The 60,948-nt window shown below is 42.5% G+C and overlaps 2 protein-coding genes across 9 annotated transcripts; one reads left to right on the top strand and one right to left on the bottom strand.

Annotated features, from left to right (window-relative positions):
* Positions 1 to 990: 990 nt before the first annotated feature.
* LOC144593137 (uncharacterized) lies at positions 991 to 15,341 on the bottom strand. 6 transcript variants are annotated; one of them, XR_013547203.1, is made up of 4 exons: positions 14,964 to 15,341; positions 10,722 to 10,982; positions 6,974 to 7,100; positions 992 to 3,990 (listed from the first exon to the last, which is right to left on the bottom strand). XR_013547203.1 is itself a non-coding variant. In XM_078398610.1 (4 exons), exons 2-4 carry the CDS (start codon positions 10,806 to 10,808, stop codon positions 3,284 to 3,286), a joined length of 351 nt encoding a protein of 116 aa, XP_078254736.1. In that variant the 5' UTR covers positions 10,809 to 10,982; positions 14,964 to 15,341; the 3' UTR covers positions 994 to 3,283. The 6 variants fall into 6 exon arrangements, 1 of the variants encoding a protein (XP_078254736.1); XR_013547205.1 differs by having other exon boundaries at positions 992 to 3,953; XR_013547204.1 differs by having other exon boundaries at positions 10,722 to 10,976.
* A 98-nt stretch (positions 15,342 to 15,439) lies between these two features.
* herpud2 (HERPUD family member 2) lies at positions 15,440 to 50,358 on the top strand. Of its 3 annotated transcripts, none has more exons than XM_078397612.1 (8): positions 15,441 to 15,899; positions 35,712 to 35,789; positions 38,241 to 38,351; positions 39,960 to 40,120; positions 41,179 to 41,304; positions 44,482 to 44,805; positions 48,091 to 48,208; positions 49,465 to 50,358. In XM_078397612.1, exons 1-8 carry the CDS (start codon positions 15,753 to 15,755, stop codon positions 49,651 to 49,653), a joined length of 1,254 nt encoding a protein of 417 aa, XP_078253738.1. In that variant the 5' UTR covers positions 15,441 to 15,752; the 3' UTR covers positions 49,654 to 50,358. The 3 variants fall into 3 exon arrangements, with proteins under 3 accessions (XP_078253739.1, XP_078253738.1, XP_078253740.1); XM_078397614.1 differs by lacking the exon at positions 15,441 to 15,899 and adding an exon at positions 27,771 to 28,610; XM_078397613.1 differs by lacking the exon at positions 35,712 to 35,789 and having other exon boundaries at positions 15,440 to 15,899.
* The last annotated feature ends 10,590 nt before the right edge of the window (positions 50,359 to 60,948 follow it).

The following is a 60,948-nucleotide window of genomic DNA, read 5'->3' as shown; positions in this document are numbered from 1 at the left end:
GCCTCCACTGATCAGCGCTAATTGGGGATGGACAATAAATACTGACATTTCCTATGATATAAATGTCTGTTCAATACGTAAATGAGTTATAACGGAGCTGCTCTGAAATGTTTAAAAAGCTGGGATACCGCATGTGCATGCCAGAAATCCGTAATTGAAACAAAATTCTGGTCAGCAGGTCAGGCAGTATCTGTGGAGGTAGATGCTCTGAAAGCTTGTTTTACAGAGTGACTTGACAGATAGACACACTTCATAATTGTTTTGTATTTTAAACCAACTTTAGAAATGTGAGCATTCAGAAAAAACTTTTTGCTTTATTACAAAATGCTCTCAGAATTAGTGTGATAGGGAAAACCATTCTCAAATTTGTGCCAAGTTCTGAACTAGTTTAGCTTGTAGCTTTAGTTATCCTTATTTTTATCGCAGGAGACCTGGTTTAATATAAGAGGCTTTTGGGCAGACCTTTGCTGTGATATACCTGTGTGAGCATCAGCAGGTGTAGATGGTATGATCAAATGGTTGTCGTTTATCCCCCCCCTTGTGGTCATGGGTGATACTGAACCCGGAAGGATTCAGTACAAAACTAAAAGTACTGGAGGAACTCAGCGAGTCAATTATGGAGGAAAATGAACAGATAACATATTTGGTCTGGACCAGGAAACGTAAATTTTCAATTTTCCTTCACAATGCAGCCTGGCCCACTGAGTTGCTCAAGCACTTTGTTTTTTTGCTGAAGATTCCAGCATCTAGTGTCCTGTGTCTTCAGGAATCAGTGTTTTTTTGTTGATATCTAAATCTATCAAGATTTTTACAATTTAGTTAATTTTTAATTGTATCACTTTGGAGAACTTTACAAATGTTTCAAAGGCCCATGGTGCTAAATATAGATATATGACTTATTTCCACAGCAGCCAAGTAAATTACCTCCACTTTCCAGTTACTTCTCACTTTAAATCTCCACTCCCACTCTGACCTCAACATTCCACATAATTCCACCAACATTCAATGAAAATTTTAGGAATAGCATGCCATCTCGTTTGGCCTTCCAGCCTCAAGTTGAAGTCCCCAGTTTCAGATCAAAACCATCATTTTCTTGGACATCAGATACTGGTAATCATTCGGCTGCTGTAACTATTTACACATCTATTGGGCTCAAGAGAACAATACAATACAATACAATATCCTTTATTGTCATTGTACAAGTACAACGAGATTTTGATTGTCGCTTCCATATCGATGCTATCAAGTCAAATATTTAAAGAAATCACGGCAAACATGTAAACAACAAGAAGGGGGGAAGGAAAAGGAGGGAACAAGGTAAAGTGCAAAAAAAGGTTCATACAGGGATCAGTTGTGCCAGATGACCCTGAGGGCAGAGACAGATCATGGCGGGCTCTCAGCAGGTCCGATTCAGAGCAGTTAAAAGCTCTAGGGATGAAGCTGTTCCTTAGTCTGGAGGTGCGGGTGTATAAGGCTTTGAAAACGTCTGCCAGATGGGAGTAGTTGAAACAGACGGTGGCATGGGTGTGTGGAGTCCTTGTAGATGCTGGTGGCTTTCTTGAGGCAACGTGCATTGTAGATGTCCTCCAGGGCTGGCAGCTGTGTCCCAATTATCCTCTGTGCTCTGCCGACGATCCTCTGAAGAGCTTTCCTATCCGTTGTCGTACAGCTGAGATACCACACATAGATGCCATATGTCAGAATGCTCTCTGTGGTGCAGCGGTAGAAGGTCATCAGAAGCTGTTGTGGCAGACCGACCTTTTTTAGTGTTCTCAGGAAGAACAGCCGTTACTGTGCCTTTTTGACAAGTGCAGCTGTGTTGGTGGACCATGTGAGATCCAGTGAAATGTGTGTGCCCAGAAACCTGAAGCTGGACACTCTCACCACTTTGTCCACATTGAGGACTGGAGCGTATTCCTCATTCTGTGACTTCCTGAAGCTGATAATTAGCTCTTTGGTCTTAGTAGTGTTTAGGGACAGGTTGTTCTCTGAGCACCAGCTTGCCAGGTTCTGCACCTCCGCTCTGTAGGCTGATTCATCGCCATTGGAGATCAGCCCGATCACTGTTGTGTCATCCGCAAATTTGACGATGGAGTTGGTGGCGAATGCAGGGACACAGTCATGTGTGAAGAGGGAGTAGAGGATGTGGCTCAGTACACAACCCTGCGGTGTGTCGGTTCTCAGGGTGATGGTGGAGGACAGGTGGAGGCCCATTTTCATTGCCTGAGGGCGCTCGGACAGGAAATTCAGGATCCAGTTGCATATATGCGAACTGAGGCCTAGCTGGTCAAATTTGGAGGTGAGCTTGGTGGGGATGACTGTGTTGAAGGCAGCGCTATAGTCTATGAATAGCATCCTCACATATGGGCCCTGTCTCTCCAGGTGAGTCAGGACGGTATGAAGAGCCAGAGAGATGGCGTCCTCTGTACATCTATTCGCTCTGTATGCAAACTGGTGTGGGTCTAGTGAGGCAGGGATGGTGGCTTTGATGTGGGAGAGGACAAACTTTTCAAAGCATTTCTTAACTATCGGTGAGGGCAACCGGACGGTAATCGTTCAGGTTGCTGATGCTTGCTTTTTCGGCACCAGCAGCTATGGTGGCCGACTTCAGGCACTTCGAGACCGTTGCCAGAGATAAAGACAGAACATTAATATCCTTGGTTTATCAGATCAGTACTTATCCTATTATCACTCACTTTTGTATCAACATCCTTTTTCGGTGTTTAACTTTTTCTATCCCTCTCTGTAATAAACCTTTCTTCTGTTCTTTTCCGTCCAGCTGATCTTTCCATGTCGATATACTTTGTAAAAAAATCTCATTTATCTGTTACATTCTCCACTTCTGAAGAAAGATATTGCTCTGAAACTTTATTCTGTTTCTTTGTCCGCAAAGCTGCTGCCCTGCTGAGCATTTGCAGCATTTTCTGCTTCTATCTGTCTTGCTATAAATAAACATACATTTTGTCCTTCATGACCACTCCTATGGATGTATCTCGCCTCATTCCTTTTATGAAACACTTATAGTCAGCAGAGCATGGACATTTTCTGATCTCATCGTCATTCTCTGTAATTTCGTAATGTTGATTTTGTAATGAATTCTAAGGTGCATCTATAGAGATGTGCCAACTTTTCTTCATATTCTGGCGATGTGGAGGCAATGGTATGCTTTCATGGCTGTAGTGCATTTGGTTGGTCCAGGTCAAATTTACACTTGAGCACGTGAAGTTCTCGAACATCTCCACTTTAGCACCATTGAAGCGTGTAGTATCCTTGTTTCCTGAAGTTAATGACCAGCTCCATTGTTTGGCTGATATTGGAGGTGGGGGTTGTTGTCCTGACACCATACTTCAAAGCTTTCTATCACCTTCCTGTACTCCGTCTTATCATTGTTCGAGATCCGGCCCACCAAGGTGGTGTCAACTGAAATATAAATAGAGTAAGGGCAGAATTTGTAGAAAGGAGTTGAGGATGCAGTCTTGTTCAGAAATATCATGGAGGATGTTTTGTCATCTATGCTTATTGATTGTGGACAATAATTAAGAAATCTAGTATCCTCTTGCAGAGGGGGTCACTGAACTCTCGGACCAGGTTTGGAGACGACGTTAGTTGGAATTATGATGTCGAAGGCAGAGATATGTTCAATAAATGGGAGTCTGATGGGTCCTTGTTATACATATGTTCCAAGCACTTCATGATAGTGGATGACAGAGCCACCGGATGTAACCATTAATGTACATAATCTTTTTCTTTGGCGCTGGGAAGATAGTGGTCTTAATGCAGGTGACAGAATTGGCGTAGAGAGATTAAAGACACATGCAATTACTCCTGTTAGCTGGTCCGCACAGGTTCTAATGGCACGGCCGGGGACTCCATCTGGGCCAATCACTTTCCATGGGTTCACTCTCAGGAAGGCTCATCTGACATCTGCGACAGTGATCGTGGTATAGGTGTACCTGAAGTTGTCAGGGCACAGAACATGATTCTACTGACCTGTTCAAAACAAGCACAAAATGCATCAAGCTTGTTGGGGAGTGATCTGTTGTTGCCAGTGATACAGCCCAACTTTGCTTTGTAGCTCATTCTAGTATCATCTTGCCACAATCGGCAGGTTTTTGAGTAGTTAATCTGGGACTCTAGCTTGGTCCGGAATTGTTTCTTGGCATATCTGCTGGCTATGTGAATTTTCTATGGGTGACATTTCAGGTTGAGACCCTTCTTCAGACTCATCTGTTTCCTTAGACCAGCACTCTGTACAGTTTTCTGTGCTGGACCATTCTGCTCGGTTTCTGCATGTAAGTAGGGAGCACAGCCAAGTGGTCAGATTTGCCAAAATGCAAACAGAAGATGGAAAGGTGGATATCGTTGATGGTTGTTGAGTGGTGCTCAAGGGTGTATGGGCCCATAGTGAAAAAGGGGATGTGTTGATAATATTTTGGTCACAGATCTTTGAGGTTGACCTTATTGAAGTCCCCAGAAATTATGAATGTGGCCTTATAGTACTTTGTTTCAAGGCTATAAGTAGAGGGATATAATCTGGTATGATATTCATCTGGTGCAAACCACATCTGCATGGGTTCAGATGTAAACTGCATCCAGTGTAGTACAGAGATACGGATGCCTTTTGATTTTAAGGTCAGTCAAATGGTGTTTGATCTATAGCCTCTAGCTGTAGAGACAAGCCGCAGCTCCCTCAAGTATAAGAAATAGGAATGATTAGGATCTATTGCCAGCAAACCCCATTGTTATTTTGATCGAGAAAAGCTTTCCAGCTTTAGTGCTTGCATATTATTTACCTTTTATTACTTGAGAGTCCCTGCTTTTGAACTTCAAATCTTTTTTGAGTACCATTATAATAGTACAATTTTCCACTCAATTTACTTTTCTCTGTTTAGTGCTAAGTTATCAATCATTTAAGCCAACAGCAATACACCCAATCACTTGGCTTCTCTCAAGTACAAGGAGCTTAATATCCCAACATTGATTGATTGCAGTTGGTTAGGCCAGCAACTTTAATGTATACCTGAAGCTTTGTTCTGTCATTGTAAGTGCTATTAATCTGTTGGTGCCCAGCCAGAACACATAAACTTCCATTGTAGCATGATGAGTAGATTGTAATATTGGATAGTTTCCTGGAAGTTTATTTGCTGAATAATGAATTTGATTTTGGTGTGTAATTCAGATAAGTGTAAGTTGTTGCATTTTGGTAAGACAAAGTAGGAAGGTACTTGCATAGTTAATGGTAGGACCCTGGGGCGTATTGTAGAACAGAATAGACACTAAAAGCTGGAGTGACAGTGGGACAGGCAGCATCTCTGGAGAGAAGGAATGGGTGACGTTTCGGGTCGAGACCTTTCTTCAGACCAAGGTTTAAACCAGCATCTGCAATTCCTCCTTACACAGAGTGGCCGAGAATGCAGATACATAGTTCCACAAATGTTGCGACATAGGTAGATAGGTGGTGAAGAAGGTACTTAATATGCTTCCCTTCATTGGTTGGGTACTGAGTACAGAAATATCAAGCTGTTCAGGCCATATGTGCAATTCTGGTGGCCCTGCTAAAGAAAGGATGTCATTAAACTAGAAAATACACCAAAAAGATTTTTAAGTGAATTTTACCAGGTCTGGAGAGTTTGAGCTATTAAGGAAATGCTGGGTCTTTTCTTCCCTGGAGTGCAGGAAACTGAAGGGTGATCTTATAGTGGTATTTAAAATTATGAGGGGCATAGATAACCTACAGTCTTTTTCGCAGGATAGGGGAATCCAAAACAAAACTAAGAGAATTAAGGTAAGAAAGGAAAGATTTATTATGGGATCTGAGGAGCAATTGTTTCACAGGTTATGTGGAAGTAGGAAGTGGGAGGGGTGGAGACATTTATAACATTTAAAAAACAGTTGGACATGTACATGGACAGGAAAGATTTAGAGAAATATGGCCAGGTACAGGAAAACAAGATTAGTTCGATCGGGTAACTTGGTCGGCAAAAGTGAGTTGGCCGAAAGGCCTGTTTCGGTGTTGCATAGCTTTATGACTATGATAATTTCACAGGTTGGAAATTAGGTCTTTGACTGATGGCTTAATTGGACATTAGGGAGAGAAAATTTGAACAGAAGAACATAAAAGATATGAGATAAGGGCATTAAAACATAAAACCTGTTCTGCAGCCATGGCCTTGATCCAATGCCCAATAGTTTGGACAGCAACACTGCGCCTTCGTGACATTGGCTGCTTTTCATATTGTGGACACAAACCTGCAGCACTGCCAAGGTCCCTCATTTTTCCATGTATCATCATTAGTAAAAAAAAGACACAAAGTGCTGGAGTGACTCAGCAGGTCTGAAGAGGGGACCTGACCCAAAACGTTACCTATTCATGTTCTCCAGGGATGCTGCCTGACCCGCTGAGTTACTCCAGCATTTTGTGACTTTTTTTATTTGTAAATCAACTTCTGTAGTTCCTTGTTTCTACCATCACTGGTACTTTGTCATGAGGGCTGGGATTTCATTTACTTTGGTACAGTTGGTTTCAAGACAACAATCTAAAATCACTATTGAGTTTACTTCTTGAGGAATATTAGACGGTACATACAGCACTGTGACTCCAGGTGGTATCATCATGAAACAGTTTAGTTTTACAGGTCTATTCAGCAAAGATAATAGTCAATTGGGGTTCTGTGTGATGCTACACATGATTTGCTCCTGACTAACTACCATCTGAACTAGCGCGCTCGCCCAAAAGATTGTTGGGAAGATTCCAATGTCCTGACTTCAACTGCAGTAAATGACAAATGGGTATCCAACTGTGGGTTCTTACTGTGCCCTTTGCTTTGCTATTCCGAAAACACTGAAAATGCAGTGCTCAGGCAAGAAGATTCAGTTCCCCAGAGTTTAGAGAAACAACACTGAGAGGATTCTGGTTTGGTCATCCTGGTTGCAGGAAGAATACATTGGTTGATTCTTAGAGTATCGCACTCACCTATATTTGGTGCAGAATGACTGTGCTCACCATGGATAAGAGCTGCAGTGGAATGCCTTGTCAGCAGCTGATGGCAGAAGAGTGTCTCACTTGTGGTCTGCTTCCCCATGGTGTGTGGTGCATTCTCCTGGGATAAGATTAACAGTGGTAGATAAGTTTTTGAAGAATATGTCTCTGGCATGAACAGAGAGAGTGAGAGTGAGCCTTTAGCCATTAAGATGAGCAGTTAGAAATCCAAGGAGATGTTCCCATGAAAAGCTTCTGAGCCAGTTCTCAGTAGTATATTGAACTGAACCATGCTATACATATCAGTTCCTGGTTCATTGTCAGTATGAAAAAGGAAGATGGTTTAGTTTAGTTTAGAGATACATCACTGAAAGAGACCCTTTGGCCCACCAGCGGTCCCCATACACGAGCACTGTCTTACACACTAGGGATAATTTACAATCTTTCCCGAAGCCATTTAATGTATGTCTGTACGATTTCTAAGTGGTTCTTCACTGAGAGTGCTCACTTTATTAAATCTTTTATGCTTCCATCTCCTTCACAAAATCCACAAACAGAACTACCCTGGCAGACCCATTGTTTCCACCTGCTCCTAACCCACTGAACTCATCTCCAAATACTTTGATTCCACCTTATCCCCCCCCTGTCCAGTCCCCTTTGACCAACATCCAAGAGAGCTCATACGCCTTTAAATTGTTCAATAACTTTCAATTTCCAGGCCCTTATTGCCTCACCTTTACCATCGACGCCCAGTCCCTTTAAACTTCCATCCCCACCATGAAGGTCTCAAGGCCCTCTGATTCTTCCTGGAAAAGGGACAATTATGTTCCCTTCCCACCCAAACCATGCCCCTCCCCAGGTACTTTCCCCTGCAACCGCAAGAGATGTAACACCTGTCCCTGCTCCCAATCAATTTCCCACTACTTACACTCTCCTCCACTTGGTGCAACTTGTCTTCACCCTCAACAACTTCTTCTTTAACTCCTTTTACATTCTCCAAGTTCTTCTTCTTATCATGTCCACACATGTTTGTTATTGTGTTTCAGCCAAAACTGAACAAAACAGCAATATCATCGTTCTCTGCAAGGTCAACGTTAATTCTCCAAGTTAAAGGTGTAGCGATGGGCACATGCATGGCCCCCAGCTATACCTATCTTTTTGTTGGTTATATCAAACAGTCCTTGTTCCAAATGTACACTGTCACCATCGCCCAACTCTATCTCCGCTACATCGACTGCATCAGGATTGCATCCTACACTGACGTCTACTACAAACCTGCCGACTCCCAGTTATCTGGATTGCACTTTTTCCCAACCTGTATCTTGCAGAGAGGCTATCTCTACTCTTAATTTCAATGTCTACTGCAACTGCTCCCGAGAGGCTTTCCATTGTAGGAGATTCGAGATGCTTTCGACCTTCAGTAAATATGGTTTCTCCCTGCTGTCATAGAAGGATCCCTCACCTGCATCTCCTCTGTGTCCCATAGTTTAGCTCTTGCTACCCCACCCCCTCCCCCGATGGAACAATAGAGTTCCCACATCACCTATCTATATTTTCTCCAGAGATGCTGTCTGGCCCACAGAGTTACTCCATCACATTGCGTCTTTTTATCAACCAGCATCGGTAGTTCCTTGTGTTGCTCTCCTTATACCCTACAACCCAGGTAGCATGTTGCTCTTTTTATACCCTATAATCCAGGTAGCAATCTGTTAATCTTCTTTTGCACCCTCTCCAAAGCCTTGATATCCTTCCTGTAATGGGACGACCTGAACTGAACACAATACTCCAAATGCAACCTAAGAAAAGTCCTATAAAACTGCAACATGATATCCTGGTTCTTATGCCAGGCATGAGAATTTTCCGCGTTTCTGCGGATTTCCGCATTTTTTAAATCCAAGATAAACCAGCAAAGCTCTGGAACCAAGAGTGCCAGAAAATCAGTGGTGGAACTGTAATGAGTAAATATTAAATTTAAGTGCAAGATTATATAACTAAATTAATTAAGACAGGGTTAAGATATAAAACACAGCAGAAAAGCCAATTGCCACCTTTTTGGGCTGATTATCAATTAATGTGTAAATTTACTTCAAAATGTTATTAGTGTAGTGACATATTCACATTATTTTGTAATGTCTGTTTTTACTTTGAAATGCACTAAAAGAGGCTTGAAATTTTGTGTGTACATTTTTGACCCCCATTGGACAAGCGCTCGGATATTTCCACTTTTTTTACCTCACTCACATGCCTGTTATGCTCACTGCCCTGACTGATGAAGGTGAACATCTTATATTTTCTAGAAAACAGCTTCTTTGCCATTCTATCTACCTATATTGCAACTTTTGGGAGCTATAGACCTGGACCCCAAGATCCCACTGTACGTCAGTGCTGTTAGGAATCTTGCCATTAACTGTATACTTTCCAACACTTTCTACTTTGCTCCAGATTCTAGCATCTGTGCCTCCTCTTTGTGTGACCTGCTTTGGTATCTGGCTGTAGTAAAGAATCATTGAGCAGAGTGGGGTGGCTTGACAGAGGACTGATACATCAATGTGCTCGGATATCTGGTGCTTCAGATTTCAATATGAGGTGTGGCCTTCATGCCATGCCCACTGTAGATTGGGGCAGGTCTAATGGGCGAGATGAAAATGTTAAATGAAGTGTGTTGCTGGAAATCTGGAATGAAATGGTGAAACACTCAGCAGGTCACGCCGCATCTGTGGAGAGCAAAACAGTTAACCTTTCTGGTCTGAGACCCTTTATCTGATCAGATAGATGCTCTTATTTTGCCCATCAATTTTGTGCGTTGTTCAGGCCACCTGTGTATAACTGAGTACTTGATATGCTTATGGGGGTGTAATTAGCTCAGGCTGCAAACTGAATCTCTGGCCCATGTTGAATTGCATAGTTGAACGTTAAAGCATAAATATAATCAAGGGTTCCTCTACGTGATTGCTCCACAGCCATTTCCTCTGGGGGTGCCAGGTCAAGATTGGGCAGGAGGATGAGATTTGTTCTAGGTATAGTGAGAGTACTTTCAATATCTACTCTTGATACTCATTCAGTGGAAGGTACCCAGTGTCTCCTGAACTGTACTTTGGTTGAGCTAAAATCCTCAGAGATAAGATTATTCTCAGGGAAACCAGAATTTGATTTTGTGAGCCCAATGAACTTCACAAGAGCTATTTCGAAAATCTACAAGAATGCAGTATTAGGCAGATCATTTAGAACCTCATGGCTGTTTTGTCATTTACTGAGATCAAAGTTGATCTTATGCATCCTTCTTCGCCTACCTTGGATCCACCCCTCTGCATAATTGACCAGAAAAACAACCAATTGATCAAGCCTCAGCAGCCCCTGATTCACTCTCCCACCACCACTGTTTGAAGAAGAATTTCTAAGCTTCTCTCCTGAATGGCCCAGCTCTGAATTTAAAAGTCTTTCCCAGGAACACAACTGTTTCTAGCTACATAACCAATTTATTTCTAAATGTAAAAAAAACATTTAAGATCTCCTCTCCCAACTTCTTAACACTTTGTACTCCAGGGAATGTAAAATTAGTTTATGTAATTTCTGTAAATTATGTAATTTAATCTTGTTGCCCTGGTAACAATCTGGATGTCAGTTTGCAAAAATACAAACATTCTTCACAACAGTTTCTGATATTGGTCCTCTGTGATGGATGGGTCACAGGGACGACACATAACACCTCTGAAAAACAATTAGAATGATCAAATACACAAACCTTAAACCTATCGAAAGTAAATCCTGGATCCGTGTCTGTCTGCTTTGTGTTTCCAAAACTCGCACGCTGAAGGGATGTGGCAATCATCACTGACAAACAGTGAGAAGATTCATGGCAGCTGAATCCCCAGAAATCATTTGTTCGCAATCCTACTCTAGGAAGCCATGCATTAATACGAGAATGGTTTGAACCTCATTTTCAAGCCATTGGATGATATTGATGGGGCTCCACTCCAGTAAATCCTTCTGAAACAGTCTGTTGCTAGGCAGCATAAAAAAATACATGACATCATAATAGGGAACATCTTCAATGCCTTAGTCACGGATGTGACATCTGAATGTGTAACATCACTGCAGAGTTTTATCCTCTCCATCAACAAGTTAAATTGTCTTCTCCACGTTTTATGTGTGGAGATTATTAAGATGTTTATGTTGAAAAACAATCAACAGTAAAAATATTAAAGCAGGGATCTTTTCAGGCAACTCCATAAATAGTAAAAGGAAAGCCCCAATGATGGTCTGTTAGATCTGGATTACTGAATGATTTTTTCAGAACTTTTTTTTCTTCTAATTTTTCTTTCCATTCCAGAATTGAATGGTTTGCAGCTGCTTTTTGCCTTAACGCCTTTCAGCTGCAAGCCCAGTGAGAGACTGGAAAAGATGCAGACACAAGAGACAGCAGATGCTGAAATCTTGAGCAAAGAACAAAGTGCTGTCGGAATCAGTGGCTCATGCATCAATGTACTAAATTGAGTTTTGTACAAACTTGATTTGAGTTGTGTGAGCAGGTGACAGCAAGATATAGATCTGCTGCAGAAAAAGGTGGAGATACGGCAGATGGAGTTTTAATCTGAATAAGTGTGGCGTGTTGCACTTTGAGAGATTGAATGTAAGGGGAAAGTATATAGTTAATGTCAAGACTCTTAACAGCATTGATGTACAGAGGGATCTTGGGTCCAAGTTCACACCTCCCTGAAAGTAACGAGTAGATAGAATGGGAAAGATGTCTGAAATATCTAATTTGGATTTGGGAGAGGATTTTTAACAAAATTAGGATAGAGGAAACGTTTTGAGGGATATGGGCCAAACAGGGGGAAATTAGCTGAACATAGATTGACATCTTGGTTTACATTGACTAGTTGGGCCAAAGTGTTTGTTTCTGTGCTGAATAATTACATGAATCTATAATTTGCTAAAGGATTGGTAGGGAGATTTAAAAAAATTAAGTTAGCTGGCCTCATAACAACTTCAGAAACGAGAGTAGGAGTTGGCCATTCAGTAAAACTCTCGCTGATCCAATCATGGTCTCAACATCACTTTCACACTCTCTCCATGCCCTGTGACTTACTTGTAGGCCAAATGTCTGTCAATCCTTGCCTTGAATATATTCAACAACTCATAGGTTAGTACAGGTGCTAGAGGTTATGGGAAGAAGGCAGGAGAATGGGGTTAGGAGGGAGAAACTGGTGGAGGAGACTTGATGGGCCGAATGGTCTAATTCTGCTACTATCACTTATAATCTAATGATGGTTGAGAATTCCAAACTTTCATGACTCATGAAAGAAGATCTACCTGAAAGGAGTGACCCATATTCTAAAATATCCTTAGTTCTAAACACCACCACTGGATTGTGCATCTTCTTAGCATCAATTGTGTCAATCGCCCTCAGGATCTTTCACGTTCCAATAAAATCACCTCTCATTCTTCTCAACTCCAATGAATATCTGCTCGTTGCTCAACCAGGTGTGCCCCTTCATCCCAGGAATCAACCCAGGTTCTCTGCACTGCCAATGCAAACATACCATTCCAAATCAGTGCGGTACTCCAGCAGTGGTCTCACTGTTTCTGCAATAAAAACACTACTTTATATTGAATACCTCTTGCAATAATGGCTGCAATACCAATGGCCTTCCTAGTTACATGCTTTACCTGTATGTTCACCTTTTGTGCTTTATGTATCAGGACTTTAGTGCCATAATATTAAATCTAAAATGACACTCAGATATTATGTATAAGATAGCACTAATCAATTATCTCATGGGAAATAATTCCAGAAGAAAGAGTAAGCACAACATGGTAGAATTTCAATTTCAATAGACTGAGAAAATCTGATGGGGAGCTATTGGTCAAGATTTTAATAAAGGCAGTTCCGGTGGTATGAAGACAGAAGTGGCTGAAGCATTTTGTGAAAATAGATTAATGGGTAATTTGGCAAAAAGTGAAGTTGATAGTTCATAAATTATGGTGAAAAAAGCCCTACACAAAAGGTGACCCATTGGCGGTGAACTAAGGAAATTAAGGATAGTAAATAAAAAAGGTGTACAACATGATGAAGACTGGAGGTAGATTAGAGGTTGAGAGGAGTTTATAAACTACCAAAGGAAGACAATACAAATAATGTGGAAGAAGATAAAGTAGGACAAGAAACAAGCAAATGTTGTAATTTGCAGATAATATGCACTTCTACAAGTACATAGAAAGTTATAGCGTAATTAAAGTAAACTCATGAATAAGATTGAGAATTATTCATGCACCATTAAAATTTAGATTCTAAATTATCATTTGGATTGGTCGAAAAGTAGAAAACAGTGAAAACTTAAGATGAAAGCTAAAGGGAGGGTGGAACTAAAAACACTTTATTTTTCTTGAAATGAAGTGCCAGATGAACTAATGGAGCCAAAGGCTGACATGAGCCCTAGGCTAAAAGCCAATGTTTCAGTGTCTTAAAGGAAGTGCTTGAAGATCTCAGAGGACTGGAAAGCTGAAAATTGCCACTATCCAAAGAAGCAGGAACGAGGAAATGTAGATCAGTTAACCTAACATCTGTGATTGGGAAATCCTGGAATCCATTGTCAAGGACCCAGGTCAGATATCATCTCTGGAGAATATGGACAGGTGACTTTTCGGGTCAGGACCCCTCTTCAGAGACAAGTTACTCCAGCACTTTGTGAGTTTGTTGTAAACCAGTATCTGCAGTTCCTTGTTTCTAGATTTGGTATTGATATTGATCTGTTATTGTGCCGAGCTGCAGTGAAATATCTTTTTAGCATGTTATCCATTCAAATCATACAATACATGCGTACAATCAAGCCATTACACAAGTACAACAGGTAGTGAGAAGAATACCAGCGGCAGAATGTAGCATTAGTCATTACATTTACAGAGCAAATGTGCTTTAAAAAAGTGCAAGAGCCACAATGAGTTGGGTTGGGAGTTCGGTCTATACCCTGAGGTTATGAGAGGACCATTCAGTAGTCTAATAGCAGCGGGGAAGAAGCTGTCACTGAATGTTTTGGTTGGTTTTCAAGCTTTTATACGTTTTGCCTGACAGGAAAGGGAAGAAGAGGAATAACCAGGATGTAAAAGGTCCTTGTTTACGTTGGCTGCTTTCCTGAGGCAGAGTGAAGTGTAGATGGAGACCCTTCTTCAGACTGAAAGTCACGGGAAAGGGAAAGGGAAAGGGAAACGAGAGATATAGACAATGATGTAGAGAGAGATAGAACAATAAATGAAAGATATGCAAAAAAGTAACGATGATAAAGGAAACAGGCCATTGTTAGCTCTTTGTTGGGTGAAACCGAGAAGCTGGTGCTACTTTGGTGGGGGATGGATGGAGAGAGGGAATGCCGGGATTACTTGAAATTAGAGAAATCAATATTCATACCACAGGGCTGTAAACTGGCCAAGCGAAATATGAGATGCTGTTCCTCCAATTTACGTTTAGCCCCACTCTGACAATGGAGGAGACCTAGGACAGAAAGGTCTGTGTGGGAATGGGAAGGAGAACTAAAGTGTTTAGCAACTGGGAGATCAGGTAAGTCTAGGAGGACTGAGCGAAGGTGTTAAGCAAAACGATCGCCCAGTCTACGTTTGGTCTCGCCGACGTTTCAGAGTCCACATCTTGAACAACAGATACAGTAGATGTTGGAGGAGGTGCAAGTGAACCACTGCCTAACCTGAAAGAACTGTCGGGGTCCCTGGACAGAGTTGAGGGAGGATGTATAGGGACAGGTTTCGCATCTCCTGCATGGAAAGGTACCCGGCGAAGAGGTGGTTTGGTTGGGAAGGGAATTGCTAACCAGGGAGTTACGGAGGGAAGGGCCGACCACCTCGTCCTATTCCATGCTGTTTCTCCAGAACACCGTTCCGCATCCCATTAGAAAATATATATATTGTAACATTAAAACATTGGCAGGAGTAGCTCATCGTGTCTGCTCGACCATTCAATAATATGATCTCTCACCTCAGCGGCCCTTTCCTGCACGAACCCAGATTATCTAAAAATCTCTGGCTTGATTATGCGCAGTGACCGCGACACCACAACCCTCTTGGGAAGAAAATTCCGAAGACTGAGCACGCTTTGAGTGTTCTCCATCGTCCTTCCCATCTGGAGCGTGAATGGCCGAGCGCAGTGTCCTGAGGCAGTGATCCAGGTCTTAGCTAGAATAAGCCATTCCTCCCTCCCTCCCCGTGCGCCCGCCGCATCTATTCTATCCTGTGACCCGCGGGTCCTAGACGGGAATCACGGGTCATCGTATGGTATAGATGCGGCTTTCCTTGCACAGCGAGGATGTTTGATACACTCCGGGATCGGAATCCCGGGACTTCTTGCCTGCCTTGCGGGTGAGCCCGCCTCGCGATCAGCTGACGCGTACCGTGGCGTCACGCCCGCTTTGCGGGTCATCTGACTGCGGATTGTGCCGTCACGGCAGGGAAAGCCACAGTGGCGGCGGCGCGCGCGCGCGCGATTGCGCGTGGCAGAGATAGGGGAGGGAGCGGGCGCGCGCGCGCGTGAGTGAATGCTCGTCACCGTGGAGACTGGAGCGGCGCAGAGGCAGAGCCGGAGCCGGGCGGATGTGGGCCTGACAGCCGACAGACAGTGGACAAGAAGCCGCGGCGTCGGGCCCGCCGCCATGTAAGAGGGCTACGGGGAGATGAGCCGAGCCATGGGGAGGACGGCCGACGACCGGGCTCTGTGAGGCCTCGGCGGGGCCCAGGCCGCCACCAGCGTTCCGCACGGGGAGTATGCGCCATGGAGCCGAGTGCGGCCGACAACCCGGTGACTCTAGTGATCAGAGCACCGAACCAGAAGCACGATGACCAGACGGTGCGCTGCTTCCTCGACTGGACCGTGGGACGCCTCAAGAGCCACCTGGCGCGGGTGTACCCGAGTCGCCCGGTGAGTGGGCCGAGGGCCCGCCCCTGCGCCGGGATCGTCAACATTCCCCCTGCCAAGACTGATTTTGGACGCCCCCGCATACTCTAGTGCCTGCTTACTACCCACTTGGCCAATCACCTCCCCCATCCCCCTCGGGCAGTTCCCTTCCCCCCGCAGTCACCACCCCTCCCCCTTCCCTGTGGGCGATTGCAGCCACTCCCTCACCCCTTTGAGTGATCCTCACTGTCCCCACTATCCTTTGCACGGTTGCATCCTAGACGCTCCTCTTTGGGTGGTCCCATGTCCCTTTAGGTGGGTAGCCTCTGCTGAGGCACCGCTGATGCATTGCCAACTGTCAAACTCCTGATCAGGAATGTGTAGGAAGGAACTGCAGATAGACACAAATTGCTGGAGTAACTCAGAGGGACAGGCACCATCTCTGGAGAGAAGGAATGGGTGACGTTGCGGGTCGAGACCCTTCTTCAGACGGTAGATGCTGGTTTACAGCGAATATAGGCACAAAATGCTGGAGTAACTCAACGGGACAAGCAGTATCTCTGGAGAGAATGAATGGATGATGTTACGGGTCGACTGGAGAAGGGTCTCGATCCAAAACGTCACCCATTCCTTATCTCCAGAGATGCTACCTGTCTCCAACATTTTGTGTCTATCATAATCAGGAATGTCATGTTTCTTCTCTGGAGTAGGCAGGACTGGTTTTTGCAGTGATTGTGTTGGTACTTACTCCTCAATGAGGTCTTGTGGTTGTACCCAGGTGGCAAATGAGTGGATCAGAGATGACATCAGGGATCTGCTTATGTTCTCCCATGGTTTGGTCCTCTCCCAAACAAGGCTTGCTGTGAGCTTGAATCTGAGGTAATCTTTCTTACTCTGACTTTGTCCTTGACAATAAGCATTGTTTATTATTTTTTGTTGATGTCTGCGAAAGGGTGGGACATTTGTTCCCAGTCTGCCATCAGTAATATGAGGACCAAGATCTTTTATCATTTTTAAGCTTCTGTTTTCAAGATATCAATACAGATAAATTATAATTGAGAATTTAAAAGATTGGTTATAATGAGGCATGCCAGTTTCCTCCTTGAAAGAATTGTTTGAATTGGAAATGGGATAATAAGTTGCAAAGAAGGAGGTTGTTCTGTAAACCTGAGCAGATGTGATGTGCAGTTGCAGGGGAAAGTACCTGGGAGGGCTTGTTTAGTAGGGAGCGGTCTCTGTGGAATGTGGTGGAGAAGCGAAGATGTGGCCTATGGTAGAATCATATTGGATGTGGCAGAAATGTCCGAGAATGATGGGTTAGATGTGGAGGCTGGTGGAGTGAAAGGTAAGGATCAGGGAACCTAAATCCTTGTTCTGTTTGTGAATGGGGGAAGGAGAGAGGTTCCACAGGACGCAGACGAGATGTGTGTGTGGGATCCACCTATGACACCACGTTTACTAAAGAAAAAGATCATCTCAGAGGTCCTTGAATGTAAAATCTCACCTTGGGAGGAGATGCAGCCGAGACGGAGAGTAGGGAATGGCATCTTTGTAAGAGGCAGGATTGGAGAATGTGTAGTCTCTGTAATTTGTAAGGTTTGTAGTAGATATCAGTCTATCCCCTTTGAAAAAGGCAGAGAGATCAATAAAGGGGAGAGAGGTGTCAGAGATAATTCCAAGTGAATTTGAGGTGGAAGTGAGTGTTAATGTTAATGAAATCAACGAGTTCTGCATGAGTGCAGGAGGCAGCCCTGATGCAGCCTTCGGTGTAGCGGATAAATAGTTGGGGGATTATGCCAGTGTACATTTGGAACATGGACCGTTCAATGTAACCAACAAAAAATCAAGCATAGCTGAGCCCTTGTGAGTGTCCATGGCTACATCTTTAACTTTAAGAAAGGCAGAGGGGCAAATGAGAAGTTGTTATGGATGTGGACAAGTTCTACCAGGCAGAGGAGAGTGTTACTAGAAGTATTGATTGGGCCTCTGTTCAAGGAAGAACCACGGGGCCTTGAGACCTTCCTGGTGGGGAATGGAGATGTAAAATGACTGTGTTCAGCGAAGAAATTGTATCCTCTGTAGTTTAGAAGAATGGAAGGCTAAAATATAAGATTTTGAATGCCCAAAGACTGGGAGAATGCATAAAGAAAAAAAATCAGAAAGTGAGGTATTAGAATAAATGAAAATGGTTTCTTATTTTATACGGAGATGAGGTGGCTGTCTAAGCAGGTGGCTCTCAAGACGGTGGAAGTGCAGTCTGAAGGTTTTACGGCAGAGATGGATACTTAGTAAAGCAGACCATAGATAGAAATTGTTTTCTATACGTTGTATCCTGTCCAAAGATCCTGTGCACTGATCTACAGAATTTCACAGCATTGAAACAGGCCACTCCTTCCCACGTCTTAATGTTCCTTCAACATGTACTCACAACAACTCTTGGATATTGTTGATTTGCTTCTCTCGCTATGTGTTTGCAACTTTTATCATGATTGAATTTGGTACTTGCTACTCAACTATCTCAGTGTTATATCCTGTCCAACTCAGATTCTGGCTGCAGGCAAACACATGCAGAGCATGATCTTGAACGTTTTTGTCAAAGTATGTTCTCATCTAGAATTGCCATAAATGAGTCATACAAGGAATTGGGATGGTACTTAACAATTTTGGCAATAGTTCAGAAGTAGTTTGCTGAAGAGGCTCAATGCAAGTACTCAAATCCAAAACACGCCTCAGTTGCAAGTTATGCATTCATTCATGGGTTCAAGTTTGAGTGCAGTGAAGAAATTGGGTATTAAATTGCACAGGAAGTCTACAATTTCATTTTTTAATAAAAATACGTTGCCTTGATCGCGAAATCCATTGTGAACCAATACAATCAGTTGGCAGTCAGAGAAAGTAAGCATTGGTTTTCCCCGGGAATTGAAATTAAATCTTGATTACATTTGAGTGATAACCAGAAATATTTTTATTTGCATAACAGCAAATTGAGTAACTGAAACATGTATTTTTAACTAGTCCCTTCCTCTAAGAAACTTGTTGATAATTCAATAAAAATGCAATTAAAAATACTTTATTTATAGAAATATATTACTCATGGTAAATGAAATATTCTTTAATGTTTCTGACATTTTTAAAAGTTGCTTATTAGTTCCTGTTGCTTTAAGGAAGCAAGATCAATTTAAACAGCCTCCTTGAATAGACAGAATCGAGGAACCTTGCCACTTATTGCTTTGACCATATATAATCAGTTTTGTGGGCATGTATGGCATCAGGTGAAATACGCTTAAATTGAAATACAGTTTTGTAGGCGACCATTCAAGTTTAAGATTTTCTGTGCCATTTGGCAGATTTTACTGGATAAACTTTGTGGAATGTCTACCTGGTTGAGTACACATGACAATGGAAGAATAGTGCAGAATAGTTTCTGCGGTTCTTTGCAGAATCTAGTAAATCATATCAGAGAATGTTCACTTTGAGTCTTGGTGTCTATGTTGCATCTTTGCCATGGTTGCCTGTTCTGTGGCTATTCGCCTTCTTCATGTCAGCATTATCAGCGTTTGAACCAGTTTAGGTGTTCATCATATCATATCATATCATATATATACAGCCGGAAACAGGCCTTTTCGGCCCTCCAAGTCCGTGCCGCCTAGCGATCCCCGTACATTAACACTATCCTACACCCACTAGGGACAATTTTGTCTGACTTGTCTGAGTCCCACTTTTCTATCGTCATTTTTGACAGAATCCATTCAGAGCTTCCTTGGTTTCTCAGCTTCCTGCTCCATACACTGATGTACTCTGGGCCTTGAATGAAAATTTAAAAAATTGTGTTGCCTCCGATAGATACAAAGTGCTGGAGTAACTCAGCGAATCAGGCAGCATCGCTAGAGAAAAAGGATGGATCATGACCCTTCTTGAAGATCACTGCCTGACTTGTTGAGTTACTCCAGCACTTTGTATCTATCTTTTCTATAAATTGTGCTACCTCGGTCATTACTCCATCTCCCCGCTCCCTTCAGATAGAAGATACAGAAATTTGAAATCGCTTACCACCGTACTCAGGAACAGCTTCTTTCCTTTTGTTATCCAACTTCTGAATGGTCCTTCCAAAAGTTAGGGTACTGTCCAATTCACCTCTACCACTTTGCAGGTATTGGACTTTGTCTCTGGAACTGGAATGCTACAACGCTGAGAGCTATATTTTGAACTCTGTACCATTTGCTTTGCTCTACCTATTGTCACTTGAGTTCGGCTCGATTGTATCCATGTATATATAGTATTATCTGATTTAATTAGACACCATGCAATGCAAAGCTTTTCACTGTCCCTCAGTATGCCCAATAACAATAAACCTAAGCGAAATGGTGTTTAAGCAGTCTCTATTTGAGAAATGTGCCAAAAGCAACATTTACAGTGGTCTATCTTGGATCTTTATATCTGTTTCTCTTCCAACTATGTTTTTCTATCAGCCTGTGACTCTTGAATGAGCAGGTATTTTCCTCTGCTTTTTAATTGTTCCTTCTCCATGAAACTGGTATCTCCATCTGAAGTGGAGATTCTTGGTCCCTTTATTCCCAAGCAGGATCGCTTAATACAAACAGATTCTGTTCAGGTGAATAAACATTTTAAGTTTTGATTCCAACCATCCTTGGAATTACAGTGCTGGATTGTATTTAATTTTAGTTAAAAGCATGATTTAATAGGCTGTAGTGTGTTTGGACCAATGCATTGAAGCTGCCAACCTCTCACCTTCTATTTGTTAGGTTGACTGAAGCAAGTAAATTCTACCAGGCCTCTCTAATTTTTCTGCTCTGAGTTGAGTAATTAGTTATTGCCCATTCCTTTGATAGAATTGACTTTTAGACAATAGGTGCAGGAGTAGGCCATTCGGCCCTTTGAGCCAGCACCGCCATTAAATGTGATCATGGCTGATCATTCACAATCAGTACCCCGTTCCTGCCTTCTCCCCATACCCCCTGACTCCGCTTTCATTTTGTAACCACAATCGAGAACCCGATGAATGATCGTGCATTGGAAAATAAACGTGTTTGTTGTGAGACAGTGAACATGGATAGTAGTCAATTGACTAAGGTGAACAAGATCTTCATATTCCAAGTTTTAAAAGTATTCTATTTGGCAAGGTTATGATAACCTTTTTACATTTGATTTGCGTCTAATCTATATACTAAAACTCTCGTTTGTTTGTTTATTTGTGATTGAACTACAGCCAAAACGGTACATGATAGCTTGACAATTTTAGGCCCACCTTACTCACCGTCGTCACTTTAATGGTAAAGCAAGTAGTTTTATTGAAATAGGTGTTATATTTTTTAAGTTATTCACATTTTAAAGTTTAAATCTATCTCCTAGGGGCAAGGGAGGGAGGGGGAGGGAGGTGGGGGGGGAGGGAGGGAGAGGGGAGGAATGCGGATAAGGGGGGTTGAGTGGGATGGGGAAAGGGAAGTGGGGAGGGGAGGGGGGTAGGGGAGGGAGGGGGGCAGGAGAGGGTGCTGCACCAATGCAGGAGAGGTTTGGGCCCAACGGGTCCACTTGGTCTAGTTCTTGATAACTTTCTGGTATTGAACTACTTGTTTGACATTGAAGGACTTGAGGGTCAGTAGATTAAATGTTATCACAAACAGGTGAATATATTGAGGGGTGCTTTATTCAAAATTAGGCAACTTGGCGACACAGTGGCACAGCTAATAGCGCTAGCGACCTGGGTTCAATCCTGGCCTTGTGTGCTGTCAGTTTGGACTTGGCACGTTCCCAGTGTTACCGTGTGTCGGTTTTCTCTGGGTACTACAGTTTCCTCCCACATCTCCAAGGATGTTCGGGTTTAGAGGTCTATTGGCCTCTGTAAATTGTTCCTAGCATGTAAGGGAGTGGACGTAAAAGTGGGGTAACATAGAATTAGTGTGAATTGGCGATCGAAGGAGGGCATGAACTTGTTGGGCCGAAGAGCCTATTTCTAGAGACTAATCGGATGCAGCAGTTTGTGAGGCAGTTGAACTTGACAGTTAGAAAGATGCTGCCCAATCACATTTAAAACTTTTATTTGTTCTAGAATTTTAAGAGTACCTTCAACCTATTTTTTTCAAAAATATTTTTCAGCATATCTGGGGATGGATATAATGTCCCATGTGAATGTAAATGTCATGTTAAAAGTGAAGCTCTGACAGATACCATAATTATCCTCTTTCTTTTTGTCATACTAGGTCAGCTGCTGTTGAGCAAGTTTGGTCACAGTACCAGGACTTGGAAAAGTTTGTTTTGAGAGAAGCTTTTGACAGTGTTAACGGCATCAGCAGATTCCTTGAAGTCATAGTCCTTCATAAACTCTGTTTTACTTATGTCACATACATTCTTCTGTTTGGATATCTCTGCTTGAACCTGACTGTCCAGAACTCTGTGAGCCCAAATCCTCTCCCTATCTACACCACCTGTTCCATACCTGCCTCTACTTCAGACCATCTGCAACTAAAATGCCCACTTGTCTCCCCTGAGCTAAGTTCTATAATGGACTACAATGCCACCAAATTTCTTAATTCGCTCTCAAGGTCCATCCTGTGGATTATTCAGCAGCAAGGTATTTAAGTTATTTTAGATCGGGTCCAGTGTTTAATTACAACAAGCAAAAAGGAATGTGTTCTTCCAAAACTCCCCTCTTTAACGATGCAGATTAAGGGATGAATTGACAAAAACGCATCATGGCTGAGAGAAAGCGGAATATTTCTAGTAGTTAAGAAGCAAGGTCACAGATTACAAGGTAAGAATAAAGGGCAGAAGTGTTCTGAGGCTTTGAAATTCAGTTTCAGGGCAATATTTGAGATATTAAGAATTAGGTGGCATTTTTGGATGAGAGAAATGAATATGGGATGGATTGGTGGGGCTGGTGGGTAATTGTGCGTATATCTTCCTGTATGTAAGAATGCAAGCTGGTGATCATGGTGATCTGGTTAGCTTGATCTGCGTTGTAACAATTATACAGCATCAAAAAAGGTTTTATGAAGCAGCCTTTTTCCCCCCAGAGAAGAACATTGAAGTGAACTGCTGCAAAGTTGCGGAAAGTTAATTTTGTAAATATTTTTGGCTTGTAAATTTGAAAAATTGTACCTGTGAAAAGGTATGTTATCAGTACATTTAGTCGCATTGTGATTGAAGCCCAAGTTATGATTGAATGCCGTACGGTTGAAATTGAAGTTCCCTTTATCCTAGTCACTGAAACAGTAACATAATTAACTGATCAGTTAATTTTTACTCTGCTACTCTATATGTGATACTGTTTTGATCAGCAGTTTCCTGAAGCAGACACTCTATCCCAGCCTCTGTCGCAAGAGACAAAGATTCAAGGATGTGCTCAGAGCTGTATTGATAAAATGCAACATTCCCACTGACTCCTGGGAATCCCTTGACTATGTCTGCTCATTTGGAGAAGGGGCCTGGTATTGGTATTGATCAGCTCCAGGCTATACATCGGGCGCCCAAAGAAGCCCTGCATGTAACAGAAGGAGCCCACCAAATCATAAATTAACCAGCCACTTGTCTGAGAAAGTAGCTCCTGCTATATCTGTGAAAGAGGCTGTCTCATCAGCCATTTCACAACCTACAAAATCAGAGTGCAGCAATTGATCTTAAACCCTCAGTGATGGAAGAAGTGCTGAATGGGAGAGGAGCATCGAATTTTGGACACTTTGCCAATTTACCATGAAGACCAACATTGTTAAATTTCAGTTCTAAAACTGTAAGTAGGTAAACAGTTGGTAAACAGTTCCATCTTGGAAGGTATGCTGTCAGGTAGATGGAACTTATTGTGCTGATCAGAACAGTATCACATATATTCAGTATAGTAAAAATTAACTGATCAATCCACTCACTAATTAAACCTGCAGGTGAGGGCTTTGTCAAGGGAATGGGACTCTTGTCACATTGCCTCAGGTTAACCCACTAGCTGTAATGGATAAAGGATTCTAACAAAATGTGATTTGGAAGATTTCCAGTGCTCTGAACTGGTAAGCAGTCAGACGTGGCTGGTTAGACCCCATGGATAGTTTTCTCAAGCTGTGCATTGGGTAAATATATTGCACTCCGAATGAACAGGTGACTGGAGACACAAAAAAGGGTCGATAAAATTACGCATATGTTGAGGCAGCTGGTTGTTCTTTAAAGGAAGTTAAAATCTTTATAGTGTAGAGTAGTAAATAATTGTGAGTAGTTTTAATTTAATCTTATCCTGAAACTTTCAGTTAAGTTCCTGATTTTGGATGTTCTATTTGAGAGGCCAGAGTAGGTCCATATTGGCCGACATCCGCATTGATTTTTGTTACTAATTGCGGTGAATGCCAGCTGACGTTTGTGGTTGTGAACTATGAAAATCCTGTTGCAAAGGTATGAATGAAGCAAAGAAAAGCATATTTAAAAGAACTGAGTTGCCTAGGTTAATAATATGGGAGGTGATGATAGACTGCCAAGCTTATGGAGAAATTCTTTGGTACATTTTTTGACAGTTGTGTAAAAGCGTCCTTCCTCCTTTCCTGTAGTGTTAAGTAGAACAAAACCATTTATGATACAAAAAATATAAACAGGAAATGCTAACACTCAGCGGTGATTGTAATGTTTGTGGAGAAGCAGCATTTCAGGTTGGGAGATGCCAAAGAGACTATGAAGAGGATAACTAAAACAGTAAATGAGAAGTTTGCCACAAAAAAATTCAAACCATTTTCTAAGCTTTGATCAGTAAACGTACATGCATTTAAATTAAGAAAAACAACGCTTTAGTTGTGCTATTCCATACTTTCTACTATCTTCAGCTGTGTTTTACCATTGTAACAAAATGTTATTTAATTATCCACTTTCTTAATGTAGTGTGAAAATCTGAACAAAGAAAGTCTATGCAACGTGCTTGTCAACTGTAACTTGCAAGGCATGTGTTTAATTACAGTACACCAAGTTAATTTGGTCTGGAAATAGACTTTCAAATATCTGGACAAAAAGACTCAAGTGCCATTGAATTATTCCGTGCAGTGGGTTTTGCCTGAATGGGGCATTCAATTTTAATTCCGAACATACTTTCTTTCAATAGATAAACAATTTTTTACCTTGATTCCACAAACTTTTCACGATTCCACGAAGGTGGTTTACACCAAATGTTGAGAAAACTTACTACAAATGTTGCTTGTTAAAATGGATTTGTATAAATTTGAGCTTAAAGCTATCCTGATAATTCAATTTATTATGTTTGGAAGGATCACTTGGATTTATTTTCGTTTTATACCACCTCAGGATATTCTAAAACATTTCACAGGCACTGAGTTACTTTTGAAGTGTGGTTACTATTACATAATAAAACACCAAGGCAGTTTTTGTACATTGTGGTTGTGCATAATACTATTGAATAAAATGACTGATATTTGTGGTGGAAGATTACATTTTGGCTGTTTAGTATAAACAGATTCCTTGTTTATACTAAACAGTTTCATGGGATCTTTTATCTAATGAATAGGCAGATTTAGAGTGGCAGCTTGCACAAATGACTGTGCATCTGTGATACTGAAATATTCTCAAGAATGTGTTCTAGTCCACTCCAGTAAACTGGGTTCCAGGTGGTTCATAAGGGCTTCATGTGATCTGCTGGCTTTGTCTGGAATATAGTGACTAGGTGGGTTGTTTGGCATGTCAAGTGTTCCTTTGACCACTTTTGCTTGGTGTTTACCTGCTTCTGTTTAGAGACATGAGCTGCTTGGTGCCTTCTTGGATATAACATTCTTTATTTTAAGGCAGGGATTGTCATGAGTTAGTAGGAAAGTTGCTTTATTTTTTCAAGGAAGCTTTGAGAATATGCTTGAAGTAATTTCTCTGCCATCTGAAACTCTTGCCATGACAATGCTTTGAGCAGCGAACTGTGCCAGGTGTCTCATAGTGGACATCAGATGTTACATCCGGGACTTATTTTCTATTTGGAGAACATGAATCAGTGAAGTTTTGGGTTGGGGAGCCTTCTTCAGACTGATTGTGGTGGGAGGGGGATACAAGTGAGGATTTCTTTTTGTTGGACAAAGGCCAGAAATGAGCAGACAAAAAGTGGGAGGTAAAGATAAAAGAGGAATGTAGATTAGGTGATGTTTTGCCGAACACTTGTTCTCGGATCGCCGAACACATGCCGAACACTTGTTCTCGGATCGCCAAAGTCTGCTGGATCTCCCAGTGGCTAACCATTTTAATTCCCCTTCCCATTCTGTAACTGACCTTTCTGTCCTGTGCTGCCTCCATTTCAAAAGTGTGACATCAGAGTGAGGCCACATGCAACTGGTGGAATGGCACTTCATGTTCTGCTTGAGTAGATTTCAGTCTAACAGTACGACCATTGAATTCCTCAATTTTAGGTAACTAATCTACAAACAATGTCCCTCTCTCTTACCTTTGCTCCTACTTGATTTATCCCCATATCACCCACAGGGCCGTCTTAACGCATGGGCCTGATGGGCACTTGCCCGGGGGGCCCACGAGCATAGAGGCCCCATGCTGATCTGTGTATGTTAAGTGACTTGCAATAAATAAATACTACTTTAAAAATGTAGGTTCAATAAGTGCTTTTTTCGCAACATTTTCGGTCACTAAGTGCTTCTCACAGCGATCTGTAAGTGCTTTTTGCAACAATGTAGCACCCTAAGTCCATCGCTAAGTGCTTTTCGCTGTCACGACAGGGGGGGCTGGTAGGGAAAGGGGGTGGGGGAGAGTAACGGTAGGGGCCCCAGTACACTGCTTTGCCCGGGGGCCCATAATGCTGTAAAAACGGCCCTGATCTCCCACCCACCCTCATCTCATTATCCTCATTTCATACTTTTTGTTATTTCATCTCTGGCCTTTGTACAGCCATCTGCAATTACAAACACTCCTCCACTGCATCCACCTGTCATTTGCCAGGCTTTGTCTTGCTTCTACTTCTCTTCCAACTTTCTTTCTCTCCACCACCTGCCCCCACCCCAGTCTGTCTGAAGAAATGTCCTGACCGGAAATGTCACCTATGCTTATTCTCCAGAGATGCTGCCCAACTTGCGGAGTTACTCCAGCATTTTGTCTTGGTTGTAAACCAGAATCTGCAGTTCCTTGTGTCTCTCTTCGCTATTTCCCTGGGTATATTCTGTTTATTAAAAATGTGGCAAATGATTTGGTATCTGATCAGCTGTTTTTCCTATTGCTCTAGAGTTTCTTTTGTCAGTGCGTGCATTGGGCTGTAGTGTAATGTGACACAAATAATTTGAACTTTGGATATTTTTACTTCCTTTCTCTTGCAATAATTTGAATTTGAAGCAGCTCGTTTGTGTAATTTTAGCAATCTTTCATTTCTTGGCAAAGTGCTAAATTGCTTCTCAGAAGCATAGACCACACAGCAAACAACTACTCCACAATGCAGACTCTTTAATAAGCTCTGTTATCTTAACACAACTAAGTGGTGAACATTGTCATAGACGACAGCTCTGCCTTAAATACCATTATACTATCCAAAGCTCGCGGACTTGGTGTCAGCACTCATCTGCAACTGGGTTCTCAACTTCCTGACCAACAGCCCAACAGTGAAGATAGGGGACAAATCGTCCTCCACGATAATGCTCAACACAGAGGCTCCGCAAGGATGCGTTCTCAGCCCCCTTCAGTACTCCTTGTACACCCACGACTGTGCAGCCATGTACAAATCTAACTCAATTTTCAAATTTGCAGAACATTGAGGGCCAGATATCAAATAATGATGAGACGAAGTACAGGAAGGAGATTGCGAATGTTGTGTCCTGGTGTCAAGACAACAACTTTTCAATGTCATCAAGACGAGATAGTGATCGACTTCAGGAAGCGAAGCGGTACACATACCCCAGTTTGCATTGACGGTGTCGAAGTAGGGGTGGTTGAAAACTTCAAATTCCTAGGAGTCAATATCACCAACAACTTCTCCTGGGCCACCCATCTGGAAGCAACGACCAAGAAAGCACACCAATGCCTCTACTTTCTTAGAAGGCTTAGGAAGTTTGGTATGTCCCCTATGTCTCACCAACTTCTACAGATGCACCGTAGAAAGCATTTAATCAAGATGAAGCACAGCTTGGTTTGGGAGCAGCTCCATCCAAGACCGCAAGAAATTGCAGCGAATTGTGGACGCAGCCCAGACTCACATAAACCAACCTCCCTTCTATTGACTCCATTTATACCTCACGCTACCTCGGCAAGGCCAGCAGCATAATCAACGACAAGTCGCACCCTGGCCACTCCCTCTTCTCCCCTCTCACATCAGGCAAAAGGTATAGGTGTGAAAATGTACACCACCGGATTCAGGAACAAGTTTTTTCCCAGCTGTTATCAGGCAAATGAATCCTCCTACCACAACCAGTGAGCAGTGTTGAACGACTATCTACCTATTTGGTGACCCTTGGACTATCCTTGATTGGAATTTGTTGACTTTACCTTGCACTAAACGTTATTCTCTTATCATGTATCTATACACTGTAAATGGATCGATTGTATTCATGTGGTGTCTTTCTGCTGACTGGTTTGCACGCAACAAAAGCTTTTCACTGTACCTCGGTACACGTGACAATGAACTGAACTGTTTATGTGTAATGCTGGCATCGATATAAATATAAATGAGGAGTTAACTTCCACGTGTTTACCTGCATTGTGTGCTGAGTACAATAATAAACAACATCTGCTCCCAAATCTTGGGCATGAATTAAAGGAGGATGGGAGGTGAGTGCAACAGTAATATTGTCGAAACAGTTGTCTGCTTACTCCCATTGAATTATGGAAGAATTCCAGATGGTCAAAGTGCTTTGTCTTTCTCTGGCATGCCCAATTCTACTTGGAAAAAACTAGCTGTTTATTTACAGCATTGCAGCTGCTGGAAACGTGAAAGAAAAGCAAATCCTGAAAATGCCCAGCAGGTCTGACAGTAGCTGCAGAGAGTCAAGAGTGTTTTATTGTCATATGTCCCAGATGGAACAATGAAATTCGTACTTGCTGCAGCACAACAGAATATGTAAACATAGTACACTGTAATTAATAATAATAATAGACTATTGCAGTTCAGAGCTTATTTGAGGTTGTAGTGTTTAATAGCCTGATGACTGTAGGGAAGAAGCTCTTCCTGAACCTGGACGTTACAGTTTTCAGGCTCCTGTACCTTCTTCCCGATGGCAGTGGTGAAATGAGTGTGTGGCCAGGATGGTCTTTTTGAGGCAGCTACTCCAATAAATCCCTTCGATGTTGGGGAGGTCAGAGCCGGTGATGGACTGGGCAGTGTTCACAACTTTTTGCTGTCTTTTCCGCTCCTGAACTTTCAAGTTGCTGAACCAGGCCGTGATGCGACCAGTCAATATGCAGACCACAGTAAATTAGTTTAGAGTTTAGCTTAGAGATGCAAAATGGAAACAAGCCCTTCGGCCCACAGAGTCCACACCAACCATCGATCACCCACACACACTAGTTTTATGTTATCCCATTTACTCATCCACTCCCTACATATGAGGGGGCAATATTACACAAACTAGTTAACCTACAAACCTGCGCACCTTTAGGATGAGGAAACCAGAGAACCTGAAGGAAATCCAAATGGTCAAAGAGAGAATGTGCAAACTGCACATTGACTGCACTCTCTGTGAGGCAGTAGCTGCACCAACTGCACTACTGATTATAGCTTTGATTGTTAAAGGTTGATCCTCTTTGACCAAGACAAGGCAGTTCTGACACAAATACAAAAGGCTGATTATCTGAATTTTATTTTAATCTAGTGTTTGGTCTTAAGGCTGTAATGTGTCTGGGTGAAGGGAACATCTTGGTCCTCATGTACACTAGGCTTTAGTAGTACCACTATTTAAAAGACCAACGACTGAAAAGTTGGAGTTGGATGTAGAATTAGTAACAGGTAACTCAAAGCTCAGGGTCACACTGTGGATTGGAAGGATGTGTATGCTATCATTTGCCTTTGGTTTGCCCAATGTAAGGGAGACCACAGTATGGGCACCACACACGCTTTCTAAGTGAGGCAGTGATTCACTTACACATTTCATTTAATATATTGTGTTGGCACCTGCAATGGATTTCTTGACATTGGATAAACCAAATGCAGACTGGATGACTGTTTGGAAGAGCACCTCCATTCACTTCTGTCAGTTTCACCTGACCTCCAGCCTGACATCCCCTTTGATATTCCCTCTGCTGCGCAAGTTAAACCATATATGTTCAAACCAATTTCTTCATAATTCTCTTATTTCTCCAAAGATGCTGCCTGACCTGCGCTTATCCACATTTCCTGCTTTTATTGAAATAAAGATTAAATTCACTGGACAACTTAAATAGAGCTGGTTCCTGCAATTATTCTGTACCACAATAACAAGTGAAGTAGTCAGATTATTGATTGGAATAAAGACCATATTTTCCTCGTTATGGATGAAATGCTTTTTGGACTGTTGAGAGAAGAAAAAAAAGTTCGAGGTGCATTTGCTCTTGCCATGGCCTGTTAATATTGTGCCACTATTTAAAAGTAAAGAAAGGAATAGACACTTGCAGGCTAATCGGAAAAACTTTGGTAATGGAGAAATGAATTGTAAAGGCTTCTGAGGTACACTATCGATTGTTATTTAGAAATTAATGAATCGAGGACAGTCAATATGGACTGGTTGGTGGACATCATGTGTGACTAACATTTTTACGGGAAGATTACTAGGGTAGCACACATCTATATACTAAAACTCTTGTTTGTTTGTTCCTGAACTACAGACAAAACTACACGATAGCGCGACAATTTTAGACCCACCTTACTCACCGTCATCCCTTTGGTCTAATGGAAGAAGTTTAATTGAAATCGGTGTTATATTTTTCAAGTCATTCACATTTTAAAGTTTAAATCCATCTCCTAGGGAGGGAGGGGCGGAGCGAGGGAGGGAGAGGGGAGGGAGGGAGGGGGGTTGAGGGAGGGGGGAGGCGATGGGGGGAGAGGAGAGGGGAAGGGGGGATGAGAGGGTGCTGCACCAATGCAGGAGAGTTTTGGGCCCAATGGGTCCACTTAGTCTAGTCTTGTTATAAAATGGATTTCAGTGAAACTTTGTGCAAGGACCAGACTGACCAGAAAATAAAGTCCCAACCCTCCCACCCACCAGTGACCAACTATCACTTGCCATGCTTTGTCCTGCTTCCTTCTCTTCCATCTTTCTTCCCCCCCCCAAAAAAAACTTGGGTCCATGCCTATGTCTTTTAGAAATACATGGATTAATCTAGGGCAGTCAGCATGTTAGTCCTCTTGAGGGTCTCTATGCCATGTTCCATTGGTTCCTTTCCCACATTGAAATGTTCTACTTTTTGCAATTTCAAAGCAAACTTTTCCTAGCACTCAGAAAATCTATGCTCCCTGATCCAAAAGAGCTAGCTTTCCAGATGTCAGCAATTTAAATCTTGAAGCCTTTATCGCAACAATGAGGAGAAAATATAGAATAATTTACTATAATTTCACAGTGACCCATTTCATGTTTTGCTCGTATCCAGAGAACAAAGACCCCATTTTGCTTCTGTAGCATGTCCTTTTAATCAGCGGTTTGAAAGGATTCTTGAATTATAAATTTCAGAAATTGCATGAGGAAGCCAAACACCAGTAAACATGTCTTTGCATCTGACATTTTCATTTTATTTAACTTTTTTTTGCACTTTAAATGATAGTGATTAATTACTCAACCAACAAGGATAAAAGCTTGAACCTATTTAGGATATAATGTGGAGATAGAGGAAATTTAAAAAACAATGCATAAATAAATGTGCATGCGCGTGGACCCTCACTTTGGATATTATATTATATTCTGCTTTCCGTTAATTTTTACATAACCCATTGCCCTTTTTTGTCCATCAGATTTGAGGGTTCAATCCAGTATCAGTGAAATAACATTGTGCTCTCAGGCACGAGGAACATAAGGCCATCTTCCATTGCATTTCCCATCATCTGTTAGAATAGTTCGTCTTTCAAGCATGGAAACTAGCAATTATTGTTCATTTTTAAGGAAATTAATAAAATAAACAATAGACAAAGGCTGCATGAGTAGGCTATTCGGCCCTTCGAGCCAGCACCACCATTCAATGTGATCATGGCTGATCATTCTCAATCAATACCCCGTTCCTGCCTTCTCCCCATACCCCCTGACTCCGCTATCTTTAACCGCTCTAGCTAGCTCTCTCTTGAAAGCATTCAGTGAATTGGCCTCCACTGCCTTCTGAGGCAGAGAATTCCACAGATTTACAACTCTCTGACTGAGAAATTTTTTCCTCATCTCCATTCTAAATGGCCTACCCCTTATTCTTAAACTGTGGCCCCTAGTTCTGGACTCCCCCAACATTGGGAACATGTTTCCTGCCTCTAATGTGTCCAACCCCTTATTAGTCTTATATGTTTCAATAAGATCCCCTCTCATTCTCGTAAATTCCAGTGTATAAAAGCCTAGTCGCTCCAGTCTTTCAACATACGACAGTCCCGCCATTCCGGGAATTAACCTATGCTGCACGCTTTCAATAGCAAGAATATCATTCCTCAAATTTGGAGACCAAAACTGCACACAGTACTCCAGGTGCGGTCTCACTAGGGCCCTGTACAACTGCAGAAGGACCTCTTTGCTCCTATACTCAACTCCTCTTGTTATGAAGGACAACATTCCATTGGCTTTCTTCACTGCATGCTGTACCTGCATGCTTCCTTTCAGTGACTGATGCACTAGGACACCCAGATCTCGTTGTTGGTCCCCTTTTCCTAACTTGACACCATTCAGATAATAATCTGTCTTCCTATTCTTACCACCAAAGTGGATAACCTCACACTTATCCACATTAAACTGCATCTGCCATGCATCCGCCCACTCACACAACCTGTCCAAGTCACCCTGCAACCTCATAGCATCTTCCTCACAGTTCACACTGCCACCCAGCTTTGTGTCATCTGCAAATGTGCTAATGTTACTTTTAATCCCTTCATCCAAGTCATTAATGTATATTGTAAATAGCTGCAGTCCCAGCACCGAGCCTTGCGGTACCCCACTTGTCACTGCCTGCCATTCTGAAAGGGACCCATTTATCCCCACTCGGCTTTCTGTTTGCCAACCAATTTTCTATCCATGTCAGTACCCTACCCCCAATACCATGTGCTCTAATTTTGCCCATTAATCTCCTATGTGGGACCTTGTCGAAGGTTTTCTGAAAGTCAAGGTACATTACATCCACCACCCTGTCCATTTTCCTAGTTACATCCTCAAAAAATTCCAGAAGATTAGTCAACCATGATTTTCCCTTCGTAAATCCATGCTGACTCGGAACGATCCTGTTACTGCGATCCAAATGCACCGCAACTTCGTCTTTTATAATTGACTCCAGCATCTTCCCCACCACTGATGCCAGACTAACTGGTCTATAATTTCCTGTTTTCTCTCTCCCTCCTTTCTTAAAAAGTAGGATAACATTAGTTACCCTCCAATCCACAGGAACTGATCCTGAATCTATAGAACATTGGAAAATGATCACCAATGCGTCCATGATTTCTCGAGCCACCTCCTTAAGTACCCTGATATGCAGACCATCAGGCCCTGGGGATTTATCAGCCTTCAGTCCCATCAGTCTACCCAACACCATTTCCTGCCGAATGTGAATTTCCTTCAGTTCCACCATCACCCTAGGATCTCTGGCCTCTAGAATATCTGGGAGATTGTTTGTATATTCCTTAATGAAGACAGATCCAAAGTACTGGTTCAACTCGTCTGCCATTTCCTTGTTCCCCATAATAAATTCCCCTGCTTCTGTCTTCAAGGGACCCACATTTGCCTTAACTATTTTTTTCCTCTTCACATACCTAATGAGGCTTTTCCTATCCTCCTTTATATTATTGGCTAGCTTACCTTCGTACCTCATCTTTTCTCCCCGTATTGCCTTTTTAGTTATCTTCTGTTGCTCTTTAAAAGAGTCCCAATCCTCTGGCTTCCCGCTCTTCTTTGCTATGTTATACTTCTCTTTTTTTTATGCTGTCCTTGACTTCCCTTGTCAGCCACAGGTGCCTCTTACTCCCCTTAGAATCTTTCCTCCTCTTTGGGATGAATTGATCCTGCAACTTCTGCATTATTGCCAGGAATACCTGCCATTGCTGTTCCATTGTCTTCCATGCTAGGGTCTCCTTCCAGTCAAATCTGGCCAGCTCCTGCCTCATGCCTCTATAATCCCCTTTGCTATACTGCAATACTGACATTTCCGATTTTCCCTTCTCCCTCTCAATTTGTAGATTAAACATCATATTATGATCACTGCTTCCTAATGGCTCTTTTACCTTGAGTTCCCTTATCAAATCAGGTTCATTACACAACACTAAATCCAGAATTGCCTTCTCTCCAAGTACAAGCTGTTCTAAGATTCCATCTCGGAGGGACTCCACAAACTCCCTTTCCTGGGGTCCAGTACCAACCTGATTTTCCCAGTCTAGCTGCATCATGAAATCTCCCATAACCACCGTAGCATTACATTTGCGACATGCCAATTTTAACTCTTGATTCAACTTGCACCCAATGTCGAGGCTACTGTTTGGGGGCCTGTAGATAACTCCCATTAGGGTATTTTTACCCTTACAATTCCTCATTTCTATCCATACTGCTTCTACCTCTCATGATTCTGTCACTCCTTGCAAGGGACTGAATATCATTCCTTACCAACAGAGTGACCCCACCCCCTCTGCCCACTTGTCTGTCTTTTCGATAGGTTGTGTACCCCTGAATACTCAGCTCCCAGCCCTGGTCCTCTTGTAGCCATGTCGCTGTAATTCCCACAACATCATACTTGCCAATGTCTAACTGAGCCTCAAGCTCATCCACTTTATTTTTTATACTTCGCGCATTTAAATACAACACTTTAATTTCGGTATTCACCTCCCCTCTCACACCGGTCTCCATTGGCCCTGACCTTACTCTCTTATCCCATCTAGAACTTTCCTTCCCATTTATCCTTTGCAATTTCTCCTGTATTCGCTTTCCCTTTAACTCCATCTTCATATTCCCAATTTATCAACCCCTCCCCCCACTACTTAGTTTAAACCCACACGTGTAAGACTAGCAAGCCTGCCTGCCAGAATGTTGGTCCCCCTGCTGTTAAGGTGTAACCTGTCCCTTTTGTACAGGTCACCCCTACCCCAGAAGAGATCCCAGTGGTCTAGAAATCTAAATCCCTGCTCCCTGCACCAGCCCCACAGCCATACATCCATATCCCCGATCTCCCTGTTCCTGCCCTCATTAGCACGAGGCTCAGGAAGCAATCCAGGGATACAGGTGTTTAAAGTACATGAGTGTGCATGTCAGTTCAGTGCTGTATATAAGTTATACAGCACTGAAAACAAACATTTTGGCCCAATTCATTCATCCTGACCAAGACACCCATGTCCCTCTAAACCATTTGTATGCGTGTACCTGTGCAAATATAATTTTATGTCATTAAGGAACGTTACATTGTTGGAGTCACAGATATTTTAAATGAACTGATTAACTTAAAAGCCTGATCAATGTTGCAGAGATGGAAGTGATTGATCTTATTCAAGTGGCATTCTCTTGGTGTTCCAACCACCATTTTTCTCTCAACCAACGTGCTTGACTTCCACTGTTTTTGGAATCCTGTACTCAAATTAGGTGTTAATTTTGTTTGTTTTTTTCAGAAGTGATTACTCTTTCAATAATTCTCTGTTTGTGAATAAGAATGGAAAAAAGAATTACAGGAGATTAAATAGTTTTTCTTTTAGGATTTTTGATTTGACCTCCATCAGTAATGAATTTACACTTTCTGTTCTCTCCACAGTCCTCCAAGGATCAGAGGCTTGTCTATTCTGGCAAGCTTCTCCCTGATCACTTGCAGCTGAAGGACATTTTCAGAAAGGTAATTCTAAACGTCTCCCTGCGGTAACATTAAGGTCATTTAATATTCCACGAATATGATCAATAGATAGTCACCAGATAGAAATAAAGTTTGTCTGCAATTTTAAAGATGTTGCAGCACTCATTCTTATGCCTGCATTTTTCAATTATGCTTGTACATTATGTTAACTAATACACTTGCCATACAGTATTTCCAAGTAAATGCGCAGGACAAGACACATAACAAAGGGTTTAGATTCCGTTGCTTAGTCGAGTATTTAGTTGCCATATGTACCAGCAATGGAACATGCAATTCTTACTTGCTATAGTTTTACACTCCCATTACAACAATAACGCACAAATAAAACTAGGATAATTAATACAATAAATTAATAATCAGTAACCAGACCATGATAGTGCTAAAAATAGTCCATGGTGCAACCAAAACAAAGTTGATGATAACTGTTAAGGTAGTGCTTGGATATGTGCAGTGTTCAAGAGCCTGATTGTTGGGAAGAAGCTGTACTTGACTGTTGAGGTCACTGTTTGCAGCTCCTGAATCTTCTTCCAGATGGTAGACACAAAATGCTGGGGTAACTCATCGGGACAGGCATTATCTCTGGAGAGAAGAAATGGGTGACATTTCGGGTGGACACGCTTCTTCAGACTAGTCAGGGGAAAGGGAAACGAGAGATATAAACTGTGATATAGAGAGATATAGAACAAATGAATGAAAGGCATGCAAAAAATTAATGACGATAAAGGAAACAGGCCATTGTTAACTGTTTGCTAGATGAGAATGGGAACCTGATACGACTTGGGTGTGGAGGGATGGAGAGAGAGGGGATGCAGGGGTTACCTGATGTTAGAGAAATTAATATTCATAGCACTGGGTTGTAAGCTGCCCAAGCGAAATATGAGATGCTGTTCTTCCAATTTGCGATTTGCCTCACTGACAATGGAGGAGGCCTAGGACAGAAAGGTCAGTGGGAATGGGAAGTGGAATTAAAGTGTTTAGCAACTGGGAGGTCGTGAGCGAAGGTGTTCTGCGAAACGATCGCCCAGTCTACGTTTGGTCTCACCGATGTATAAGAATCCACATCTTGAACAACGGATACAGTAGATGAGGTTGAAGAGATAAAAGTGAATCTTTGCCTAACCTGAAAGGACTGTCTGGGTCCCTGGACAGAGTCGAGGGAGGAAGTATAGGTACAGGTGTTGTATCTCCTGCGGTTGCAGGGGGAGGTACCTGGGGAGGGGGTGGTTTGGGTGGGAAGGGATGAGTTAACCAGGGAGTTGCGGAGCAAACGGGCTCTGCAGAAGGCAGAAAGAGGTGGAGATGGGAAGATGAGACTCGTGGTGGGATCCTGTTGGAGGTGGCGAAAATGTCTGAGGATTATGGATTGTATGCAACGGCTGATGGGATGAAAGGTGAGGACTAGGGGGAGGGGGAACAAGGGCTGAGCTGCAGGGTACCGAGGAGACACGTGTGAGGGCCTCATCCTGCTTCCAGATGGAGAAAGATGCGAGTGTGACCAGGGTAGTGTGGGTCTTTGCCTTTGAAGCAGAGCCTCCATTGATGGTGAGATGGTCAGCACTGTAATGGGCCAGGTGATGTTTGTCACTTTCTACAATCTCCTTTATTCCTGGGTATTTGAGTTACCAAACCAGTTGATGCAACCAGTCAGTATGCTCTCTACCTTGCACCTGAAGAAGTTCAATAGTGGTGACATGCAATATCCCCCCTATTCTTCCAAGGCAGAGGCATTAATGAGTTTTTGTTTGTGGTTGCATCAATGTTTTAGAGTCATGGAGTCATACAGCATGGAAACTGGCCCTTTGACCCAACTTGCCCATGCTGACTAAGATGATCCATCTACACTAGTCCCACCTGCCTATATTATGCCTAGAACCACCTTTCCTATCCATGTACCTGTCCAAGGTATCACAAAATGCTGAAGTAGCTCAGCAGGTCAGGCAGCATCTAGGAGAGAGGGAATGAGTGACGTTTCGGATCGAGACCCTTCTTCAGACTCTGAAGAAGGGTCTCGACCAGAAACGTCACCCATTCCCTCTCTCCTAGATGCTGCCTGACCTGCTGAGTTACTCCAGCATTTTGTGATACCTTCGATTTGTACCAGCATCTGCAGTTATTTTCCTACACATGTACCTGTCCAGATGTCTTTTAAATATTGTTATAGTACCTGGCTCGACTACCTCCTCTGGTAGCTCATTGCATATACCCACCACACTCAATGTAGAATATGTTGCCCCTCAGGTTTCTATTACATCTTTTCCCTCTCACCTTAAAAATGGTGTGAGCCTGGAACAGATATGCATGCCGAGGAACTTGAAGCTGTTGACTCATTCCACTGCCTTTTTCAGATTTGACAACAAAAGTGTCTCTTAACATTGTTTTTGCTTCTTTCAACTTTCCACCACCCTCCCCTCTCAACCTGTGTGCATAATGTAGCAAGATGAGTATCACATGGTTCATCTAGTCTGCTCTTCAAGGACTCCTTCAGGGTCACCAAAACCCAACAACAGGAACAATGGAATGACAGCAACCAACAGTGGCACAACGGTAATGTAACTGCAGCAATCAGTACTGCTTCATCTTCGGCTCCTGGTACATGGCTCTGAAGTTGGGATGTGTTTCGTGTGTTGACAGTGCATACCGTGGTTCCAGGAAGTAACTAAATGTTACTGACTTCCAACAAACCACAATGTAATATATTTAAATTGGAAGTCACAGCTGCAAATGTAAATATTTTAAAAACTGCCTCTCTTCACAATCACAAATTGAATTTAATCCTGATGGGTGTGAAGTGATGCATTTTGAAATAAACTGCACAATGAATGATAGGGCCTTGGGGAATATTGAAGAATAGAGGGACCTTGATGTGTGAGTCCAAGAATCCCTGAAGGTGGCAATACAGCTTGACAGAGAAGGCATATGGATACTTGTCTTTATTCGCTGGGGCACAGCATGGAAAATGTTGAAATTGTCAATGTCATGTTGGTAGTTAGTGATGGAAAACAGAAGACTTTGTAAGAGGCCAGAGGGAAATCTGAAAGCGTGAGAAGAATCTACGGTTTTAGGTGGAGATATCTAGCTAAAGAACCAGGTATGAAGATGAAGACAACAATAGAAGAAATGGTATATGCTTGGCTTCATTCTCTATCACTGGCTTTAGACTTTCTTTCAACTTATGTAGCAAACTATTGCCATGCTTTTATTGTGTGAAATACAGAACAGGCAGCACAGAGGTGCCACGGGTACTTCTTCCTCAGCTCTGGCGACCCTGGTGCTCTCTTTGTGAAGTTTGGCCTGTAGTCAAGTGGATTTCTACCTGGTGTTCCAGTTTATTCCCACATCTGAGCCTGGTTGGTGGGTTAATTGGCCGCGGTGAGTTGTCCCCTAGTGTGGAGGTGAGTGACAGGAGCATCAGAGGCGTTGATAGGCCTGTGAGAGAGAATAGGTTAGAAATGTGAGGAGTGGGACTGTTCTCAGAGCTGGCAGCAACATCATGGGTTGAATCTGCATCTTAGAAAATAGGAAACAGCAAATATCAGTAAATGTTTTTATTTGTGCTATGATCTGTGCATTTGTTTGCTGAACTTGCGTTGTAAAGGTGCATTTACATGCAGTGCTTCAACAAGACCTTTATCCATGCAGCATTTTTTTTAGAACCAGCAGGGTGGTGAAACTGTTTTTACTTTTGAATTGGGTATGAGTGAGGTGTAGAGACAAAGTGGCCAGTTTTCTGCCATCCAACCAGAGGAAGCAGCAGATGTAAACCCCCCATGAAGTTTGCTGGAGATTGGTGAGAGTGACAGATTTATCTACTGTAGTAGCTAACTGGTCTTGAGCATTTTGCTCTTGTGAAGGGTCTTCCTTTTTGGGCTTGAAATGTTGCAGCATGGGGGACTGGCAATTTGTCACTTAAAGTCTCCTCAATTTATGAAGGAAATTTGCAGCTTGGCTGCAAATACAATTTTTGGCAGAAGAAAGACTGGGATATGATTGGAATAAATAAGAAAAATTGGATTTGCATATGTGGGGAGAAAAAGATTTCTTCTTTTAATTTAACAACCATTAATGGACAGGGTGCATGAGACTAAAAATAATAATTCCTCTTAACGATTTCCTTACTGATTAAAAGTATTTAAGTTTTAATTCTCTCTTCAGAGTTCCGAAAATTCAAGTACCACAACAGCCTCACTATCTTCAAGTCAAGAATCAATGACTGGATCCCCAGCTTCCAATCCAACGGGTCTGAGGCATCGTAATTTTTCTCAGGTTCCTTTAAACCATGCACAGAGCCAAAGACACCCACGTGTGATTCAAGGGTAGGTAGAATGTCAAAAGGTGATGGCTGTTTTCCAGATTGTTTGCTTGTTGTGAATGGTTTTGAAGAACACGTGAGAGGTGATGCTATGATTGAGCCACTACAGTGGGTTTTAGTGATGACCCTTCCACGGTGATCTGGCAGTGGTGTAGTATTGTCTGTCTAAGTAACAATGACTGTGATTGGAACTTGAAAGTGATTCCTGAGACTGTTCTAAATTGTTCATCACTTCGGTTTCACTTCAGCCCCATGAAAAGTTTCAAACCTACACCTCTGTATCCAACCAATCTATCATAGAAGTACTACTTTCTTGTCACAGCTTGTTCTGTTCTAGCCATTGTTACACCTTCAGTAGGCAATCAAAAATGCTGATGTTTATTCCCATATTTATTCATATGTAAATATACTGTATTTAATTATATTTTTGGCCATTGCCATATCTTCATTTGGCATTTGCTGAAGTTTTTTATTCAAATTTTCACTCTCCACCTCAACACCCACTTAAATTCCACCACTGAGCTTTTTTTGGACGTTATTTCCTAGTTTCATCTTTGGCTTGACATCTGCCACGCAATCCTGAGTTCAGCTTTTGGATTTTTTATGGGTGCAAGCATATTTTAAATGAAAATTGTTTGGTACTTCTCTTGGGTCAGTGATCTTGACTTTGATAAAATAATACATACATTTCTTGCAACTATCTCTGGATCAAGGCTGTGGAAAATTGACTAATGAGCAAAATATGAAATAAGATCTGGCATGCAGGAACTGAGAAGGTGAAAATCAAACATTGCTGAGAGGAAGTCACAAGATGATCTTCTGATGGTTGTAGTACATCTTGGGATTGGAGCTGAATACTTGAATATTGTATGTAGCAATGTTTCTGTTAACTTTGATTGGATTTCAGAATTAAGAGTGCAAAGCTAAGTGAGATGATCCATTGTGGTACAAAATACAACCAACCCATCAGAGAGTCAGAATGCCACCTTGTCAAACTTGCTCATAAATTATCTGATTTTTGTCTTGCTTCTCTGTTTAACTGTGATGCTCGGTTCCTTTCAGACATGGAGGTGACCAGGTTCCAATGCAACCAGCGATTCCAGTTGGCTTTCCAGTATATCCCATGTACAGTCCACAGCACATGCTCTGGTGGCAGCAGATGTATGCCCGACAGTACTACTTGCAGTAGTAAGTACTTTTACTCTGGCCTGGGAAACTACGCAGTTATGTAGAAAAAAATCTGTTGCATATTATTAGAAAAATGAAATTGCACAACACTGAATTTATACTTGTCCTATTATTTGTCATTTGTATTGCTCAGTGAAAGCAACACCACCAAAAACGTAATACTACAATCTGCTGTGTTTTTGGCCACGGGTCCCAATTACAGAACACATTCAGACACCACTGTATTCTTTATATTGAAGACGTCTATACAGTTGGATACGAGACTGCAAATGCTGGAATCTTGAGCAACAAAAAACTGCTGGAGGAACTTGGTGGGGCAGGTGACATTTGTGGAGGAAAATGGACAAACGATGTTTGGGTCAAGACATCTCTTCAGAATTCTGAAGGGTCCTGAAGTAAAACATCTGTCCATTTCCCTCATACTGATGCTGCCTGACCTGCTTAGCTCCTCCAGCAGTTTGTTTATTTTCCTTTACCTACCTTTACCTAATGGCTCTCTAAGTCCTACAGCAAAGATGACTTTAATCTGATAGACACAAAATGCTGCAGTAACTCAGCGGGTCATGCAGCATCTCGGGAGAAAATGAAAATGACAGTCTTGTCTAATCAAACCCTTATAAATACTTTGGAGATGTAACATACCAGAACTCTGCCTCTGAACTTGTTGGAAGATTCCCACATCTTTTTGCACCTAGTGGTTGTCAGGCTGAATCTGGCTCCATGAAGCCACCTGCTGGAAAGAGCCTGTAATTACATAGACAATTCATGCAGTCTTAGAATCCTGGGTAATTTGTGTCTGCCAGTCAAGAGGTGCATCATTCAATCCTACTTTCCCTCCCCCACTGCATCCCTAGACTATGGCTTGTTTTGTATAGATCCAAATACTGGTCAAATGTGACCTTAATTGTTGCTACCTACACTTGCAGACATTGAATCCACTACCTTTTGAACACAAAAACAAGTTTCCTCGTATTCCTTTTTTTTTTTTTTTTTTTTTTCGTATTCCATCCAATCTTTCTTTCAATTATTTTAAGTTCCTTTCTTTTAACTGCTCTGTGAAGGTGAGTAAGTTCTTGCTACTTACTTCGTCTGGCCCCCTCAATCGAACCTCCCACAGCTTCCTCAATTTTCTCAACAGAAATGATCTCTTCATACTTTCATGAAAGCAGGAACTTGAGACTGGCCTGGAAAATAACTGGTGTATTTATCCTCTCAGATTTTACCTTCAAGAATGGCCATTATTTAAACAGCTTTCATTCATAATTCGTGCTGCTTTTTCATCTGTGCATTGAAGTAGGCATCAGTATTGAGGAAGATCAGTGAGGCTCTGTCCTCTTTTCATATACCCCTATCCTAACCAATGTGACATTTCTTCTTCCCATGAGAAACTTAATTATATAACGTTTTTGGTAATAAGGGACCATTGCTGTAACATAAGGTTTAGAAATTCAGAATAAAAACACATTTAGTGGAATACTGGTATTTGGGGTATCCAAATATTGAGTATATGTGGAGAGAAGTTAATGCTGTAATAAATCAAATTCCTGTTAGGATGCACCTGAAATACTGAGATTGAATGGACATAAAACAGCTGGAAGATTTTCCTGCTTTCTGCTTGAAGTCACTTTGGATGTTTCTCATTGTTCCCTATTTTTGTTTTTGCACTTGTCAAATTCTATTTACAGCTTTTCAAAAGACAGGTCTTTCACCATATCTCAACCAGTCCTGATTTAAGATCTCGACCCAAAATGTTGACTGTCCTCTGCCTCCACAGATGCTGCTGGATCTGCTGAGTTCTGCCAGCAGTTTACTTTTGCTCCAGCTTCCAGCATCTCCAGTATCTTGCGTGTCAATTCCACCTCTCCAGAAGTATTGCCACAATCTCCTGCATAGAAGTCCTAAGTCACGTGCCTGGGTTTTTGTCACTTTGGGCCCTGTCAGTAATGGAATTATCATTACCATTGATGTTCTGCTTTTTAATTTAGAAGTAACTCCAGAAGACATCATTTTGTTTATGTTGTTTGTTCCACATTGGACAGTGACTGTTGTATTTATTCCAAGTTTCTCCTGCACAATGTAGCATCCCTTCCCCTAGTACCTTTGGACAACTCAACTTTGGGGAGTCTCATTCTATACACCTGATTCTGCTTCTCTCCTGATTTGTTCTTGCTCCTTTAGGAAAGCAGGTTGAGCCATGGGACTTGATCAGCTTTGTGGCTGTGTGCTCTAGTGTTTTTCCTTGGCCACATGTCCTCTAGTCTCCCTCAATCCCCTCGCCCCACCCCACCCGTGAACCTGTGCTTGCTTCTGCATAAAACAATCTAAAAGATCCCCCAGCATTTGTCTTGGAGTGTCTCCAAATTGCAATAGAATTCAATTACTCTTTGCCTAAGAGATTGGGCTGGAGATGTCTCAGACTGATGTATTTGCTCAATTCACTTAACCTCCCATGTCGTACAGTCCAAATATATACATCGCTTCTATGTCTTGAATTAACTGTTCTTAATTAGGTTGTATTTATTAAATTATTATTTGCTGTTATAAATAAACAATTTAATTCCTTAAGTCAATAGACAATAGACAATCGGTGCAAGAGCAGGCCATTGAACTCTTCGAGCCAGCACCTCCGTTCAATGTGATCATGGCTGATCATTCTCAAACAGTACCCCATTCCTGCCATCTCCCCATACCCCCTGACTCCGCCAACCTTAAGAGCTCTATCTAGCTCTCTCTTGAATGCATTCAGAGAATTGGCCTCCACTGCCTTCTGAGGCAGAGAATTCCACAAATTCACAACTCTCTGACTGAAAAGGTTTTTCCTCATCTCCGTTCTAAATGGCCTACCTCTTATTCTTAAACTGTGGCCCCTGGTTCTGAACTCCCCCAACATTGGGAACATGTTTCCTGCCTCTAACGTGTCCAACCCCTTAATAATGCAGATATAAATCACTGCTCAGGTTTGGAGGAAGAAAACAATCACATGCTCACCACTACCCGTTAAAGTAGAATATAAACACATCATGACCTTTTTCCCCTACCTCGCCTCACCACATCGTCCTTCCACAGTCCTGGAATTTTTGGATTTGGATAGAAAATGTCTGTCTATGAATATCTGGTAAGGCTAGTGTTGATTATACAGAGCTTTCACTTCAAGCTTCTTTCCCTTCTCCTTCCCAGCCAAGCGGCGGCCAGACTCTCAGGTCCAGCTGGTGTACAGCCCCCATCTACGGGGGCCTCTGAGCCGGTGAACCCAGAGCCTCATCAGCCAGATGCCGCCCCAGCCGCCCCGATTGCAGCTGCCCCTGAGAACAGGCCCTTGAACCAGAATATTCAGATGAATGCACAGGGGGGCCCGGTGCTCAATGACGAGGACTTGAATCGTGACTGGCTGGACTGGATGTACACTGTTTCCCGGGCTGGCATTCTCCTGAGCATTGTCTACTTCTACTCCTCCTTCAGTCGATTTGTCATGGTGATGGGAGCTATTCTGCTTGTGTATTTGTAAGTATTATTACAAATACGTCATCTACTTTAAATTGTGACTTACTGTCTCATTTCAAAATTCCAGCACCTGCAATTCCTTGTGTCTGCATGCCTAACTACTCTGTAGACTGTTTCAGTTTAGTTCATTGTCACGTGTACCGAAGTACAGTGTCAAGCTTTTGTTGTGTGCTACCCAGTCAGCAGAAAGACAATACATGATTACAATCGAGCCATTTACAGTGTATAGATATATGATCAGGGAATAATGTTTAGTGCAAGGTAAAGCAGGCAAAGTCTGATAAAAGATAGTCTGAGGGTCACCAATGAGATAGATAGTAGTTCAGCACTGCTCTCTGGTTGTGGTAGGGTGATTCAGTTGCCTGATAACAGCTGGGAAGAAACTGTCCCTGAATCTGGAGGTGTGCAGTTTCACACTTTTATACTTTTTGTGTGATAGGAGAGGGGAGAAGAGTGAGTGGCCAGGGTGCGACTCGTCATTGATGATGCTGCTGGCCTTGCCAAGGCAGCATGAGGTATAAATGGAGTCAATAGAAGGGAGGTTGGTTTGCGCGATGGTCTGGACTGTGTCCACAATTCATAGAAACATAGAAAATAGGTGCAGGAGTAGGCCATTCGGCCCTTCGAGCCTGCACCGCCATTCAATATGATCATGGCTGATCATCCAGCTCAGTAACCTGTACCTGCCTTCTCTCCATACCCCCTGATCCCTTTAGCCACAAGGGCCACATCTAACTCCCTCTTAAATATAGCCAATGAACTGGCCTCAACTACCTTCTGTGGCAGAGAATTCCACAGACTCACCACTCTCTGTGTGAAGAAATGTTTTCTCATCTCGGTCCTTAAAGACTTCCCCCTTATCCTTAATTCGCTGCAATTTCTTGCGGTCTTGGATGGAGCTGTTCCCAAACCAAGCTGTGATGCACCTGATAAAATGTTTTCTATGGTGCATCTGTAGAAGTTGGTGAGAGTTGTAGGGGACATGCCAAACTTCCTAAGCCTTCGGCAAAGAGCAAGTTACAACAGCAGTTTGAATTGATTGGAATGTCTGTCCTTTATGCTAAAATAAAAGTGTGTTCTTTGAAGCTGTGCAAATGAAGACAATAGTTGTAGAACTACTGCTGCCCTCTCCCTTGTAGAAGGAACGTATAATACGCTGTGTACATAGAACAGTACAGAACAGGAACAGGCTCTTAAGTCCACAGTAAACTTCCCACAATCTGCTGTCCCGTTTTTCAGAAATGGTTTTACATTTGGTTTATCAGCCCCAGTCCCTATAATTACCTGACACCTCTCCCCTTTCTCAATCTCAACTTTAAAAAAAATAGTATTAGTATATTTTTATTACTGCAAGTTAGCAGCACTAAAGGTTGCATGTCAAGTTGTTTACATAGAACTGTACAGAACAGGACCAGGCACTTCGGCCACAGTTTCTGTGCCAAACATGATGCCAATTTAAACTAATGTCCTCTGCCTGCACATGATCCTAGCTTTCGATTTCCCAAAATGCAATGCCTCAATCTTGCTCAGATTAAATCCCATTTGCAATTTCTCTGCCCAGATACACCAATTTTTCTTCAGTGGAGCATCATTGCACCAGGTTGATGGAAGTGATTGCTTGTCAATTTCAATGACCATGAAAACTGGTTTTTGCTGTTGAATTAATTTTTTCCAAGTCAGCTTTTTTCCTGCTTGTCAATTTCAAAGTAACCTTTAGGTGGTTCTTGAGTTCCTGATCAAAGTCGCATTATAACCAAATCAGCCTGCCTGATTCAAATAGTGCTCCTAATTCATCAGTCGTTTTATGCCCAATTTGCATTATAGAAACGTGTGTTGTAGCAGAACTACCTGTAGATGATTTGGAATTAGAAACAATGACCAATGTCAGTTCTTTTCTGGGGATTCATACTTGATTAAAACCTCGCCCCACTCCATCGGCCATTGGTTACTATAATGTGCTTTCCCTCCTCGTAGTTGGTTCTGGGATCTAGATATGCTCTTGGAATCCCTTAATGTGCTTCTGGAAAGGAGAGAGAAAATGGGGACTGCAGACCTGTAAACCTAATGTCAGTAAAGCATGTAATAACAGTACACCTTGGAAAATGACTTGCTGAGAGTGTTACGGATGGGGCAAATGCAATATAATGTCGAAACATGAGGTTGTGCACCTTGACGTACAAAACGGAAAAGTCAGAGTCAGGGAGATAGATACAGCAGGAAAACAGGCCCTTCTGCCCACTGAATCCATGCCAACCATCAATCGCCCATTTACACTAATCCTACATTCATGCCATTTTCTATTCTCCCCACGTTCCCATCAACTCCCCATAAATTTTACCACCATCTACACAGGATCAACTGGCAAATTAACCTTCCTGTGCACACATCATCGGAATGTAGGAGGAAACTGAGCGGCCAAGGGAAAGCCATGTGGTTAAAGGGAGAAAGTGCAAACTCCACAGAGAATAGTACCAGACGTCAGGGTTGAACCTGTATCTCTGTTGTGAGGCAGCAACTGTTTATTGAATAGACTGGGTCTGTATTTCCAAGAATGGGGAGACCTCATTGAACTTTTAAAAGTTCTGACGGGGCTCGATGCAGGGAGGATGTTTCCCCTGAAGAATCAAGAGCAGTGTTCACAGACTCAAAATAAGATGGCTGTCTGGCATTCCAATCAGGGGAGATTTCTTCATTCTTCATTGTCTATTGTCTATTGTCCATAAAATGTGATGAATCTTTGGAATTCTCTTCTCCAGAGGGCTGAATTAATCCTAAACAAAGGTCGGTAGATTTCTGTATATTAACGGAATCAGGATGTGTGAATGAGTGGCAGAACAGGATGGCTAACTCTTAATTTTATGTTCTGGTATCTGCTTCCCAGCTGCTTCAGTAATAGAATTGTGGACCGCCGGTGAAGTTAGGCATAGATGTTTGTTCCCAAGGATCAACAGTCTGAAGCGTAAACCATCTCTCACTCCATGTCCGCTGCCTGGCACTGTGTGTTTCCACCAATCTTTTACTTCAGACTCTCAGCATCCATAATATTTTGGTTTTATACCTAATTCAGTTGAACAATCATAATATGCTCACAGATTTATATATTGTCTGCAACCTAAGTATCGGTAATAATCAGTTGCTTCTCATTTAAAAAAACCTCTTGAACAATTGGATTAATAGGAACTATCCACAATCAAATATTATTTTTTAAATATGTAGTTCTGTGCCTTAAAGTGTTACCTGTGGACTTTGGCTTTGAGTAACTGTGAACATTGTAAAACACATTAGGCATCAAGCTGGATGGTTTCCATTCAGGCAGGATGCACCAAATGGGCGCCAAGCAAATCAACCAGCAGACTTCAATCAGGAAGCACAGGAGGATAATGCCCTTGAAGTTCATGAAATGGTGAGTTGGACGATGTGCCTCAGTATAACATTCTGAAATGTCCGAAACATTCTGGTTTCAATTTGTAACTCATGCAGTTCACCACTTCACTATGACTGCGGAAAGTGGAGGCTACAGTGTAAATATCATGAGCACCCCACCCAAGGTGATGTGTGATGGGTACATTACAAGCAATATGCCTGAAGCATTACAAGTTAGCTGAAAAGGATCCCTCACTTCCCCAAGTTGCACCAGCATGTACTCAATGGCTGGATAAATTTCCGTTTATGCCATTTGCATTCTGATGGATGGATGAAAAATACTTAAATTTTGGAAAAAACCAATAACCCCCACAATTAAAATGTGGACTATGGAAATGACAGAGACCCTGCATTTGGAAAAAATAAGGTTTGCCTTAATCGACAAACCTGAGTTATTTTTAAAAATATGGTCTCCATTTATTGAATTTTTAGAAAAGTAAATGGGCTTGGCACAGGACTAAAATAAAAAAAAAAATTTAAATAAAAAGTTGAAACTTGAGTTGGGGGTTGGATGTACAGCTGTGGTTTTTGTCTCCCGGATCTACTCCCGTTAATTTTTATTGTTAGATCTTTTTTTCTTTTTTTTTTAACCCTCTTACTCTCTCTCTCCCCAAGTTTATAGTTTTATATTTTTATTTTTACTTTCTCTCTTCAAAAATTTAAAAATTGAAGCTATGTAAGAACTTTGTAACAAATGTGTTTTTTCTTATTTCGATTTGTACATATGCTTTTAAAAAAATTAAAAAAATAAAAAAAATAAAAAAATAAAAAAATAAAAAAATCACTACTAAAGCATGTCACAGAAAAAGTGGTATTGATTGATTATTGGCATTGGAAGGAAATTGAAAGGGGAGAAGAGAATTTATGCAATCTGAATGAGGCTTGTATCTCCGAGGTAGAAAGGGACAGGTGTTTTACAGTTGTAGAATTTGGTGTTGAAATTGTGCAAGCATTGAAAATGTCTCCTCTTGGCACTCTGTGATAGGCATCTCACATTCTCAATTGGATGTTTATACAAAACCATCTTTAAAGAATTGGTAGATCTGCAGGTTGACAAATGTTACTGTTAATTCTTATCAGGCCTGTGTTGTTGAACCATTTTGAGCATTTCCTGGGGTGAGGTGAGGAAAGTACAACAATCCAAGCACACCACGATTGGTTAATATCATGGGTTCAGCACCTTTGGGATGCAGGCAAGGCTGTGCTAATTGTAACAAGTTGTGATCTGTTTTCCAGGAACGGCTCATGGATGAAGGTCTGGATGATGAAAGTTGGGAGAGTGGTGAAAGCGGTGACAGTGGGGACGATACCACGGAGAGCACAGGAGGGGCAGAGCCCCCTGGCTTCATGGCTTCCGCGTGGTCATTCATCACCACCTTCTTTACCTCCCTCATACCAGAAGGACCTCCTCAAGTTGGCAACTAGGACAAGCAGTGGACTTTGTAACTTTTCTGCTCGCTAAACATATATTTAAGTGACATTTACTGAGAAGAAACCCCAAACGCCTCAAGTGTGGGAGTGTGCCTAATCCTTCATTGCATTGCCATTGCTGCTGCAATTTCTCATGAGTTTATTGTGTTTTGTCTTTCTCCTGATCATGCCATCAATTGAGTTTCACCTCCTTTGATTACACCCAACTTCTGGAAAGCACCAAAGAGAAATCCATTGGTGCTTCCCTTGCTCTAGTTTTCATTGCTGGACATGAGCAAAATTGAAAAGAAATTGCACACTTTTCTTGGTTCTGTTCTAACTGCCACCAGTTGTGATTTTGGAGGAATTGGTGGTGGAGGATGCGAAGTTACCCAAGTGGAACTGGCCTTGCTGGTTCACACCTGGGTAAGAAGGAATCAGTTTGGTTCAAATCGCTCTTTTTTTTTCAGCTAACTCATAACGCTATATGTGCAATCTGAAATTGTTAACATATCAATCACAAAACTCATTGCTTTCCTTAGCTTCCTCATGTTTTCATTGAATGGCAGCCTAATACTCCGATTGAAGCACAGTTTCCTGAAGCGGTGTCCTGGCTGTTGAATGTTTAGTTCAGATTACGAAGCCAAGCTGGTGATGTGGAGTTGGTTTCATTTGATTTGTATTTTGTGGGAGAGGTAATTAAACCCGTGGAATTTTTAACCTGAACCCTGTGCTTCTGTATAAACAGTTCTAATCACACAAACATTCTGGACGTTTCATGAAATTTCTGAGTTGCAGTTTGGGGATTTAAAAGGCTGATAACTCAAATGTAATTTGTACTTGTTATATACATACTTTTTTAAATTGCTTTTACATTTTAAAAACTCATTTTAGAATTGTATATTTTACTGCCTTTTGGGCATTGAAGACAAATTTGATGATCATAACTGGTAGTTTTCATTTGGAGATGGTGATGTGACTCGTGGATATCTTGCCAATATAGTGGAAGTGTGAGAGGAAAGCGGTGTAAATAACGTGATCTGTTTGAGCGTGTTCCTCGCCTGAACAGCAATAAATGCTACATATAAAATTAGTAGCACTATTTGGTACTTTACAGAAGGCCAAATAAAGTCAGTGTCTTCAGCATGCTAACGTACTTTTAACAATACTGTCACAATGTATTACTGATTGTTAGAAAAAAATAAATAATGATTTATTTGAATAAACAATGACACGTGCATATTAGTAGCAGCGTGAAGGGGCTGCAACTAAGATTTTGTAACATTTCTGCCAAGACTACCCTCCATCCAAAACTTGACAAGAGCTTTCTCCAATTGAAGTGTGCTAATTGTACAGTAAGCCCTTGTTATAACAGACCATAGGGCAGTGATGGTGTCTGTTATTGCCAATTGTCCACTATAACCGAGTAAGGGTTCCCTACCACCACCCCTCCATTGACATAATTGCCCGGACTGGGTCAGAACCTAGGAGCCCAGTCACTAAGATCAAAGTGGGACCTCCGTCACTACATGGAGCACAGTCGCCCAAGAAGGCTGCCTCACACCATTGAGGCAAAGAGAGGGGATAAATGGGTCCCTTTCTGAATGGCAGGCTGTGACTAGTGGGGTACCGCAAGGCTCGGTGCTGGGACCGCAGCTATTTACAATATACATTAATGGATGAAGGGATTAAAAGTACCATTAGCAAATTTGCAGATGATACAAAGCTGGGTGGTAGTGTGAGCTGTGAGGAAGATGCTATGAGGTTGCAGGGTGACTTGGACAGGTTGTGTAAGTGGGCGGATGCATGGCAGATGCAGTTTAATGTGGATAAGTGTGAGGTTATCCAGTTTGGTGGTAAGAATAAGGCAGATTATTATCTGAATGGTGTCACGTTAGGAAAAGGGGACGTACAACGAGATCTGGCTGTCCTAGTGCATCAGTCACTGAAAGGAAGCATGCAGGTACAGCAGGCAGTGAAGAAAGCCAATGGAATGTTGGCCTTCATAACAAGAGGAGTTGAGTATAGGAGCAAAGAAGTCCTTCTGCAGTTGTATAGGGCCCCAGTGAGACTGCACCTGGAGTACTGTGTGCAGTTTTGGTCTCCAAATTTGAGGAAGGATATTCTTGTTATTGAGGGCGTGCAGCGTAGGTTTACTAGCTTAATTCTCGGAATGGCGGAACTGTCATATGTTGATAGACTGGAGCGGCTAGGCTTGTATACACTTGAATTTAGAAGGATGAGAGGGGATCTTTTCGAAACATATAAGATTATTAAGGGGTTGGACACGTTAGAGGCAGGAAACATGTTTCCAATGTTGGGGGAGTCCAGAACCAGGGGCCACAGTTTAAGAATAAGGGGTAGGCCATTTAGGATGGAGATGAGGAACAACTTTTTCAGTCAGAGAGTTGTGAATCTGTGGAATTCACTGCCTCAGAAGGCAGTGGAGGCCAATTCTCTGAATGCATTCAAGAGAGAGCTAGGTAGAGCTCTTAAGGATAGCGGAGTCAGGGGGTATGGGGAAGAGGCAGGAATGGGCTACTGATTGAGAATGATCAGCCATGATCACATTGAATGGTGGTGTTGGGTCGAAGGGCCGAATGGCCTACTCCTGCACCTATTGTCTATTGAGTCCAGAGGAGCTAGGGAATGGCAATAACCACTGCCTCTGCTGCTGATTCCTGCATTTAGAGATTGAGAGCAAAATGGTGTGGCAGGGTGAGGAAACCCTGTTCCACTCTAAGTGAAATTCCCACAACCAATTGCCACAACCAAATTCCCACAACCAATTGCCCACAACCAATTGCCCACCCAGAGCATAAAAAGCTGTTCTTTTTAACAGCTAAAAATATATTTTTGTTTCTGCTAAAAATGCTAAAGGCTGTTTGTTACATTGTTTAATGGAGTTAAGCATCTATAGAAATAATTGCTTGTCAATTTCAATGAATCCCGCAGTGTAACTATAGCAGCCTGTGTTCTTAAAGAGAAAGTCTGCTATAACCAAAATCCGTTATAAAGAGGTCTGTAATAACAGTTTACTGTACTATGAGTAGACAACAGAGCGTTTAGGAGAACTTAGCATTGTTACCTGGAGAAGTAAACGGATGCCTGGACTTTTCATCGAGGAGTAGAGGTTTCGACCACATGGTAACAGCGAGGAGTTTAAAACTAATTAAGTAAATTGAGAATAAGTAATAATGATCATAAAACTACTGAATTGTAAAGACTTCATCTGGTTCATTAATAATTTGGGGAAAGAAAATCTACCATCCTCACCTGCTCTGGATCTGAGTAACTTTGAAAACTCAAATGTGGATCTTTGTCAGCTGTCCTGAGTTCACCTGATAAATTGCTGAATCCTGGGTTCAACTGGAAGGGAGATTATTGGTGCCAGTGTAGTCCACATCCTGATGGATAAAAACATAAATTCAGAATGAATATTGTGAGTCCATCAGATCTTTTCTCTGAAGGTTGGTGCATCTGAACGTGTTAAGCAATTGTTTTTAGTGTGTGGGGCCTATTTTTCTACTGTTGCTCAGTCTCACGATTCAAATCCCACTGAAGTCTCCATAAACAGCTCATTCTGTGTGCTTGATTATCCAGCCTCACAGGATGCAAAATTTCAGCCCCTGTTCATTACCACCACTTTTGGCTGTTCTGTAGTTTTACAGTCAGTGGATTTCTAATACCTCTGATCATAATTGTAAATAGATTTTACTTGATCTTAATGGCAATCAATTTCTGATTTTCATTTATCACTGTAATTAGTTCTGTAACACTCTATTCTGCTTGTGCCAATTTTCAATTCCATACATACGACCTATTTCAGGAACTAATGTTGGGGCAAACAAGTCCTCATCAACATTACAGAACATGGACATTAACTTCTCTCTTTCTAAACTGACCTTGCAGAGACTGCATTAACTTCTGTCAGGATAACGAGAAATCATGCCGTCCCTTTTAACATAGAACAGTACTGTATCAGCCCACAATATCTGTGCCAAATGTGATGCGAGGCAATCTCTACACTCAAATCCTTCATAGCCATGTGCTTATTTAATAACCTCTTAAACGCCACTATTGTATCTGCTTCTACCATCCTTGGCAGCGTGTTTGTAGTACCCACCACTCTCTGTAAAGAAGACTTAAGCTTTTAAGCTTTCTCCCTCTCACCTTAAACCTATTCACTCTAGTTTGTATAATTTCCACTGGAAAAAAGTTTCTGTCCACCTTATCTATAACTCTATTTTATATTTCAGAAAATTAGGTGTGTGCACATGCCAGTCGGCACTAAGGGTACCAAAGTGGGGATGGTTGGGAGCTTCAAATTCCAAGGTGCAAATAACACCACAGTTTATCCTGGACCAACCACATTGAAGCTGGAGCCAAGAAAACACACCTATGTCTCTACTACTTCTGAGCACTAAGGAAGGTTGCCATGTTTCCAACAACTCTTTCGAACTTACATTAATTCACCACAGAAAGCTTCCTATTGGGATGCATCACAAATTGATTTTGCAGCTGCTCTGCTCAAGACTACAAGAAATTGCAGGGAGTGACTGATATAGCCCAGTCCATCACACAAAACAGCCCCCCCCCCCCCCCCCCCCCGCCACAACCATTTCCCTCCCCCCATGTCAACATGTAAACTTAATGAAGCCTCAGGAAAGCAGACAACATAATTAAGGATTATTTCCATCCTGGTTATTCCCTCTTTTCCCCTCTTCCATTAGGTCGAAGATCCAAAAGCTTATAAGCACATGGCAGCAAATTCAGGACCAGTGTCTGCCTCGCTGTTATCTGAACGGGCCTCTTATAAGCGAAGATTGAAGTTCCGATCTCCCACCTTGCATGCTTTTACGTATATTTTTTTCTGCAGCTATAATGCTGTAACAATATTCGGCACTCTGGTATTTTTCTGTTTGCTCTACCAGTTGCACTTGTGTGTGGCTTGATTGTACACATGCACAGTGATTTGACTGGATAGCATGCAAACAAAGTTCTATATTTTCTCAGTTTATGTGAAAATCATAAACCAATATCAAAAATAAACTAATAGTTCTTAATTTTATATACTTGTATTGGGTCTCTAGTTAGTTTTAGTTTTAGTCTAGTTTAGAGATACAGCGTGGAATCAGGCCTTTTGGCCTACCGAGTCCACACTGAACAGCCATCCCCCATATTAACACTACCCCACACACACCAGGGACAATTTATATTCATACCAAGCCAATTAACCTACAAACCTGTACATCTTTAGAGTGTGGGAGGGAACCGAAGATCTCGGAGAAAGCCCACGCAGGTCACGGGGAGAGCATACAAACTCCGTACAGACAGCATCTCGTAGTTAGGATTGAACCCGTGACTGGCGCTGTAAGGCAGTAGCTCTACTGCTATGCCACTGTTAGCTTCTGAAGCTCCGGGAAAACAATCCAGGTTTGTCCAACCTCTCTTTATAACTTATGCCCTCTAACCCAGGCAGCAGCCTGGTGAACAACTTCCACACTCTCTCCAAATACCCCATATTCTTCCGGTAATGGGGAAACCAGAACTGCACGCAATGCTCCAAATATTTCCTAAGCAAGGTTTTATAAAGCAGCAACATGACATCCTGACATTTATATTCAATGCCTGACTGATGAAGGCAAGCACATCATTTGTCTTCTTTGTCATTCTATCGACGTGTTACCATTTGCAGGGAGCAATGTATTTGGACCCCAATATCCTTCTCCACTTAGAAGGATGAGAGGGGATCTTATTGAAACATATAAGATTATTAAGTGTTTGGACACGCTGGAGGCAGGAAACATGTTCCCCATGTTGGGGGAGTCCAGAACCAGGGTTCACAGTTTAAGAATAAGGGGTAGGCCATTTAGAACAGAGATGAGGAAAATCTTTTTACTCAGGGAGTTGTAAATCTGTGGAATTCTCTGCCTCAGAAGGCAGTGGAGGCCAGTTCTCTGGATGCTTTCAAGAGAGAGTTAGAGCTCTGAATGATAGTGGAGTCAGGGGGTATGTGGAGTCAGGGGGTATGGGGAGAGGGCAGGAACGGGGTACTGATTGTGAATGATCAGACATGATCACATTGAATGGCGGTGCTGGCCCGAAGAGCCGAATGACCTACTCCTGCACCTATTGTTTATTGTCTATTGTCTAATACCTCTCAGATTCCTTACAATCAATCCTGACAATTCCTGCTGTATGGGGACAAGGGACCAAATTTTGACTGTGAGATACTTAATGTTGAAATTTGTGTGTTTTGGCAAATACTGGCTGGGCAATTGCCTATGTGACAGTGGATGGAGCGGAGAGAATGTCTTCACTGCAAAGAGAAATATATGCCTGCAGTAACTGTCTCCCAGTGGAGGGCATTTATTTCACAAAATGCTGGAGTAACTCACAGTCTTTCCAGGTGAGACAGAGGTTCACCTGCACCTCCTCCAACCTCATCTATTGTATCCGCTGCTCTAGATGTCAACTTCTTTACATCGGCGAAACCAAGCGTAGGCTCGGTGATCGTTTCGCTCAACACCTTCGCTCAGTCCGCCTTAACCAACCTGATCTCCCGGTGGCTGAGCACTTCAACTCCCCCTCCCACTCCCAGTCTGACCTTTCTGTCATGGGCCTCCTCCAGAGCCATAGTGAGGCCCCCCGGACATTGGAGGAACAGCACCTCATATTTCGCTTGGGCAGCTTGCAGCCCAGCGGTATGAACATTTGACTTCTCCAACTTTAGATAGTTCCTCTGTCCCTCTCTTCCCCTCCCCCTTCCCAGTTCTCCCTCTATCTTCCTGTCTCCACCAATATCCTTCCTTTGTCCTGCCCCCTGACATCAGTCTGAAGAAGGGTCTCGACCCGAAACGTCACCCATTCCTTCTCTCCTGAGATGCTGCCTGACCTGTTGAGTTACTCCAGCATTTTGTGAAATAAATATTTTGATTTGTACCAGCATCTGCAGTTATTTTCTTAAACTACCCAGTGGAGGGCAGTATCAGTGCAAGCAACCGGCTCCTGGTTTGCACTGAAAGTGATTGAAAAGATCAGTCAAGGTAACTCAGCCGACAGGGCTTGATAATGAGGACAGAACTAAAGGTGTAATAACCAGATGACAGGAGTTCAGCAACAGAGGATTGTGTTGGAACGATCAGTATTTTAAGACTTAAGAGAGGAGAAGTCAGGCGTCATTGGTGTGAAACTGCAGGCTTCTGTTCCTCCTGCCCTACAGTAGATTTATTTTGCACAATTTTGATTTATTTTGATTTATTTTGCACAATCTCTCGCCACCTTTTTTGAAAGCAACTACATGAGGTGCTGCCTGCAGAAGGAAGTGTCCATCATAAAGGTCCCCACCATCTGGGCCATGCCGTTTACTCGCTGCGACTGTAGGGCAGGAGGAACAGAAGCCTGCAGTTTCACACCACCAGGTTTTGGAATAGCTTCTTTCCTACAACCATTGGGACCTTAAACTGACCTGCACATCCTAATCTTACCTTGACAATGGAAAATTGCAGTCCACCTATTACACTACTATCGATTTGTCTTCTGATTGTGTATTTTTGCACTAATGTCTTGATTTATTTTGCACAATCTTTTTCTTTTCACTTTCTTGTAGAATGTATGTGCAATTTATGTATAATTAATATACATAATTTACGGTCATAAGTGATAGGAGCAGAATTATCGGACCCTCTTAAACAGAAGGAAAACATTAGCCATCCTCTTTCAGCAGGAATTGTATCATTTATCTTTTAAGCACAGGTTTTAAATTTCAGAGTAATACTTGTAATTAATCGCCCAGATGTTAAACTCATGAATCTCATCACTCTGCTAGTAATTAGAAACCAATGGTGAAATTTGAAAAAAATCTATTGATGATGAAGTTCAATAAGGACTAATCAGAAAAGGGAAACTTGACAATATTAATCAATACTTACAGTTCAGATTACTTCAAATATCTTATTTCCAAACCCTGATATCTGTTGTACTAATTTTCCATACTGGAGATACAGGACATTTTTTTTAGCATGTAATGAAAGTTTAAAGAAGTTGAATAAACTGGGCAGACAATGACAAACTCCTTGTTTTTATTCTATCTAAGATTATCAATTTCAGAAATTTGGGCTAGAGATGTGTCCATCCAAAGATTTCACTCAGTTGTCTGAATACAATGTTCTCCACAAAGGAGTAGGGTCTAGAAGTTGGGTTTTGCTGGTGGTAAATGGATGATTCCGAGTGTGTCTCTGATGTGACACAATGGGGAACAACATGAACTATGTTTAATTTTGTAAAAATTCAGAGGCTTTGGAAGAGATGGACTGTATTTTCATAGGGGATCTGGGTGTACTTGTTCATCAGTCACTTAAAGTTAGCATGCAGGTACAGCAGGCAGTGAAGAAAGCTAATGGCATGTTGGCTATTATGGCAAGAGTTGAGTATAGGAGCAAAGAGGTCCTTCTGCAGTTGTACAGGGCCCTAGTGAGACCGCACCTGGAGTACCGTATGCAGTTTTGGTCTCCAAACTTGAGGAAGGATATTCTTGCTATTGAGGGCGTGCAGCGTAGGTTCACTAGGTTAATTTCCGGAATGGCGGGACTATCGTATGTTGAAAGACTGGAGCGACTAGGCTTGTATACGCTGGAATTTAGAAGGATGAGAGGGGATCTTATTCAAACATATAAGATTATTAAGGGATTGGACACATTAGAGGCAGGAAACATGTTCCCAATGTTGGGGGAGTCCAGAACCAGGGGCCACAGTTTAAGAATAAGGGGTAGGCCATTTAGAACGGAGATGAGGAAAAACGTTTTCACTCAGAGAGTTGTAAATCTGTGGAATTCTCTGCCTCAGAATGCAGTGGAGGACAATTCTCTGGATGCTTTCAAGAGAGGGCTAGATAGAGCTCTTAAAGATAGCGGAATCAGGGGGCATGGGGAGAAGGCAGGAACGGGGTATTGATTGTGAATGATCACATTGACATGAAGGGCTGTATGGCCTACTCCTGCACCTATTGTCTATTGTCTATTGTCTATTGGAAAAGCTAAAGGGGGGATTTGTGAAAGAAAGCCCTGTAAATGTAAAAGAGAAACAAGCCAGGGAGGGTAAGGAGAGAGCCAAGATTGAAAGTTGGAGCAGCAGATATAAGGATTAAAATGAGAAGAAAGGGCAGAGAATTATGATGGTCAAGTGAAGGGATAGATGAGGAGAGTGAAAATTGGAGTGACATCAGCACCTACAAGATTTTTTGAAGGAACATAAGGGTAGGGAGTGGCTGTCACAGTTTTTATTGAAATAGAAATAGTGCCACAACCTTTATCCAGAAGGGAATAGTGAGAAAACTGTAGCAAATTAGTCATATGTCAGAATATACAGTCATAGAGCACGGAACCAGGCCTTTCGGCCCACCGTTTCCATGTTGGCCATCATCCATCTATACTAATCTCATTTACCAGCACTTGGTCCATAGCCTTCTCTGCTATGGTGATTCACATGCTCTTCCAGATACTCAGTCAGAGTTATAGAGTTCTACAGCACAGAAACCTGGAAATTCTGCCGCACCACACAGAAGACTATGGAGGCCAATTCAATGGATATTTTTAAGGCAGAGATGGATAGATTCTTGATTAGTCCAGATGTCAGGGTTTATGGGGAGAAGGCAGGAGAACGGAGTTAATGGATAAAGATAGACCAGCCATGATTGAAAGGTGGAGTAGAGTTGATAGGCTGAATGGACTAATTCTCCTATCACTTATCAACTTATGGACACAAGACCGTATCCATGCCTTTTATCCCTCTTGTTTTTGATGCCCCTTACATGGTAAAGTGTCTGACTACCTACCCTATCTATGCCTCTCATCATCTTAAATCCATCTATCAGGTCATCCCTCAGCCTCCATTGCAGGGAAAACAATCGCAGCCTATCCAATCTCTTCCCATAACCAAGCTCCTCCAGGCAACAAACTCATGAATCTCCTCCACACTCTCCACGTGCAATCATATCCTTCCTGTTGTGTGCTGATAAGAACTGCAGACAGTACTCCGTGAATGCAGTGTTTTGTAAAGTTGCATCTTGACATTCCAGCTCTTATTTTCTATGCACTGACCTAAGAAGTCAAGCAAGCCAAATTCCTTAGACAGCATAGATAGGGTTGTTAGTCAGAACCTTTTTCCGAGGATGGAAATGTCAAAGACTGGAGGGTAATAGCATAAAAGTGAAAAAGGAAAAAAATTAAAGGAGATATGCATGGCACAGTTTTCTACACAGAGAGTTGTGGGTGCCTCAACCTTGCTGCCAGGGGTGATGCTGTTAGATAGGCACATGGATATGCAGGGAATTATGGAATATTGATTATGTGCAGGCAGAGGAGATTATTTTAACCTGATATTGTAGTGAGTCCGAAACCGGGTGATGTTGCCAACGGAGTTTATTCTGCAGTTCAAAACCCGTGACAAACCGCAACACACTTTAGTTCAGGACACACACTAACTACAACCTAATCTCTAGAGTTTGGCGCCAGACTGACGAATTCCCCGCGCTGCCCCACCTCGTGACCCGCTAGCCAATCCGAGGGTTCGAGACTCCCTGGCCAATCCGTATGTCCCTACATGACCCCCCCCCAGAACCCTCGAAACCATACCTCACGGGCGCCCGGACCTCTCGCCCGGAACGCGTACGGAGAGGGGAGGCCGATACCGCCAGCGTGACAGGAGGCGGGGAGGGCACCGCCGCTGGAGGCGATGGATGGGCCACTGGAGGGGAGGGGAGGCCTGCAGGTGTAGGCGACGGGGGGCGCTTGATCGACAACGGCGGCCTGGGCCCAGCCGTAGGCGGCGGGGGGCCGAGAGGTGGCAAACAGGACGCCGCTGGCGGGACAAGTGGGGCGGCCACAGGTCGGCCCCGGCGAGGAGGTTGGGCCACCAACACGGGGCGGTCCTGGTCCAAGTGGGCCGGCTTGAGCCGGGTTACTGAAACGAGCTCCTGACAAGTTCCCACCTGTAAGGTGAAGGTGACAGTCCCTCTTTTCAGCACCTGGAACGGGCCCTGGTAAACCGGCTGAAGAGGGGGGCGGTGAGAATTCCTTCGGAGGAACACGAACTCACAGTCCCGCAAGTCCGACGGGACGTGCACTGCCGTGCTTCCGTGACTGGAGGTTGGGACTGGAGCCAGAGAACCCACCCGTGCCCGGAGGGAACCCAAAACCGACGGGGCGGACGGTGGCAAGGTGGGAGTGGAGGGAAGAATGTCACCCGGCACCCGCAGGGGCGAACCGTAGACGATCTCGGCCGAGGATGTGCCCAGCTCAGCCTTCGGGG

The sequence above is a fragment of the Rhinoraja longicauda genome, chromosome 4 (assembly GCF_053455715.1).
Source record: "Rhinoraja longicauda isolate Sanriku21f chromosome 4, sRhiLon1.1, whole genome shotgun sequence".
Lineage (NCBI taxonomy): Eukaryota > Metazoa > Chordata > Chondrichthyes > Rajiformes > Arhynchobatidae > Rhinoraja > Rhinoraja longicauda.
This window is presented reverse-complemented; position numbering and strand designations above follow the sequence as displayed.

Coding starts and splice junctions, on each gene's coding strand:
- LOC144593137 (XM_078398610.1), bottom strand. CDS start 10,808: ATGATTGCCACATCCCTTCAGCGTGCGAGTTTTGGAAACACAAAGCAG. Junction 7,101..10,721: donor TTACTTTCGATAGGTTTAAG/GTTTGTGTATTT, acceptor ATCTTATCCCAG/GAGAATGCACCACACACCAT. Junction 3,421..6,973: donor TCATTCTGCACCAAATATAG/GTGAGTGCGATA, acceptor TTTATATTTCAG/TTGACACCACCTTGGTGGGC.
- herpud2 (XM_078397612.1), top strand. CDS start 15,753: ATGGAGCCGAGTGCGGCCGACAACCCGGTGACTCTAGTGATCAGAGCA. Junction 41,305..44,481: donor CGACAGTACTACTTGCAGTA/GTAAGTACTTTT, acceptor TCTCCTTCCCAG/CCAAGCGGCGGCCAGACTCT. Junction 48,209..49,464: donor CCCTTGAAGTTCATGAAATG/GTGAGTTGGACG, acceptor TCTGTTTTCCAG/GAACGGCTCATGGATGAAGG.